The sequence below is a fragment of the Peromyscus eremicus genome, chromosome 5 (genome assembly GCF_949786415.1).
Source record: "Peromyscus eremicus chromosome 5, PerEre_H2_v1, whole genome shotgun sequence".
Classification (NCBI taxonomy): domain Eukaryota; kingdom Metazoa; phylum Chordata; class Mammalia; order Rodentia; family Cricetidae; genus Peromyscus; species Peromyscus eremicus.
The window spans coordinates 114,841,896-114,913,984 of NC_081420.1; the positions used below are offsets into that span (position 1 = coordinate 114,841,896).

Here is a 72,089-nt window from a genome sequence, read left to right on the forward strand (position 1 = left end):
CCTAATGGCATACACCTTTAATACCAGTACTGGCCCGACCTGGTCTATATAGAGAGTTCCAGGCCAACTATGGAAACACAGTGAGACTGTGTCTCAAAATTTTAAAAAAGTAGTCTTTGGTTGTCAGCCTCATTTTTCAGCTCTTTCCAGATAATACAGCCCCTTTTGTGCCTGAATCTACTGCCTGGGTGTTTACTGCAGGGGACTTGGGAAATGAGTGAGGCTGAGTCAGGTAGGGGGCCTTCTGGTACTGTCCTCAATTTGGCATATGGCACCTCATCAGATCTCCACCACCACCTTCTGAGCTGAGCTCTGTACTAGCCATATATTGCAGAAGAGGAAACTGAGGCACAGAGAGACAAATGCAGTGCTCCAAAGTCCACAGAACACAAGTGCCATGGCCAAGTCCCACCCAGCAGCTCTGCTCCCCTATGCAGCCACCTCAGGCTGGGATCCTGCACTGTGATTGGCATGGCTACAGTTTGTTCGAATGGTCTGTTGAGCTGTGGGGCTGAGGAAAGGGCCATTGCTAGGTTCCTGAATCTCCTAGTCCCTTCATCAGCCCCCCTCTGAGAGTAGACTGAGGCAATGGGAAGTCAAGCCTTTGGGCCCAAGGACTTCACAAGCACCTGACACCTCCTTTTTGTCTCCAGAGGACTGAAAGATGGTTCCCGAGTTGGGCAGGCGACTCTTGGGGACAGGGAAGCTGCAAGACTCCACACCTGTTTATGGAGAGGATGAAGCTCCTTGCTGAAGATGGTTGAGCTGAGGTTTTCTTGGCTTTCAGACAAAATGATTCCAAGTAGAGTCTGCAGACCTGCAGTGCAGAGAAGAACCACAGAGACCTAGGGAAGTCACAGTTATAAAACTCACGTTCCAAAGAGTCCTGGAGCCAACTGAAGGTAGTTTTGTTTTGTTCATGATCTCCCTATAATCCAGGATGGACTCAAACTGCATCCCCCTGTCTCAGCCTCCAGAGTTCTGGGATTATAGGTACACCACACCCAACTGGTAGGCTTTGACAATGCCGAACTGGGGTCCTCACGGAAGCAGGGCAGGACATGCATGCCGGATGAGCTTAGCATCTCCACTCAGGACCTACTGCACAGGATAGAGAAAGGAATAGCACTCCTGGAGCTGCCCCCTACTGGTTCTCTGCGTCCTTACACAAAGCTGTGTCTTCTCCAAATCCATTCCCTATTCAGCTGAGAAGAGTAACCAGTGTCTTGTTGGGGCTCCAGGCAGGCAGGTACACTCTTCCTTGACAGTGCCAGCCATGCTATATGGCAGAGGATGGTGAGAACTGGAGAGCCTTCTCAAGTCCACAGTGCAGCCCAGAGCCTCACTCTGTCTATGTGACTTTGGGAAGAAACTGAGGCATCCCCTCCAGCATTGGCGTCTCAGAACAAATCACAGCTAAATACACAGCATAGGCATTTCACAACCTGCGGAAGTGGACACTGGGTTTTGAGAACAAGACATTTGTTTATTTATCAAGACTGGGACAGGGCGGGAGTGGAGATGAAGATGTGGTAGTGAGTCTTTGGGTACCCAACCCAGCACGTGTCCTCACAGCTGCTTCCACTCTTACAGCTAGCCCCTCAGCAGCCTCCCATATTCCACATATTCAGCAGCAGGATAGTCTAATGCTTGGTCCTTTAGACCTGGCTGGGTTTGCTCTAGAAGCAGAGGGGACACACAGCAACACGTAGAGAAATAGAGTACAGGATGACATCAGTTCAAGGTAAGGACTTCTGAGAAAACCAGTGAGTGTGGCTACACACAGGGCAGGGTGATTTAAGGAAGTGTGATTAATCTTTATTGTCAACCTGATTGGATTTAAAAACATCATGGAAACAAACACTTTTGGGTGTGTCTACATGGGTTTTCCAGAAAGATTTAACTAAAGAGGAAGACGCACCCAGAATGTGTATAGCCAGCACACTCCTTAGTCTATAGTCCCAGGCTCAATAACAAGGAAAAGGTGAGCTGACTAGTGGCATTTGTCTCTCTCTCCTTTGAGGCTCTGGACACAATGTGATCAGCCCCTCACCCTCCTGTCACCATGATCTCCCACAATGATGGACTGTAAGCAAAACAAACCCTTGCCCCTAAAGTTGCTTCCTGACAGGTATTTGGTCACACAATGAGAGAAAGTAACAGCAAGGACATCTAAACAGCAGTCATAAAGATGGAGGAGGGACTTCCCATGTAGAGGGGCCCAGCAATCCTGAAAAAGACCAAGCTTAGTGGGTTGTAAGAACTGAACTGAAAAGAACCGGGGAGGGCGATGCTACTTGGAAAGCTAAAAAATAAATTTTTTTTTAAAAAAAGCAAAAGCAAAAACAAAAATAAAAAACAGACATAAGTGGTGGTGGTGAGATCAGAGGACAAAATACAAGACAAGAAAAGGCCTCCACCATGCTGCTGCTGGGGGCCATGCTGTTTCGTGTGGCCTGGGAAGCCACCTAAGGCCATGTTGAATTCTGTGGTCTGTGTTGCTCCTGAGGGCTATGTTTGGGTCCGTGCTGTGGTCAAAGACTGTGTTTATGTCTGTGGCCCATGTTACCACCAAAAGCCACTCAGGTGGTCTGTGTTGATGTCCTTGGCCTGTGATGCTGCCAAGAATTATGATGGCATCCACAGCCTGTGATGTTGCAGAGGGCCATGTAGATGTCAGCGGTCTGCACTGCCACCTGAGACCGTGTTGAGGTCAGTGGCATGTGCTGATGCTGGAGACCATGTGGAAGTCTGTGGTCTGTGCTCCCACTGACTGTAAAAGGCAAGGAAGCTACTTCTGCAGTGACATCAGTGACTGCAGTGTCACACCTGAGAAGGAGGACATAGAAGGGTGTAGCTTAAGTTTTCCTGCCTGGCCCACAGTCAGGATATATCTCTTTCACCTGCCAGTCCCACAGCCTCTCAGACCCTACCAAGTAAACACAGAGACTTATGTTGCTTTCAAACTGTATGGCCGTGGCAGGCTTCTTGCTAACTGTTCTTATAGCTTAAATTAATCCATTTCCTTTAATCTATACCTTGTCACATGGCTCGTGGCTTACCGGCATCTTCACAAGCTGTTTCTCATCGTGGCGGCTGGCAGTGTCTCTCTGACTCAGCCTTCCACTTCCCAGCTTTATTCTCCCCCCTGCCCCACCTATACCTCCTGCCTAGCCAACGGCCAATCAGTGTTTTATTGATTAATTAGCAACACATTTGCCATACATCCCACAGCAGAAGGGTCTGTGACAATCCCTATCTCCACCCCACCCCATCCCCCACAGCAGGAACAACCTAGTCAGGAAATGATGGACGAGAACTCTTTAAAATTGTGATAAAGATGCTAAAGTGTAGCTCCCCACAACTGACGGATTCTGGAGGGGTGGGTGGGGGAGGACTCAGTGTTCTTTAAGGGACTGGTCACTGGAGTTGACCACGCTCCAGTGAGTACATGGGCAATACAAATTGGACTTGTTTTCTTCTTCTTCTTCTTCTTCTTCTTCTTCTTCTTCTTCTTCTTCTTCTTCTTCTTCTTCTTCTTTTTCTTCTTCTTCTTCTTCTTCTTCTTCTTCTTCTTCTTCTTCTTCTTCTTCTTCCTCCTCCTTCTCCTCCTCCTCCTCCTCCTCCTCCTCTTCCTCCTTTTTTTAGTGGGGAGGTCAAAGGGTGGGGGTGGGCCTAGAAGGACTGGGAAGTGAGTGTGATGGGATGCAAGTGAAATTCTTAAATAATCAATAAAAATATTATTTTGGAAAAAAACATATCAAAGGGAGAAAAAAGAAGAAGAAGAGGAAGAAGAAGAAACAGCCTTCTCTAGCTCTAGGGTCACCAGGATTCAAGAAGGCTCTAGGTATTTGAAGCAGGTTTTAATACTGATTCTCATTTAAATGGCCCAATCTGGAATTGACAGTAGGAGGAAGTGTTGCGGCTGTCCCCACAAGAGGGAGTAGTGGCTTGTAGTGGTGACAGCAGAGTTGTAAGAGACTACTGACTTGGAGTATACTTTAGAAGCAGAGCTAACAGACTCCTATGAGCTGACATGGGCAACCAGATGGGTCCAGATTGGTGGCCCCAGAGGCAGTAGTTTACCTCCCTGCTCTGGCCTAGGTGAACCCTGTCTATACCACCCATGCTGAAAGCCTAGTTCCCAAATTGTCACTAACCATGGATACCCTGGCACCATTCTGCCTCCCCTCGATGCCTTCTGTAGCCAACACCTGAATGCACAATAGTTTCCTTCTTATCACACTGGCTGAAACATCTGTCACTTATTTATGCAGATGAGGAAGATGCCCAGGGTCCATGCAAAGGATCTGTGTGTGCTTTGCCTCTTCTCTGAGCCTCAGAAGTAATGATAATTGTGATTTTCTGTTTTTGAAGCATGGTCTCATGTATCTGAGGCTGACCTCATCGTAGTCAAGGAAAACCTTGAACTTCTGATACTCCTGCCTCTACCTCCAGAGTATTGGGGTTACAAGCATGATTTCACACCCTGTTTACACAGTACTAAGGAACTGAGCTACATGCTCTGGCCTCATTGTGATTGCTACATAAAAACAAGGTCATGTCTCCAAGCCAAAGGTCTTACTTAATGTGAGAGGTCAGAACTTTTTTACTTTCTAACCCCCAAGACCTTCCTTGGAAACAGGATTCTGGCAGGTGTGACGAAGGTCATATGAGGTCATTCATGTGGGTGTACTGGCATGACTGTGTCCTGTGAGACAGACACACAAAGAGGAGGTCATGTGACAGCAGAGGCTGATAAGGGAGTGATGCACTCACAAGCCAAAGAGAATCAAGACTTGTGCTGGCAACATCAGAGGCTCTGGGAAGGAACAGTAACAGGTGCCTCCTAGGGACCTGCTGTACTTTGAAGACCTGTGCCCCAAATGCACTGAAATTTAGTTCCCCAGGTATCAGCATTAGGACCCTTGCCAGTAGATTAGCACAACTCTAGAAAGGACTTCGGGGAGTGAATTTACTCTCTCTTCTGCTCGTCCAGCAGGTAAGGATTGTGAGGGCTAAAGTTATGTTTTAAGTTTTAATTGCTGCACTTAAGAGAGCTATAAGACAAAAAAGCCTCTAACCTGTAAGGCCCACTTGCCCAAGAACAAGTAACTCCCTGGAAGGCTGGGGGCGGTTCATGTAAGATAGCTGTGTTCTTACTGCTAGGTTGGTTGCCCAAACTGCACAGGATGTGCTTAATCACACACAGGTAGGAGGTACGTAGACAGGAAGTACATCAAGTTGTATGTTTGCCCCCAATTGCATGAAGGCAGGAAGTATGTATCCTTGTGGGTTTTTTCTTTATAAGCCTTTGACTAATAAAATTGAGCACCATTCTCTGGGAATCCCAGGTATGAACCTAGCCAGTGTCTATCTTCCTGACCAGTATTTAATAAAGCTTGACTCAAATTTGGCTCAAATATTGTGGTCATGGTCTTTTTCTAGCCCAATGGGATTAATAGGACCCCTGTTAATTAACAGACATAAGAATCTCATCCCTTATGCCTTCCACCATATTATAAGCATGGAAAGGCCCTCACTAGATGCTACCACCTTGACCTGGGCTTCCAGCCTCCAGGACTGTGAGAAATGACTATCTGTCCTATGTTGATTACCCAGGCTGTGGTGTTCTATGCCAGCACCATGAAGAGATCAAGGTGGGCCTCTGAGACAGCACAGCACTGGGGACACATAGATTTTGGACTGTAGCTGCCAGAACTAAGAGAATTCATTGCTGGGGTTTTAAGACACAACTCTTCATGGCCATCTGGTGCAACACCCCCAGAAGTTAACAGCCAACAAAGCAGAGAATCATCTGCCACCCTGAGCATGGGGTAATGTATGGTCTCTGACTGACCAGTGGATGGAACTGAGTTGTGAAGTTTAGGCTGGAATTTGAACCAAAGTGTGCTAATACATGCACGCTGTCACATCAGTGGGTCTCTCACAGGACTCATGGTTGGATTTGCCTACTTTACAGAGCCATCAAGGTGTGGCAAGACTGTTTCTCCACTTTACACAGGGACACAGAAGCCCCGAGCAAGGACCAGGCCAGGTCTGCCTCAAAAGCCGGGAATCTGAGGTCTGAAGACATCCACAGCCTACAGACTCAAGTTGTGAAGCTCCTGAGGGGCAGCACCCTGGACAGTGCCTCCCTGGCCCCAGCAGTCCTAGCTTGGTCCCCCTCCACTTCACAAGATGCAGATCCACATTCTTCATGTAGACTCTAACTCTGAATAGTCGGTGGTCTACAGAGGCTGATCTGCCATCTCCTGAGGAAAGCATGGAGACCCCACACAATCGAGGAAACTGAGTCTCCAAGTTCTATCAACTGGCACCTCAGAGGCAGAGCCACACTAAGACTTAGACCCTGTGACTTCAGACTAGTACACTTGCCTGGTGCCTTTGCCTCCCACCGAGGCTGCCCTCCACCAAGGCTGCCCCACACACTGAGGCTGCCCCTCCCCTCTGAGGTTGCTCCCCCATTGAGGCTGCCTCTCTTCTCTGAGGTTGCTCCCCCATTAAGGCTGCCTCTCTTCTCTGAGGCTGCCCCCCCCCAAAAAAATGCTCCTTCAGATGACAGAGTTGGACATAAGAGCACTTCACAATAGCAGCATCTGAGCAAAGCTGGAGGGAGCATCTAGAGTCAGCCAGCCTGGGCCATTCGGATAAGGAAATCTGATGGGGAGAGGGAGAGTGCCTTGAGCAATGTCACACAGCCTGGGAAGCCTGAGTCTCATCTCAGAGGATCTGATGCTCTTCCCTCAAAACCACAGCTACCTTATGGGTGTCTGGGTCCAGTCAGAAAATGAAACTTGCAGGAATTTAACACTGGGAACTATCAACTAGCTAGCAGCAAGAAGAGGACTAACAATAAAGAATAAAAACAGAAATAGCTGATGTGGATGAAGTGCAGGCTCCATCAGAAAAGCTGAGGCTGAGAAAGTCACGTATGCATTTCCTGCTGCCGCAAAGCAGGCTCAGACCTCCCTGGAAAGGGTATGCTCAACACACCAGCCTGGTGGTGGCTACATGAGGACTTCACTTGCTGTTGCCGTTGCCACAACCAAGCAGTACAGGCTGGGTGACTTACACTTGGTACACATAGTACAAGCTGGGTGACTTACACTTGGTACACATAGTACAGGCTGGGTGATTTGTGCTTGGTACACACAGTACAGGCTGGGTGATTTGTGCTTGGTACACACAGTACAGGCTGCTGACATGACTGACACACATCTAGAGCCACAGTTCTGGAATCTGGGAAGTCCAAGGTAAAAATGGCATACCGGCTTCAGTGTCTGGTGAGCGCCACCCTCTGTTTCTAAGAAGGCATCTTAACTTCTGGCCCTGTAAGCTCTTAAAAATGCTCCACAAAGTCTGGTAGAGGGGCTGGAGAGATGGCTCAGCAGTTAAGGGCATTGACCGCACTTTCAGAGGACCCACATTTGGTTCCCAGAAATCACACAGAGGTGCACAACTTTCTGTGGCCTCTGCAGGCACCAGTCATACATGTAGTGCAGACATACATACATGCAAAACACCTGTATAAAATAAATTTAAATTTTGAGCCAGGTGTTGGTGGCATACACCTTTAATCCCAGCACTCAGGAGGCAGAGGCAGGTGGATCTCAGTGAGTTCGAGGCCAGCCTGGTCTACAGAGTGAGTTCCAGGACAGCCAGGACAGAGAAACTCTGTCTCAAAAAACCAGATAGATGGATAGATAGATAGATAGATAGATAGATAGATAGATAGATAGATAGATGAATTTAAATTTAAAAAAACTTTAAAGATGTGTTATCATGCATGGGGGAATGGATGAGAGAGCAAAGGGGCCTACCTAGCTCCCTCCAGCCCCATCACAAGCTTGCTCGGATTTAATCTGACCTTATAACTTAATTTCCTCCATATTATTACATTGTCAATTAAATTTCAACATGAATATGGGGGGACACATTCAGATCTCAGTAGGCAGGATAACACCCACTGGTTGCTTCTCCCTGGAACATGAGCTGAGTCTCCCCCATAGCTCTAGCAGGGAGATTTACAGAAGCCCCTGCTCACAGTCAGCCCAGAAGCAAGAAACCACAGCAGGATCCTGGGAGAAATTCCTTTCCTACAGTGCCCCCTGTGGGTCAGATTTAGCATTGCATCCGCTGGTAAATATTTACTACCCTGAGCAGGGAAAGGATGGGTTGATTCCACGGATAATATGCACAGGCTCCCACCCCAGATCAGAGAAAACAGAAGGCTTCTGGCATGATAGTCAGAGCCATCCACTGCTCAGGCCCCTTACCTCATCAGGTCCTATTTCCTCAGTTGGCTGTCCCATGAACACTGTACAAGTTCCCAATGGGACAAACTTCTCTGAACTGCTTCTCACTGATGTATACACAGCATTGTGTTCTCTCCTCATCTGAAGGCACAGTTTTGACTCCTGATCTGTTCTTATCTCTGTTCTTAGACCTCATGACATGTTTAACTCAACTAATCATGAGTGATGAGCCATCAGAGGAAGGCACAAATATACCCATTTCACAGGCATGGAGGCCAAGGTTCCCAGGGCTGAGGCAATCCATGATATTTCCCCTCACTCTCCCAGAGCCTCTGTCCTTACCCTTTTAGAGCTGCCATTCTGTGGCAAAGCTCAGTGCCCACAAGGTTCTTGCCAAGGTCACAGTTGGGGAGGGTCATGCCATGCATGCCAGCCTATAAGACACTGCTCATGGCCACTTTGCTCCAGAGTCTTTGGTTTCCATGTACAACCATGATCCCAGCTGGAATCTGCCCACTTCTAGTGCCGGCGCAATGTGGCTCCAAGCAGGTGCCTGGGGACCACTGTCTCTGAAGCCCCATCTGAGTATTAGAGTGTTTCAGGGGGGTTAAAAGACAAAATTTGAATCATTTACATTTAAGATATCCCAAATGACATCCCCATAGACTTGCATGATGAATAAAAAACTCAAAGTGAGCAGAGATGCCTGCTGCCTGCAGAAGCTGTCCTACTGCACCCACCCTTCTGTAAAACTGTCTGGGCATCTTCAGTTGGTTGGTTTGCAGCTCCTGGGTTCTGAAGGACACAGTGCTTCTTTTAAAGCTGATAAGCATTGTCATGTCCTCCAGAGTCCATTTGGACCCCAAGACCACTTCCCACAGCCCAAATGGAGTAAGCTGGGGAATTGAGGATCATGGGGAATAGGGAGGGTGAAGGGAAAGCAGGCAGATCAGGGGACTGAGGAGTGAGGACAGAAGTGACACAAGGTAGGCTCTATGCCAAGGCCTGTCCCCTGAGGCCTGGCCATGTACTCTCCTCCAGGTGGATTCCCTCTGCTCTGCACCTCACTCAGTCCTTTTCTCTCCTAGATTGCCTGGTACCTCAGAGATCATATGTGAACCAGCTAAAAGCCACTTCCACAGCTTGCAAAACTGTGCACCTTCAGAGCTTCAGTGACCCCAGGAGAGCCTCTTGTGGCTGGCCACAGGCCCCAAACATACAGCCACAGCTCTGAAGCCCCATAGCAGTAATGAAGCAGAAAACATCACTCATGGCTTTAGGCAAGACCTCACAAAGGATGGTGTGTACCCCAACCCTCTAGATTGACAGACTGACAGGCAGACTGACAGGAGGCACACATGTCCCCTTTCTAGTGCACTCTGGGTGAGCCAACACTCTGACCCACATCTCAGCCTTCTGGGCCCACCCAGGAGGTAGCTGGCTAGGTCTGAGCAATCCTGAGCATGTGTGGGCCAGGGGGCAGAAGCACCTCTAGTTTATTCCCTATTAGCCCTATAATGGGACACATTGTGTGTAATTGGCACACCAGTGAGGAAACACTCCCTTTCTGTCCCAGAGGCTTTGCCGGAAATCTTACTCCACACCTCTGCCTCGCCCAGCCCTGCTCTGTCCGGTCAGTTTAGTCTGACATTTCTGAGCCTGGCAGAAAAGAGACTTTGCTGCAACTCAACTGGAGGGTGACATATTCTCAGGGTTTTATGAGTGACATGGATGAAATCATCTGAAGGCCTAACCTCCTTTAATCCTGAAAAACAATCTGTTTCCAAAATTAAGGGCTTGAAGGATCCACACAGCGGCTCATGAGAAGTCAGCTGGCAATGTCCTGGAAACTTCATCACCACAGGACCCACCTCTCACACCCTGCCACCTGGCTACCTTCCCCAACAACCCTCCCTACACCCACACGCTCCCATGCATCTTTCTACCCCAGAGAGGAGGATCTGCAGGATAGCACAAGACCCACACACCAAATTCCATCTAGATCTGGCTACCAAGGCCACCAGACTCCACACCATGCCTCAGCTTCCTTGTCTGAAAAGGGAACTTGCCAATGTCTTTCCCCCTGGTGTATGGTAGAAACACCTTAATTCTCCCCCTTGAAACATGGCCCAGGGTGGGTGTGGACTGGGAGCTAAACTGATGTCTTAATATCTCCTTCTTTCTACTTCTGGACCTCAACGCCGGTCCTGCCATGCCCAGTCCTCAAGACTGGCTTCCCATTCTGTCAATGAAAGAACTCAGGCTACAGCCTGGGTACTTAGCTCCACAACCAGCTGTGCATCTACCTGTCCCTGGAGGAGCTGTCAGGTAATGTTTTCCCTTACTAAACGAAAGTTCCAAGTGGAGGGAACCCAGGGACCACTCATTTGGTAAAGCACTTGCCTTGAAAGCGCAACAACCTAGGTTCAAACCCTGGAACCCATGCTTTTAAAAAGAATCAGGCTTAGTGACATGTGCCTTTAATGCCAGTGCTGGGGAAACAGAAACAGATGGACTCCTTGGGCTCAGTGGCTGGCCAGCCTAGCCTATTTGGTGAGTACCAGGCCAGTGACTTTGTCTCCAGGGGGAAAAAAGTAGATGCCACCTGAGGATGACAAACACCATTGTCCTCTGGCCTTCACATCTTCCTAAACACACACACCAAATTGAGTGGCCAGATCACTCAGATGTCCCACTCCCTATGTAGCTCCACCTTTTCTGCATGGCTTTCAAGACCACTGGGTCACTTACAAGTCAGGTGCACTCAGGTGGAACACAAAGCTCCCAGGATGCACACAAAACGTAGATTCTTTGCACCTGAGGATGCCGATCCCCAGAGGTGGCAGGTGCTCAGGGGATAATGGAAGTGGCATTAGAGTGTGTCTCGGAGCACACAGACCTTTGCCACAGTAGTGACTAAGCAAGCAGCCTTCTGTTCAAGTCCTGAACTGCCCTTTTGAGATGTGACATCGTGAACAAGTTACTTGCCTTCACTGTGCCTTCTGACACACACAATAACACAACCTACCATGTACAGTGTTATGGAAAGAAGTCTTGAACACTCACAGACAGCCTGGGCCATGGTGAGCACTCAGAAAATGCTACTCACCAGTGGCTGTGTAGAAGAGTCTGGCCCTGGATGATTGACTGAGGAGGAATAAATGAGGATAATGAGGAAGCACCTCAGAAGAGAGTAATTTAAATTCTAAAGTTCTAAGAGAGGCCCTTAGGGAAACTTATGAAGTCCTTGAGCATTCTGCAAAAGTGACCTTCTTTCTGCTTGGTCTAATGGGTGTCCTAATACAGCATCAAACCATCTGTCAGAAAAATTCCACCAGAAACAGAAAAAAAAAATGTGATTCTCTTTGTTTACTCTAAAAAAAAAAAAGTGCAGTTAACTGTAATGAAATACTGTTAAACAGAAGATATGATTAATGTAATTTAGCTACAGAATTTAGTTTTTATTTGAAGGATAAATTGGTCTGGTCTAATATAAGGAGAGGCATAAGGGGCTGACACTGACCAAACATAACTCCCACTCAACACAGGCGATTCAAAGCTTATGACACGAATACATAAATATTTCTATGCTCAGTGAGACTGTCCACACCAGGGAAAACTCAAGCAACCTCATCAGGTTTCTATGTATATGTGTGCACGTGCATTGCGTGCATGTGTGTGTGTGTGTGTGTGTGTGTGTGTGTGTGTGCGTGTGTGTGTGTGTAGGCCACAGGTTGGTATTAGATGTCCTCCTCAATCACTTGTCACTTTTCTTTTTAAGACAGGGTCTCTCACTAAACCTAGGCTGGCTGGCCAGCAAGACTCCAGATCCTGCTGTCTCTGCCCCCAGAGCTGGGACTGCAGGTCCAGCCCACCATGCCTGGCTTTTAACATAGGTTCTGGGAACAGAGCTCGCTTCTCAGTCTTGCACAGCAAGCACCTTACTCATGGACCCGTCTCCCCAGCCCACATTCCTTTGTTTGGTGAATAAGTGTTTACTGTGAAGAACAATGGACTGGAGACACAAGAACAAGTAAACAGACATAAAAAAAACCCTGACCCTTTTAGGCTCACAGTCCAATCTGGGGAGGGAAGGCAGGGGACGAGTGTTAAGCCACAGACATGCTCAGTAAGTAGGTGAGCAGTTCAATGGGGAAAGAAAAGGAGACATCTGGGTGCCAGAGCAGGGGTGAGGCTGGATGTCTGGCTGAGAAGGTGGCAGCTGGAAAAACTGGAAGGAATGAGTCTTGAGACTATGTCAGGACAAGCGCTCCAGGCAGAAGGAAGAGCACAAGAGGAAAAGAATGTCCGAGAGGATATCACAGCAGGATCACAAAGCTGCTTGAGGAAGGAAGGTTGTTCCCTGAGCCTGGCAGGTTGTTAGTCATCATCTGGGCTCACGGGAGCATGGTGGCTCTGGACCAGAAGCACCAGATATTGCCTGCTGAAAAGGAAGGCTGGGGAACCGAAGGGCAGCTGTCTGTGACACAGCTGTACAGGGCCCACTGTGGTGGTGGTAGAAGGTGGGTGGAACCCGACAGCCTGACTGGCAGGATTTGTGTGATGTGTGCATGTGACTGAGTTGTGAGATGTAATTAGAAAAAAAAATTCAGAACCAGCAAGTAACAGGACCAAGAGAGAAAGCTGGGACTGTCCCACCTGCATCGTCCACAACTGACAAACAGGTGTTTTCCCTCTGCATGTCTGTTCTATGGGGAGAGGGCTGCGTCACAGAAGCAGGGGTGAGACCCCATCGCCCTGGATCATGGCTTTCCACGGTTGATCCTATGTCTTGGGAAACTTCCAAGGTCTGCCATTCCTATATGTGCTAGAAGCCCTCCACATCTTGTTACTCAAAAATGTCTCTGAATACTACCATTTCAAGAACTATTACAGGAGATTTGTTCGCTCTGTCCCCCGAAACTATCAATAAACTGAACCTTGATTCAGAGGATGGAATTCATGCTCAGCTGACCAGAATAAACCATAGAGTTTTTTGGCGGACTCAGATGGGGAGAGAGGGCCACAAGGAGGAAGAGGAGGGGCTTAGGAGTTTCATGGGCCCTTTGGGATCTTGGAAAAGCAGAGAGGAGGGTCAGCTAGGCTTTTCTCCATCGCTTTTTGGATCTACCAGGTTCATACCCTACTATCTGACTCTGGATTTTTTATTAATAACAGAATAATTTAGATAATCATTACAGAGAACAGTCCAGCAGGACCAGTGGACCCTTCCAGAGTCCATCCAAAGAAAGGTTGCACCATCATCTATGAGAAGCCCTGCCAAGTCCAGCCTTGTCACACAGGCTTCATCAACAGCTCATGTTATAAAAGAAGAAACTGAGATAGACCATATTTCCATGACTCTTCTCTTTGCTGTGTGGCTTTGGGCAAGGCACTTAACCTCTCTGATCTTACAAAGTTATTCTACCACTAGCACTAAAAAGTGGAGTTCCTGGCACCTATAAATACACAAAAACAGCTAAGATTTTTTTAAAATTATCATCACCTTCATCCTCACTGTGTCTACTACTATGGCACCTGCCCAAAGAACTATAGGATCTCATCACATACTTAAAAAGGATGGGCTAGAAGAAGAGAATATAGAAAGGAATGAATAAATGAATGCATGAATGAACACATCATTCACCCAGGGAAAGGGCTGGAATGCAGAAGAGGACAAAGGGGTATGATAATGCTCAAATCACAATCTGGGGAAAAAGAGAGCTGGTGGGCATATAAGAAAATGAGGTTAAGTCCTCATAGCCACAGAACCTGCCACTCAGCTGGCATTTCTCTTTACCTCCAGAGCGTGAAGCAGAGAGTCGTTTGCATCTCACTGCCTGGTGATGCCAGTGGAAATGTCAATAGATCATAATTGGTCCATAAATGGACCCCACAGCACCAGTTATCCCTCTCAAACCCCAGGGATGCTTTATAATCTTTTTAATTTGTGGCTCATTTGAGAACTCATCACAGAAAACAAACCTAATAAACTGTAGGTTAAAAGGGCTCCAGACAGAAGTTACGGGGCTTCCCATGTGATGGGTGGCAGCCGCTAGACCTTTGAGACCATCATAGCAACTGTCACCAGGGAGACAGCTGCAAGAAGGTCTGGAGTCATTGTGGTGACAGCTGAACACAAATGGCCTTTCCTGGCTCAGCTGGAGCTGGAGGAGAAGTACATCCCGGGGTCGTGCACCAGCTCTGCCACTCACGGGCTCTGTTGGCACTGCATTTCGTCTTGGCTTACATGAGACACATTTTGGGCAGTCACTGCCTTGAGTGCCATTCCATAGGTGAGCTAACAAAGGCTCACAGAGAATCTACCTCTTGCCTCACAGATAACCTGGGATTCAAACTTAGGGGCACCTATTGTGTGGGCCTAGGTTCAACAAGATCATTCCACCGAGCTGAAAACTGAGATTCAGTGATGTACCCAGATGAGCAAGTGAGCAGTACACACACACACACACACACACACACACACACACACACACACACTCACATTCACATGTACCACAGTGTCTCCTTGCCTGACTGCAGTCCCTCCAGCTCATCAGCTTGCATCTGGAAACCACATATTGAAAAACTCGGTGGTCACATTTTAGTCAGAAATTCTCTCTGTTGAGGCAGGAACATATTACTTCCCCACCGCTAATTAGAATTATATGTCTACTTCATGCTAACATGAAGACTCCAGCCAGGCAGTCAGGAGGCCTGGCCCCAGCACCCCACACTCACATTTAGCAAATGGATCACTGGCTTATTTACATAGCAGCTACTTACACCCCTGCCTCGTCATGGAAAAGGCTGGAGTATTTTGAATACATTCAACCTTTTAAAGGAAAGAACGGATAAATATCATGGTGAAGAGAAAAAAGAAGGAGTCAATATAACAGAGCTCAGTTTACCAGAGCTTAACTTCAGGTACCTTCTTCTGCCCACAGCCATACCACTCTGAACATACCTGGTCTCTTCATATACCTTCTATCACTCTCTACTTTGTTTTTGAGACAGTCTCTCATTGAACCTGGACCTTTCCATTTTGTCAAGACTAGCTGGCCAGCAACCCCCAGGAATCCTCCTGTCCCTGTCAACCCTGTGGTTATAGGCACATACAGGCACACCCACCCTACTATGAGCATAGCTTGAGGGATACCTGTGAAAATGTTCAAGAAATCTGTGGAAACACATCTAGCAATCCATATGGAAAGACCTGTGTGTGGTGCCTGTAAGAATACCATGGGAATCCTGTGAGAATTCCTGCAGGGGGTCTGTAGAAACTCCTATGGGAAAGCCTGCTAAATATCTGTGAGAATAGTTATTGGGAGTAGAGCTGGGGAGCTGACTCAGTCAGTAAAATGTTTGTTATAAGCACAAGTGTGAGTTCAGATCTCCAACACCCATGTAGAGAGTCAGGTATGGTGGTACATACCTGTGATCCTAGCACTGAGGAGGAAAGACAAAAAGATCACTGGGGCTTGCTGGTCACCTAGTCTGGTCAAACTGGCTACCCCCAGGTTCAAGATAGGCCCTATCTCAAAATATAAGATGGGGAGTGATTGAAGAAGACACTTAACATCAACCTCTGGCCTCTGTGTCAAATACACACACACACACACACACACACACACACACACACACACATACACACACACCAAAAAAAACCTCAAAAAATAATATACATATATACATATATAAAAAATTATATTTATATATATATAATACTATAAAAATTTCTGTGATAATACTTGTGGGAAACCTGTGGAAATACATGTAACAACACCTGTGAGAATCTGTGTGGATGTCTGCGAAATCTGAGGGATATCTGTAAGAATGAATGTGAAATGTCTTTACGAACACTCCATTGTACTGCCTGTAGGAATGCTTACTGGAATACCCTGAGAATGCATGTGTAGGAACCTGTGGAAAGCTGATTTCCCTGAGATGATCACTATGGATCTGATCATGAAGGAACAACGTGGCAGTCCATCAAGCTAAGTCAAAATAACTTCAGCATAAATGTTTTTCAAAGTACATTTTACTAATCTCCCAAGAAGGACTTAGAAAAATCCAAGTACTGCACCCGTAAGATGCCTAATGTTAAGCAAATATAGCCTCCTGGTGAGTCCCCTGACCCAGTTTAGCAGGAAAAACGTAGCCTAAATGGCTAAATGAGTGAAGATAATTCACAGGTTGTTGAATAAAAGCCAATTCAATGTTGGAGGACATCTGCCAAAATGAGGATCAGGGGGCGTAGAGCAACTCATTGTGAGCCACATTTCCTTTCAGACTAATGAGGCTATTCCTGGTTTGTGACAATAAAACCATGTCATCTGCATAGAAAAGACCTCTAGTTTCCTGTTCCCCATAGCAAAGAGTAATTCATTCAGCTCGTCCAAAAAACTTTCAAGCTATAAAACACCCATTAAAGGGGGCAGGGACCAGAGTTCTGGTGCTGAAGTTGAAATTGTCAGCTGGTTCATGGAGACTCTGCCCCTACCCACTCTGGCCTTGCACTGTGCTAAGGTGCAAATTCTACATAAGCACCTGTGGCCAGGTGGGGACCACCCCAGATTTTGCAGCTTAGCCCATGATTAGTTTCTGTCCACATGATTAGTTTCTCTCCACTGAGTCAAAGACCAAAATCAGTCATGACTGTTGCAATTCTTATATTGTTCCTGACAAATTTCTGTACAAGTGGTATGAATAAAAAGGTCAATCATGTGGAATAAATGTTCCTGAAATCCAGGGGCTCCTCATACAAAATATCAGTCTGCAAACTCCAGACTTACAATTTTAAGCAGGGGAAAATTGACAGGTGACTTAGTTGGAATGTAACTCAATGAGTCTATCATTTGTAGAGCAACAGAGAGTGGAGGTGGAAAAAGAGTCCTTTACAAATAGGATTATCTTCATTCAGGGTCCATCCACACAAGATCATGCTGTAGAGTTAAAGAGAATGAGCCATACTCAATCCTGGAAATTTGGCAGGTGTAAGTCAAGACATGCTCTAAGTGAAAACTACTCATAAGACTGCAAATTTATCACTAAAACAGAAGGTAAATCTTCCATCAAATTTTCATATGGAAGGCTGAGGGCAAAGCATTTCCTGCCAGAAGATGCAAGTCTCATCCTCTGAGTTTGAGTCCCTAGGGCCCCCATGAAGGTGGAAGGAGAGAACCAGCTCCATAAAATTGTCCTCTGCCCTCCATCCATGTGTGTAGTGCATACACAAGTGCATGCACACACACACACACACACACACACACACACACACACACACACACACACACATTCGATAATGATAAATAATTCAATGTAAAATTCAAAAAATTCAATGTATAACACACTAAAACAGTAATATTTGGGTATTTTATGTGAAAAGAATATAGTAGTCAACGTCTTCTTACTTGATGTCTATATTGCTATAACAGGATTTCTGAGACTGAGTGTTTATAAAGAGGCTTTGGCAAAACTCCATGTTTGAGAAGCCCCCATCTTGTTGGCCTCAGCAGGGAGCCGTCAGGCTGTATCACAACCGAGTGTATGGTATCAGGTGATGAGAAAGAGAAAGAGAGAATATTACAAGACAAGAGAGAAAACAGGAATGCAAAACAAGAGAACTAAGCTCATTCTATAGCCATCTTCTCTCATGGTTCCTAACCCAGTCCTGATAAGCAAGCATTAGTCCTTTCTAAGGCTGGTGACTTCAGTAACCTAATCCCACTAAACCACACCTCTTACAGGTTCCATTATATTAGGGACCAAGTCTCCAGCACATAAACCGTTCTTTGGGAGACAAACCAGGTCCAAACTACAAAATCCAAACTGATGCCATCTCTTTTGGTTTTTTACTTTTGTTTAAGGAATAAAGAATTGGAAATTGCTTGTGTGCACACTGTGGCAGCCATAGCCTCAAAAGAATAAAATAAAATAAGAATAGACTTAACCAAGAAAGTGAAAGACTTCTACAATAAAAACCAAGAAAGAAAACACTGTAATATAGAAAGACTTCCCAAGCATATGGCTGAGTAGAATATTATTGTGATGTGGCTATGTTTCTAAGAATAATCTGCAGACTCAGATGCAGTCACCATCAAAATTCCAATGGCAATCTTCACAGAACTAGATCAAACAATCCCAAATTCATATGGAACCACAAAAGACCCCAAAGAGTCAAGGCTATCCTAAGCAGAAGGAACAAGGCTAAAATATCACAATACCTGCTTTCAAATTATACTGCAGAGTCAGAGGAACAAAAGCATCAGGGCAATAGAGCAAAACAGACATGTAGCCCGAAAAAAAAAAAAAGAGGAGCCAGAAATAAGCCCAGACAGCTATAGCCATATGCTTCCTAACAAAGATGCCAAAAACATATGTTAGGGAAAAGACGGCCCCTTTAACAGTTCTGCTAGTGAAAGCAGATATCCACAAGTAGATGAAGCCAGATCCATGTCTCTGGCCATTCTAGTTTTCCTTCTGCTGTGATGAAACACTGAACAAAAGCAACTTAGGGGAGGAAAGGCTTCATCTGGCTTGTGCTTTGAGGTCACTGTCCATCACTGAGGGAAGTCAGAGCAGGATCTCAACAGAACAAAGCAGAAACCATGAAGCAATGCAGCTTGCTGGCTCCTTCACAGGCTCCTGCTGAGGAAACTTTCTTATGCAGCATAGGGCTACTTTCCCAGAGAATGGCGCCATCACAGGTTCATCTGATAAAGGTAATCCCTTCCACTGAGACTCCCTTACCAGATGACCCTAGGCTAGGTCAAGTTGACAGGTAAAGCTAACTAGGATACTCACCCAGTACAAAAATCAATGCCAAAGTGATCAAAGACTTCAGTGTTGGATCTGAAGCTTTAAAATTCCTAAGGGAAAATATTTCAAGATATAGGCATAAGCAAGGAATTTCGGAAAAAAGACTTCAATAGCTCAGGAAATGATTCTAATAACCGACAACTGAGATTACATGAAATTAAAAAGACAACATAGAATAGAAAACAGCTGACAGAGTGAAGAAACAGCCTCCATAATGGAAGAAAATCTTTTTACAGATGTTTGTTTAACAGGGGACTAATATCCAGAATATATATAAAGAACTCAAAAAATTAAATATCAACAATATAAATTCTCCATCTAGTAAGTGGACACATTAAGTGAACAAACAGATCTAAAAAAATAGAAATAGCCAGTAAGTACATGAAAGAATGCTCAACTATCTTAGCCCCAAATGAAACACAAATCAAACTATGCCTCATCCAAGTCAGACCCATCTCACCTGAACTGAACTGGCTATCATCAAGAAAACAGGGATGAGAAGGAAGAAGGAATCTCTCTACACTTTGATAGGTGTGCAAAGTAGTGAAGCCATTGTGAAAACCAGTGTGGAGGTTACTCAGGCACCTAAAGATAAATATAGGCAACCTATCATATACCAATATGAATACTTGTGTATCCATGATTACCATGGCTCCATTCACAACAGCCAAGATACCTAATCAGTATAGATGTCCATCAGTGGATGAATGGATGAAGAAAATGTGATGTGCTACAGAATGGAGTATAATACAGTCATGTAAAGGAATGAAATTGTGCCACTCACAGGGAAATGAATGTACCTGGAGATCACCATGTTAAACAAAATGAGCCAGACTCAGATAAATATGACATGTCTCCTCTCATCCATAGTCTAGATTTCAAGTAAAAGGGGGACTGTCTCAGTAAAGGCAGATAGCAGGAGGAGGGAAGGATGAGGGGGTTGAATATGATCAAAATATATTGTATACATGTATGAAAATATACTGAAAAACTGCTTTGTATGAAAATATATACCAACTAAAAGTATACCTTGGCTTGCAAGAATGTATTGTAGTCTTTAAAATCTCTAGGAATAAATTCTAAATGTTCTTATCATAAAAATGCTAAGTGTGTGGGCTGTTTCTATTAGTTCAGTTCAGCCATTCCATGCCATATATATTTCAAAGCATTCTGTCATATGCCATAAATACATGATATTTGATCTTTTAATTAAATAAATGCTTTAATCATTTAGACACAATAGACTAGCCAGCTGGGGATGGCAAGAGAGAGAGTAAAAGCCCTGGCCTTCACATGTTCCTGTGCCTGGATGAGCCCAGCCTGCACCGCCAACCTGTGCACGTAGCTCAGTAAGTTCGTAAGCCCCCTTTGTTTTGCCTCTAGAGAGTGGGAGTTTGATCATTTGCAGAGCTCAGGCTGAGGCACCTTGCCTCCCAAACACACACACCCCAAGCAGATTGCCCCCCTCTTACTGGCAGGCCCATGTGCCTCTCTTTACCTGAAGTCCAGTCGGTGTGAGGGCATTGTCCACACTACCCACAGCAGTATGCTGCCTGGGGTGAAACTCAAAGGCCTAAGGCCCCGCCCTTTCCCTTTCCAGGATACTGAGTTGTGCCTCTGCCTGCTGTGCTCTGCAGCATTACCACGGAGCAGGCCTGAGGAGCCAACCAGGTGAGGCTCAGGAGTGACCTTAACCTCCCTTGACTGGCACACAGCAAGATACAACTTGAACTATTTCTTGTAAATGCTCAGGATACAGAAAGACAAAATCAAAGGAAGAAACCAACAAATACAATCATATAAGTAAGGGCTCCCCATGAAACAAACAAAAGAAGGCAGCTTTATAGCTGGAACCAATCAAGCATGGTATGTACTTTCCTAGACTTCCACATCTAGGAAAGCTCACCTCTTACATTGCTTGGAGGAGCACCTCAGACCACTTCTAGTTTGGAGCCGCCCAATTCATGAGTAACTATTGGCTCAAATAAACTCTTTGTAGTCCCACTGCGCCTCCATGTATCTTTCAACACCATGGAGATTATGTTGGGCTTCTATTTATTACCTGTTTGCTGTCCCTCTATCCTCAAAGCCAACTCCCTGAGAGCAGGGACCTTGTCTTTTTTTTTTTTTTCTGTGATTGTCTCTTTCTTTGCTCGCTTACTTTCCTGTCTGGCACATCACCATTGGTATTTCAAAAACGTTTGGTGAGTATATGAACAAACAGAAGGAACAGCTTCTGTGAGACTCTGTCCTTGTATTGTATTGTATCGTACTGTACTGTACTGTATTGTGTTGTATTGAGAAGGAAAAACTATTGGACTATTGACTGAGAGTAAATTTAGAGACTGTTAAAATAAGCCTATGTTTTCTTTCTGGGCATTTTTTTGTTGTTCTGGATCACTGTATAACCGGTACTGCACCGCTATCAGTGGAAATAGACTCTTTCCCATTTGTTTGGGTTTTTTGGTGTGTGTGTGTGTGTGTGTGTGTGTGTGTGTGTGTGTGTGTGTGTGCATGTGTGCACATCTTCTGCATGTGTGGGGGCACACTGTGTGGGGGTGCACATAGATGTGTATGTGGAAGCCCAAGGCTGATGGATTATCCTCAGTGGCTCTTCCACCTTGTTAATTGAGGGGGAAATCTCATAATCAAACCCGAAGCTCACTGGCATGTTTGGTCTCACTAGGCAGCTTACTCTGAGGCTGGTATCACAAGTGGACAGCTGCCCCCTTCCCACGCAGCATTTCCGTGAGTTCTGGGATCTGGACACTGACCTTACACTTGGGCAGCAAGGGCTTTCACCACTGACTCACCTCCCAAGTCCTCTTAGCTCTTTTTTAAAAAACAAATTTTTTTTTTCAAAAAGTTCTATTTGAAGTCTCAAGTATTTGAAACAGTCTACTTCACGTGAATGGAGCTTGTCTACCTTTATTAGTCTTCAAAGAACACTGTCCACTTCCAAAGCAAATCAGTATTCTGAACTTGCTCCTCTCAGGCTTTGTTCCCAGCTCCTGTAAGCATTCCCATCAGAACTTGAGGCAATTGTAAGGAAGCTGTTTCTTTTTAAAATGCAAACACCATCAAATTTCTAAATGTACACACTGCTTGACATATTTGGTTTGTTTCCACATTTTTCAAGTTTTAAATACCAAAAACAAAGAAGGTGTAACTTTAGACAAAGTGAAAAAATTAGAAAATGGACTTCCTTTGCTGAAGTATTTAAGTGACTAACTTGTTAGATCCAGTTTAAACTGAACACTACAAAATTTCTTATTAGTACAAATCCATGGATTGTTCTGCATACACATGTACTGACCAGTGGCTTCAAAGGCATGTTTTAATTATGAAATAGAAGGAAAGAAAATGCATCTTCAGACACATCATGAACTACCCCACCACAAATACTGTTTCATTTGTGTATTGTAGGGTGTCTATTTTATAATTGTGTATTATAATTGTGAACTTCCTTAAGACTTGTTTTTTTACAGTGGTGTGAGTGCTGGCATGGTCACCAGTGGGTGCAGTACTGACAGAGACCAGAAGAGGGCATCTGACCCTGGGGTGGGGTTGAAGTTACAGACATGGTTAGCCACCATGTGGGTGCTAGGAAGGAAACTCAGATCCTCTGCAAAGGCAGCAAGGGCGCTTGATGCTGAGCCTTCTCCCTCTCCTGGATTATGTATTTATTTTTATTTATTTATTTTTTATGTGACAGTTAAGTAGCTCTCTAAAAGCATAGTCTCAAAGAAATGGTATCATTTCCTTGAAACCAAAAGTGTTGAATTTGGAGGCAGCTTCCGGGTTTTACTGGTGGCAATTACTCACTGAGCTCTGTAATAGGCAATAACCTGGAGATGCAGCCTGTGGGTGTTCACCTATATAGCTCAGAATAAACAACGGAAGTATACATTGCACTGTGCTTCTGTGGCTTATTTAGATCAAGATGCGTAAATTTAACTTTCATGTAAGCAAACTGTCCATTTGTCTGATTACAGTCAATTAACACACGGCTCTCACATATCCTTTACTTGACCCGTGTGAAATATCAACCTAAAGTCAAGATGAGGAGAGAGAAGGAAATGCCAATCAATTTTTCAAGCTCCAGAAAATGAACACGTAAAAGAGCACTAGCTTGTTTGCTGTCTGCGTGAATTTTCTAGCGGCTCTGAGGAAAGCACCACGATCCATTCAGAGGAGCAGTCACATGACTCAGCTGGCCACAGAGCAGGGGCAGACATCCCATAAACCACTTAATGCTCTGACTCACTAACACTCTCCTCGCTGCGCTCGCCCCTCCCCTGGAGCCCACAGTCGAAGATGGTGGCTCCGCCGTCACTGTCGGGAAATCCCTGCTTCATCAGGCTTCCAAGGGCGACCTACCCCTAGACCACTGCAGAACCTCATCTCTCCCAGATAAACCAGAGGTTCTGCCACACAGGATCTCAGAGAAGTCCTCCCTCTTCTAACTCCTCTTCAGGGAATGGGGACCAGCCCTGCCCACCCCACCTCCCTCTATAAAGATGTCTCCATTCTAACTCTGAAATTCACATTCACAGTCAGCTAGGGTACCAGTCACTCTTTGTGTTGCAGCAGCCTGAGGCTTCCAGGGAAGTCCTTAAGTCCTTCCTGCCATCCCCTGTACCCCTTTGGTCTGAGCCTCAGTTTCTCCACATGCCCCATACTGGTTTTAAATGCCTACCATGCTCTAACATTTACAAGGCAAGGAACACACATCTGTAAGGGACTACTCATAGCTGACCCTCGCCCACCACATCCTAGCTCAGCCTCTAAGCCTCTGAAAACCTCATAAACTCTCCTAACCCTAACTGTTTAAACACATTTTACTGGCCTCCCCCACTTTTTGCTCTTCTGTTCCACCTGGCCATTTCTCCGGTACCACGCCTCTGCACGGCATCCTGTATCTATCCTCCAATCCTGGCTGCCTCCCTCAGCTCTCTGCTCCAACACCTGAATCCCATCCCATCTCCTGGGGTGGGTGGGGACTTGTTTTCCTTATCAGCCTGCCCTCCTCCTTGGTTACACAGAGTCCTTTGAGCCGAATTCTTGGCAAGATAGAGCAGTGAGTGTCAGCTCCAAGCCTGGGGTTTATTGGTCAGAAAAAGTCTTTGGAGCTGTCTCAGAGATAGGTGAAGGGTGACCAAGCAGGAAAGAAGTAGAAAGGACCCCAAAAGAAGGAGAAGTCGGTAGCTAGAGAGTCTAGTATGTGACTGGAGATCAGAGAGAGAGTAGAGTAAAGCCAACAGCAGCCCAGAGACACAGGGGAAGAGTCAGACCATAGGCCTGAGATCTGTGAAAGAAAACACGGCCTGGCAGTGACCCAGCGTCACCCTTCCTGAAGATCTACAGAGACACAGGTGCCCGGGAAGTCTCATTCTGGAGACTGGAAGCTGAACTGAGCAAGTCCAGAGGGCATCTGAGAAGACCCCTCAAGCCACAGGGGGGCTCAGGGCTCACTTGGCCACCAAGGGCACATAGGTGGCTCCCCAGCCTCTCAGGGACTGTCTGGGGCCAGCAGAACAAGACACAAGTTAGAGAGAAGACCAAGGTGGACACTGGCTCCAAACCAATTCTGCTTGCTTTCTCTTTGTTACCCTTGATCTCTAGGATCCTTGCCTACGCTGGTGACTAGGAAAGCCATCACCTCCAAGAAGACCCTCTCTGGAAAACTGAGCCTCTGTCTGGTGACAACTATAAACCTGTGGACACAGGACAAGCACCTGCCAGCTCTTCCGCTGGAAGCCACCTCCTGATCTTGGAGGTGTACGAGGTCCATGGAAGTCCCTGTGTCCAAGGGATTGTGCTTGAATCACCCCGCATCAGGATCCCTGATCACCACCTCTGTGTGCCCTCTGGGTCCCCAGAAACTCCAGGAAGAAAGTGTAGCACCCTCTGCTGGCATCACCCTGGACACACACAGAGTGTTCGTCCCAGTAGGCTTCAGGGCAGGCCACAGCAGGCCCTACGATCCACAGAGACATGGAGAAGGAGAGTTCAGGGTACAGTGAGGCCCCAGAGAAGCTGGGCCTGTCCTTCTCCATTGACGCTATCCTGAAGAGGCCCACAGAGAGAAGAAATATGCCAAGACCACAAAGCATAGGTGGAGAGGACGCTAGGCAGACAGCAATCCCAGGTTCCAAGCTAGAGAGGCTCCCACAGGATCAGCCCCAAGGTAAGTGATTTCTGGTCATTTTCTTTTGTTCTGTGAGCTCTGGAGGGGGGGGCTCTGATGGTCCTTGTCAATCAAACAGGGGGCTGTGACATCCAAATGGATAGTAGGTTCTAGGCCCAATGCTTTTTAAGCCTTGCAGTCTAAATCAGAACGTTGGTATTCAGAGTGCAGAAGCCCATTGGCTCAGTCCATTGCAAAATGCAGGGGCACAGAGCTTATTCTTGTGATTAGGCTATGGCTAGGAATTGTCAGTCACATTCACCCCGCATTAATGTTATAGCAGAAATTTGGTAACTGGACTGATAGGGAAAGAGGTGGACAATGTCACCAAGCTACAACATTAGAAGTCACAGGCTGAACTCAGGGTTGGGCACACCCAAACCCTTGCTTCTAGCACATTCTCCCCACGAGCTGAGCTCAGCTTGCATGATTTCTAGTAGCTGAACTTTACTAGGGTTTGTCCTCATAGATTTCCCACACCCACGTCTGTAGCCACGCCAGTGCATGTACCTACATAAGTGAACAGAGAGTTTTCAGGCTCTCCTTCAAGCCAGCATCCACTCAGGGCAGTGGATACCCCTTGCTGTGGGAGCTGGGACAGCCAGGGTCAGGGGGAGGGTGTCTCCATCCTGCCTTAGCCTGCTGTGTGACTTTAGGGAAGTCCCTAACATCTCTGGTCTCAGCTTCACTCTGTGACACAGCTCGGGGGATGAAAGTGGGGCATGTTGGTGCTTATGAAGGTCTCAAAGGCCATTTGGTCATGAGTCTGTAAGCCTGGAGTCTCTCACAACAGATCTGGTCTTTCCATTTTCACCCCTTTCATCTAAGAAAGTGCTAGGCAGGAAACTCAGGAAAGTTCTTGATGGCATTGCCTCCCCACACAGAATCCTGCCTCCAGCCAGTCTCCCACAGAGGTTCCTTACAGGGGCTGTGCTCGGCTGCAGGCAAAATAACAATCCAGGAGGGATGCTGCCAGCAGGCTGGCTGGTTCCCTAAGAGAAAAGGGCCTTGGACTCAGCTTTCAGAAGTTCACTGGCATCTTCCAGTCAATTGAGGATTCACAGAAGCCAGTTCACTGGGGGCTTTAACCTGTATCATTCCCGCTGCAGCTGTATAGATGAATACTACCTTCCCCATCACAGTAGGGGGAGGGAGTGCTACTGATACTGATAGCTAAAGAGACTGCTCTTTTTAGGCTGCCATTGAAGATTCTAGCATGTTCTATGTATATGTTCCTGCTAAGCCCAGTGCAGATACCAGAAAGTGCTGGCCAAAATAGCAGCCACAGTATTGAAGGGTGCCCTGAGGCCTCATAGTACTTTCTCCCTTGTTCTAGCTAATGGTCACATGTGTGAGCCCCACTTTGGAGAAGGCAAACACAAAAAAGGAGAGGAACCCCCATAAAAACTGCGCAAGCAGTTAGCAGTAGCACTGAGCCCTGGAGACCTAAGGCCATGAATGGGAAGTTATTTCTGGTCACGATTTAAATCCATATGGCCCTCAAGCTAGAACTCAGTTTTCCCAGCCCTTGAGCAGGTCCATCTGGCAGTTTATGACTGTGGGGGCTCTCAGGTGAAAAGCCGCAATGTCAATAGTTCTGGAGTTACTACCACCCTAGCTGCCTGTGGTGTCAAAGGTGCTGGTTAACCAGTAGTAGTCAGGACAGACGGATCTCTCTTCAAATGTGTACCTTTGAGCAAAATAAAAAGCACAGATGAAGAAAGCTGAAGCAGACACAGTACAAACAAGTCGGCAATGTGGCAGCGAGTACAAAGGTGGCCTGTCCGTGGGCCGTGCTGGGTGCGCAGGGCTGGGACTCAAGAACACTGACTGTTAAGCCCAGACATGGCGCCAGTGCACAGGAGGACTTTAAGCAAATCACTACCCCATCTGGGCCTCAATTTCATGTTAACATGAAAGAGCAGAGCTAGATCTCCATAAGCTTCTTCCCAGCTCTGATACGCCTTGACTAATTCAACAATAAATCAGTTGTTGGAAAACCCTAGAGAAGTCCATGGCAGCCATTTTTCCCTAGCAGAGACTTCCTCCATGCAGAATGTCCAGTCACAATGCCAGGTGGGTAGCGAGCAAGGCAGATAGGAGGTAGCCCCCGTCAACCACCCTATCCCCTCCCTACCATCCGAGGAGCCCCAAGTGAAACACAGGATGTGTTGGCTGGCCAATGCCCTTAAGTTCCTTGCATTCTGTCCCTCCTATTGGATAGAAACCCCCCCCCAAGAAGGGAAGCACCCAAGATTAGCAGCAAAGCTTCAGGTTCTTCACTGTGCTATTTTACATGTACAGACTCAATGGAGTGGCTGGTAGACACAACCTCCAGTGATGGTTTGAATCTGAAACCAGCCCCACAGGGTCATGTTTTGAATTCTTGTTCCTCAGCTGGTGACACTATTTTGAGAAACACTGGGCCCTTAGAAGATGAGGCCTGACCGGAAGAAGTATGCCACTAGAGTGGATCTCTGAAGGGTGTACCTTGGCCCCAAGTTCCTCTCTCTCTGCACCTAGCCTATAATGAAGTGATCAGTCCCTGATGTCACATACCCTGGGCTGCTCCACCATGCCTCCCCTGCCACAGTGTACTACAGACCTCTGAAACTATGAACCAGATGGATTTTTCCTTTCTTAAATTTTCTTGTCAGGCTTTATAGTCACGGCACCACAAAAGTAACCAAGCCCACCACCACCACCACCATGGAAGGAGCTTGGATTAGCTGTGGCATTTCAGGTCCCATGTCCAAGTGGGTGACTCTAGCTCAAGGCAAGGCCACAAATCTGTACTCTAGGAAGCTCCAAATGAATCTCGTGGTCCAGGGCATTCTTTGAGGAGGCTGGGGCCCAGAAAGGTAAAGTGGTTGTTCAAATTTAAAGTTCATGAAGAGCCAGAACCAGGCCTGTCGTTCAGGCTCCCAGGCCAATCTCAGGTCTCAAGGCCAATCTCAAGGTCCTACACAAACCTGCCTGCTTGTCTCTGCACCCATTTCCCATTACTCTCTCAGACCCCCTCTTCCTACCCACAAGGTGTGTGCTTCTCAACCTTCCCTCCCTTCAGATGCCCCACTTCAGCCTTTGAAAACCATGCCTCCTCCCATGTTCCCTTCTCCTCTTCCCCTCCCTCAGGTTAGTTTCCTAACCTCTCTCCTGTCTGACAGTGCCCTCCTCCATAATCACGGGAGTCCTCCATCCCTTCTGTGTGTGTGTGTGTGTGTGTGTGTGTGTGTGTGTGTGTGTGTATGATATGTGTGTGTTGTATGTGCATGTTTGTGTGTATGTGCATTTTGTGTGTGTGCATGTGTGTATGTTTTGTGTGTGTTTTGTGTGTAATGTGTGTGTTGCATTGCAGGTTTGTATATGTGTTTTGTGTGTGTGTGTATGTTTTTTTTGTGTGTGTGTGTGCATATGTCCTTCTCTTCTGAAGGACACTAGTCACTGGATTAATGCCCACCCTAACTCCAGGGTAATCACATCTTAAGAACTTTAATTATATCTACAGGGACTATTTTCAAATAAAGTCTCATCCACTGTTAGGAAGAGTTTGAACTTGGACATATCTTTTGGGGCAGTATCCCACCTCTCACAGGTCTCTCACTTCTGGCCCCTTTATTTTACTCTCCTTCTTTCTTTTCTCTTCCTTTCCTTTTCTTCTCTCCTCCTTTCTCTGTCCCTTTCATGTTAGCCTTCTCCTTCTCCTCTGCATCTCCTGGAATCAAAGACAGCTGTTCTTCCCTGGACATCTGGAGATGGACCCTGTGACCGAGGACCACCTTGTCTTTCATCACTTTATGACTGTTGGCTTTGGCTGATTGACAAGTGAACCCAGGGACTCCCATCAAAGCAGACAGAAGGCAGGAAGACTATGTTTGTGACTTTTGCACAGCTGTGACAGAATGCCTGACATGAACAGCTTATTGGAAGCTTGTCTGGGCTCACAGTCTCAAAGGATTTCATCCATGGTCACCTGGCCCCATGCACTTGGGCATAACACCATAATGGGAGTGTGGAATGAAGAGGTTGTTCCCTTCATGGCAGGAAGTAGAGGAAGAGGAGGGACTTAGAACCCTGTATACTCTTCAAAGGCAACAAATCCAGTGACCTACTTCCTCTGGCTAGGCCCCACCCCCCAAAGTTACAACAACTTCTCAAAGTAACATGGAGCTGGCATATTCAAACCATAGTAGATACAGTGTTGGATGCTAGTACTTCCTCCAAGGGGCACATGGTTTTGTCTCCCTCCATTGGATCCCATGGATCCCACCTCTATATCCCCACTACCAGAGCCACAGACTAACTTTAAAAAGGAAAGGTTTTAATTTTGGTTCAGTTTCCTGGGCTTCAGGCTACAATGTATTGGCCCTTGTAACCAGGAAGCAAAAATGAGAGAGAGGAAGAGCTGAGGTCTCCCCCTACCATTCAAGAGCACAGCTCCAGTGAGCTGAATACCTACTGGTCACTGCTTCCTAGAGTTTCAGAACTTCACAAGACCATGGGCTGAGGATCCGAGCAAATGAGCCTGTGAGTCTGGATGCAAACTGTAGCAGAAGCCACCTCCCTCCTGAAGAAGGCTCCCAGGGGAGGCAATGGTTGCTTTGAAATCTCTAAACTAAGAAGGAGAGAAAGCATCCCAGGAGGCCGGATGAGGCCTGAGAGCTGGAAGTAGGCCAGCCCACAATGGGTCTGCTAAGCCAGCTGGGGTAGTATATTGTTACTTTGTATTCCAACAGGAATGAGCAATCATTTTGGAGTTTAATGCTGGAAAATGTGCATGGCCAATATCAATGAGAACTCTTTGATTATAATTGACAAAAAAAAAATGTCTCCAGAGAACTAAAATGGAGAGAGAGGTATGTGCAGCCTTGAAGAAATCTAAACATTCTTCCACACTGGCCATGGAAAGGCCAAGACCCAAAGCCACCTGAGTTCATGATGGGAGCCAAACCCTAACACTACCTAGGCTCTCTAGGTACTTCTATGCCTTTTGGCTCTTTCTCACTGCAAACTAGCACCCTCCAAACGACTTTCAACAGCTTCCAGAATGGTGTCCTCCTACAGTGACTGACCCAAAGCCCTCTCAAACCCCAAGTCTAAAAGCCCCAACCTCAATAAAATAGACACCTCAAACCAATCAGGTGAGGCCAGAGGCTGTGGCTGGTGGAAGTGCATGTGTTTAGACATAGAGTGGAGTTCTTTCCTTATGGATTGTCCTTCATCGCACTGCTCCACGCCAGGGTAATGATTTCTTGTCTTAAGGCTCTTGTGAGTCTTCACAGGTCACTTACAGTCTCCAGTATAGAAGTTTCAAATTTCTTTGAAAGAGGATATTCCTATAGAGATTTTATCCAAATATTCCTGGAAAGGGGACAGTTGTTAGTCATTTATTGATCAAGAACAGCTCATCCTTCTGTTTGCAGATCCATGTGACTCCAGATCTATCTAACCTGCTCACTGAGCAATCAGGCTAGATTTTAGTAGAAAGGATGATTAGATTCTTCCTCTGATATTGGCAGGAAGGATAACAAAATATGGATTCCCTCTTGGAATAAAAACAAGTTCTAAGGCACTTTCTGGGTCACACACTCTGGCTACACAGCTTGGGTTGTTACCTGTCACAAGCACAGGTTGGGGAAGGCCCACGATGTGTGGGGGTGGCATCTGAAGTGTACATTCACACACATGTTGTCTTCTCAGCAAGGAAAAGGGTCATTGCTATTGAGCTATGACAACACATAAAACTTACCTGTCACTCTGTCCCTGAAACTGGTGTCTTGGGTTTCATCTCACCAAACCTAAGAATGTCATGACAGTCGGTCACTGTGATAGAGCAGAAATGAGAGCTTGGCGAAGGACGTCAGACCCCACAGCGGGGAACGGTGAGCTCTGCACAATGAGGGCTGCAGAGAGGAGATGACCGTGAGATGGCGCAGCAGGGAGAAAGAAGACAGCAGCCTGCACAGCAGTCACAGCAATAGAAGTAAGTGTGTTTGCTGCAAGGAACAGCAGAATCCAGTGTGACTCCCATCTAAATATCACCACATGGGAGACAAGAGCTTCTGGCCTTTAAGGATGTACATCAGCATTTTTAAAAGCCATATTTGAAGAACGTAGCTTCCACTGAGGTAGAAGAACACAGCTGCCTTGGGTAGGGCACCCAATGAGTCCCACACACTTCAGTAGGGGACAACTGCCTTACCAGAGAAGAAAGATGGAGATGAAAACCATGGGGAGCATGTGTGCATCTAGATTCAGGTATGCATATGCATATACTGTTGTATGTGTGGTGTGGTGTGTGTGTCGGTGTATGTATGTTGTATGTATGTGTATGTTGTATGTGTGGTATGTTTGCATATGTATGTATGGTGAGGTGTAGTGGTATGGTGTATGTGATATATGTGTGTGATGTATATGATATGTGTGTGTCTGGTGTGTGTGTAAGAGGTATGTGTATATATGTGTATGTTTAAAGTGTGTGTGTGGTATATATATGGTACATATGTAGAGTGTATATATGTGTGCAAGGTATGTGTAATATATATGTGTATATGGTGTATATGTAGGTATGTTATATTGTATATATGTGTATGTGGTATGTGTGTGGTGTGTATCTGTGTGTGAACACATCTGCTGAATTCCTACATATAAAGGGTCATGAAAGGGAAGATTAGCAGCTACATACTGCCCAGAAGGTCTCACTACAGTTGTCAGCACACCCAGCCCTGGGGCTTCTCCAGGGCTTCTTCCCCTTGTCTTTTGCTGTAATCTTTCTTCTCGTCCCTTTCCACTCTGCTCTTTTCTTTCTATTGTCCACTTAACCAAAAAGTTGTGTTATTGAAAAAATAGAAATATAGATTAAAACCTACAAGAAAATGTAACTAGAGTGCCTCCATCTAGCCGTCCAGCTGTGCTGTCATTACTTTGATAGGTGACAGACACTGAGACAGAATTTTGAATATGACAGCTGCTTGCTGCAAAGTGAAACTTAGCACTCACTTCTTTTCAATTCTGTTGTGTGTTTCTGGGAGATTCACAGCAGACCTGGAAGGGAAGGAAACATTTGCTAGACTTGTGCTTTGAAGCATGGGTAGGAGCTTGCTAGTCAAAGGAGGACAAAGTATTACAGCCATGGGGAGCACTAAGAAAAGCACCTGGAGGGTGGAAGGTTGTGGACAACTTGGGGGAATCCCAAGGTGGTCAGGAATGGCTGCAATCCTGGGCCTGAGGAGGGGGAGAGGAGCTGTTGGTAGAAAAGTGTGATGGTTAGAGCCTGTTTCCAGGCTGACGAGCTAATCAATCCTCTGGGTACAAACAGAGCTATAGAAAGTCCTTGACTGATTCGGGAGAAGAGGCCAGTGCAGAACATCACTAGGGAATCTCCTGGCTGTACCCCTCCTTCATGTGTCAGGGATTTCTAGCCAACAGCAGGCTACAAATGTTCCAAGATCTCCTTGATAAACCTGTGACAAAGACAGTGACAAAGACAGACCTATTCCCAGAGGCTTCCCCCAGTGGAAATGTCCCCCTGGGCCTTTAGCTGCACAGCCAGGGACAATTAGCAGACCACAGAAAAGGAGCAATCAGGGGAGGGAGTTGAGTGCAGAGAAACATCGGTTTATAATTAGGTGGCCTAATCACCTGCATAAATTGTGTATTTCTTATGATCGATGTGCTAAACGGCTCAGTTTTAATTAAGTTCTGCTGACTCGTTCTCTTTGAAGACTCACTGATGTGTGATTCACAGCTCCCAGAATTAACAATGGCCAGAAGAGTCACTTGAAAGAGGTAGCAGTCCAGGCTGACTTCATCCGCCTCTCCTGCCCCCAGGTGCTCTTGTCCATCTCAAAAGATGGAGTTGCTGGGCTGAGCTTGCTGACTTCTTTGACAAGAACCTGGCCTGGACCAGGAAACTAAGGAATGTTTCACTCTCTACCTAGTGACCCTTCCTGGTTGAAAATATGGGCCCGATGATCCCTAATCCTCTCTGAGCAGGAATACAAAACACCCTGGCCTTTGCTTCTATGAAGGACCTCATCTTGGGCCTGGAACAGCTTCCCCAGTGGGCTCAGATTTTCAATACCTTGTGAAGAAATCCCTGAGGTCCCAAAGGTATATAGGATGCATCATGTTCCAGCTTCTCCTCCATCCACAATCTGTTCTTCCTCTGGCACCTGCTTCTGGCTCTTGTGACCCATTATGATCTATCACCTTACCTTCCTGGCCTCTAGCAACCTCTAATAGCACATGATGGGAAAGTTAAAGCATTGATCTCCATCCTTCCTGAACTGTCCCCTTGGATGCTGCACTTGCCTCTCCCTCCCTGCCCTGTAGTCCATGATGAGGTTGACTCCCAGGAACCCCCAGAGAATTTCAACACAATCCCCACTGATGATATCTCCCTCCTTCCCAGGCACAGGCAGAGAGGCAAGTATAGCAAAGTCTATACTTCAGATTCTGCTGAAGCCATCAAAGTTGGCACCACGCCTATCTCATACTTCCTTTCCTGGAGATTAGTGACAATTAAATGATATTGTAATGGAGAAAAACACAAAGTTTGGCCCAGAACGTGATTCTTCCAAGAATCCAGCAGACAGCCCAATGAGAAAGGGCTGTCTAACAGAACATTCCACAGTGGTGGCTGGTTCTATAGCTACACAGTCCAACATGGCAGCCCCTCACCACACGTGGCTGCCCTGCTATGGCTAATGTGGCTGAGGAGCTGAATTTTCTATTTTACTTCATTTCAATAGCCACTTAGATCTGGCAGCTGCTATTTTGGACAACACATTTTTTACCTCCCTGCATGAAATCCAGCCTCAGGTCCTAAATTATTTCTCTGACTCTAGGGTTCAAGTCTGTCTGTCTGTCCCCAAAATGGACTTGGCCTTGGTTGGGAGCCCAAGCCACTGGGAGTGACTTCAGCTTTCTTTGGCGTTCTCTCACTACCTCTTACATCTCTCTGGTTTGTTCCCAAGAAGAGAATATAATAAGAATCAGCATTAGCAGGAGAAAGAATATGATCAAAATATGCTATTTGTAAAAAAAAAAAATTCTTTATAAGAAAAAATCACAACAAACTTACGGGCAAAAAAATAACAAAGTCATTATCAAAAGAAAATAATCAGCATTGACTACTGATTACCAAGAACCCATAGCCAGTCCTGGGGAAGGGCCTTGGCATCTTGAGCCAAGCAGGCTGGTCCATTTGGAGCTGTGTAGGCATTGGCTGCTTGGTTAGTCTAAGATCCACTCCTGCCTTCCAGGGGTACACTATCCAAAAAGAAGGCTGCAGACAAATATGAGCTGCCTTTCCAGAGTGCTTGTGTCCTCCAAGCATGAATGTGAGTCTTCCCTGGACAGGGAGACTCATCTGAAAGTAAAGACAATTTGGGCTGAGAGTTTGTGCTTTAAGACTACTGCAACTTTATCTCCAGAAGCCTTGGTCAGAAAACAAACCACAGTCTGGTCATCCCATCAGCATCCACTGTTGCTTGGCTCCATGAGGGGCTAAAGTACAATGCTGGCTGAGTCTCCCATTCTGAAATAGCTCCCTGGGAGTGGCAAGTGCACAGAATACTTTTCTTTTTGTATGATTGGTGTGTGTGTGCAGATTTTTTGGGGGGCAGGGGGGCACCAGCACACACATAATAACATGGAGGCTTAGCCTTAACTTATGCTTGTTTTTAACTAGCTCTTATACCTTAAATTAACCCAACTATTAATCTACATTCTGTCACATACTGCCCATCCTGCTTCCTCCATGTCTCCTCATATCTCTCGCATGTGACTAGATTACTCCTCCTCTTTTTTCCTGAAAGTCCTGCCTATACCTCCTGCCTAGCTATTGACCATTCAGCTATTTATTACACCAATCACAGCAATACACCTTCACATAGTGTACAAATATCCCACAACGTGTGTGTGTGTGTGTGTGTGTGTGTGTGTGTGTGTGTGTGTGTGTAAATGTCCATGTGGGTGCCCTTGGAGGCCAGAAGGTGAGTCAGATCCCTTGGAGCTGGAGCTACAGGCATTTGTGAGCTGTCCAATGTGAGTTCTGGAATCTGAATTCTGGTCCTCCAATAGAACAGTAGTCGGTATTAACCATTAAGCCACCCCTCCACCCCCAACAACTACTTTTCTATCTGCCACACAGACATAGATGTGTCTGTTCCTTTGGTATATGTCCATCATCACGAGAATAGTGAATCATAGATGCTAATAGTACCACTTCATTTCTCTATGTACAAACGCTTTCTAATTGCTCATCTTTTCAAACATTTGCTTAGATATTATCACTGGTTTGCTCTATCATCTAAAAGGACAGTTTGTACATAGAATACAGACAGTAGGTATTAACTATTATGAAATTGTTAGAAATGTCAAACTTTTCAATTGTCACTACAAGATATTATTTCTATCATATTTTGTAGACAAAAATAATTACTTTGAGCCTTTTCTATGTTGAGGCCCATCAGTTGATGTCTATCCTTGACCCTATGTACCCAAAGACAAGTAGAGGTCAAAGAACAAAATATTTGAATCTTTTAAGACTTAATTTATGTCCCAAAGAGTCTGTAGAAATTAGAATTATGACAAAGGAAGTGATCAGTCCGTCACAGACCTATAAGCTTGTTGCAGCAAAACACCTATGAGATGTGCTACAAACCAGGCAGTTGAGCAGTGTGAATGAGGCTGGGTACATAGGTTGGCAGTGATGGTGGTAGAGCTATGCCAGTGTGAGTGCCCACCATGGTTACACAGAGGGCTGTGCCTGGAGGGAAGTCTCACAAGTAGAGCTGAATACATAGGGCCACTCTCTTGAACTCCTTAGCAATTTCAGGTTAGAATTTATGTTTTAGAAGGAGTCCAGTGAGGAATTAAGCAAATGCGAGGATATCACCATAATGATGGGGAGCCTCCTCTCACCATCAATGCCTTTTTCCCACTCCTACTGCCCTAGGATGAGCTATTGTCTCCCATACCATGTCATGCCCCTACCTCCTTCCACCTTGGAAAGGGGCTGGCTGAAGTATGACTTCCAGGATGCTCCAAGTCAGGTGCCAAGTTGCAAGATGGGGGTCAAGTCTCTCCACTGAATATGCATGTCTCAAAGACTTGGGGTAACTCCCAGGACCATGGGAACACTAGCATAGCCCTTGAGTGTTCTCAGTCAATCTGTCTTCCTCAAAATTAAATAGCAAATTAAAAGGCCACCATGAGGGCTGAGGAGATGGCTCAAGGGGTAAGAGCATTATCTACACAAGCACGAGGACCCGAGTTCAAATCCCCAGGACACACGTAGAAAAACAGGATGTACCTACATACACAGCTGTAACCCCCTGAGGACAGAGACAGGAGAATCACTGGAGCCTTCTGGCTGCTGACCTAGCTCCAAGTTCAGTGGGAGACCCTGTCTCAGGGGAATATGACAGAACGGTGCACCCTCTGTCCTGTGACTTCTGTGTTCAAGTATGCATGTGCATACACACATGCACATAAACCACACACTGCCATGTACACATAAACATAAATAAATAAATAAATAAATCCCATGACAGAGTGACAATCTAGGTAATAAAGGAATAGACTCTTGTATCTTTTCTAAACAAGGGGCCTCACATTTTCATTTTGTGCTGTGCCCCACAAATGGCAGAGCCAGACCTGAATAGAACTGAGGCTAGACAGGTGGATTGGAAACAGATTGGCAGGGCTCTGCTGCCGCCATGCTCAGCCAGTACTTTGTAAGCCAAGGTTGGCATACTTTTTCTGTAAAGGGCCAGATGGTAATTATTTCAGTCTTTATAGCTATATGCTCTCAGATGCAATGACTCAACACCACCATTATAATGCAAAATCAGGAAGAGACATTAAAAAATGCAACACATAGAGTTATGTTTCAATAATACTTTATTTAAAAATACAGTGGGCTGGGTTTGGTCTGCAGGCCATGTTTGCCATCTCCCATTATAGACAAAGGGGTGTGCCTTAACAAAAGAAAGGCACAGAATCTGAGAATTTTCTAGAAGGTTAACTTGACTTTACTGGGGAGAAGAGGATTAGCCTAACGAGTGTTCTAGAAGACAATGTTACTAAACTCCAATTCCAAAAAGCCAGGGACCAAGATTCAGCAGTGGCCATGGATTTGGAGAAGGAGAACAAAGCAACATGAACATGCCCAGGGGCTGACATCCAGGTCACTGGCCCAACTTGCATGCTTTCTTCCACAGAAGAAAAAAAGAACAAGCGGAGAGTTCGCACTACCTTCACCACGGAGCAGCTACAGGAACTGGAGAAACTCTTCCACTTCACCCACTACCCCGACATCCATGTCCGGACCCAGCTGGCTTCCAGGATCAACCTGCCCGAAGCTCGAGTACAGGTACAGTGCCCAACTTCCACCAAGTCTCATGCTGGTCCTCAGACCTCCAGGACTGCCCCAACAGAAACTGCCACTGGCTATCTCCTGGGTAGTCATCATAGCCAAATATGTCTTTCCAGGCAATGAGATCACCCTCATTTAATAAAGGATCTCTCCTTTGGGGTGGCAATGTAATGGATAGACATCAGTGTTCTCCATCCATCTCTGTCCCCATGCCCTCCCTCTCAGCGTATTCATGCTTCTAAAGGTTACTCACACTATCAGCCATAGCAGTTGAGGATTGGAGTCAACCAACATTTTTACTAAGAGTAATCACTTTGGGTTTTGCTAGACATACAGTCACTGTCAGAGAGGGCCATTTTCCCTGGCAAAGCAGCCTGAGAGCAACCAGAGCTAGGGGAGAAACAGGTGAGCGTGGTGGCATTCCAACAAAACTTTATTTACAAGTGTTGAAATTTTGTTTTTTGTACAAGTTGCAGGTGTTATAAAATAATATAAAATACTATTTTTCTTTTTGTTTCTTTTCTCAATGATTTAAAGCTATGCAAATCACTCTCAGCTTGAGGACTACTCAAACACTTGGAACGGCAGGTGTAGCTTACCAGGGTACTGTTGGCCAGCCTAGTAAAGAACACCTCCATGTCCCCTTGGTGGAAGCAGAGAAGTAGACAGACCAAGGATCCATAGTCAGAGACAGGAATTCCGCACTAATAGCCCAATCTAACATCTGTCATCTCTTTACCCCAGAGTATCCACTCCTCTGTCCATGCTTGGATATACCATAGCCCTTTGTCACCACCAGGGTAGACCTGGTGCCCTCTTTAAGATACATTCTGTTTCACAAGTCCCAGGCTGGCATGAGAGGGTCTGCTATATTCAACAGTACCACTGTCAGCACTCTCTCTGAACACAGAGGCTTCTACATCATTCTTTAAAAAAATGCAGTGCATTTGTTCTCACTCAAAATCAAAATCCAGCCTGACCTACCACTTTTTATCCAACCTCCTTTCCTGCTGGCTAGAGCCCAGCCTAGCCTCAGCCGGCTCCCCTCTTCCTCCTACTTGGAACTGTGCTCCAGCTGAGTGTTTAGCACCTGTGTCTGCCATCAAATCTAGACTCCAACACCTGCCTCCCCAGAATCACTAAGTACAAATGGCCGCATGTCAGAGACCATCAGGGCGCCCAGGAATGCAGAGATCTGCCAACATTCAACCTATAGCCGCCAAGTGGCCCACAGGGGTTGCAAACTGGTGGCCTGCTGGTGGAAAACAGCCCACAGATGGGTTCTGTTTGGCCTGCACTGCATCTGAAAACTCAAAAGCGTTCACATAAAAAAATAAAAATCAAGATTCTTCACACTGGAGACTGTATGAGTCTGACATGCTAGCTGCTTCCAGGCGGCAGCTGTTTGCAGGACCTAAGATCCTCGTCAGGCTTTGTTCACCACAGACCCTACCCAACCCTTCTCAGCTACCACTCATGCATGTCCCCACCCCATTCCCACCCGGAAGACTGTGACCCTAGTCTCTTCCCTCAAGTCTCCAGACTCCACACGCAAACAACTTGCCCTCCCATGGTATGATTTTATAAACTATAAAGTGCTTATTCTTTAGGGGATATCAATGTTCTGCATTTACACACATCCATTTTCTTTCCCTGACCACAGATCTGGTTCCAGAATCAGAGAGCCAAGTGGAGGAAGCAGGAAAAGACTGGCATCCTCAGTGCATCGCAGCAGCCTGGTGACGCCAGCTTGACCCCGTCCTCAAACATGGACATGGCTGTGAGTGGCCCAGGCCTCAATTGGGGTTGGAGGGACAGTCATCTGGGTGCATCTCACCCAGGCCCTGATGTGAGGAAGCCCTGGGGGAGGTGCCTACAGTACCAAACACAATGGAAATCCTTCCAGAAATAGAAAGACCAAAGAGATGCCTGGAAGAGGGGATCAGGGGCAAGTGGCTGGCTAGTTGGCTCTCCCTTTGAATGACAGGAAGGAGTGGTTTTGAAACTTGTACAAAATTTCACAGTTCACAAAACAGAGTCACAGGGTAAAGGATAGAACATGGGAGTTGGGCAGCCAGCTCTAAAGTAGACTGCCCAGTTTCAAATTTCAGTTCAAATCCCACATCACAGTGTGGCATAGAAAAGTCATCTTGCTCCTTAGAGTTCAGTACTAAAGTTTTGACCAAGATGAAATGACTAAGATCTGGAACACTCTATTCATGGTCTGCTACTGAAGAAGTGGATCTCTGAGGAGTGAGGTGACATCCCAGACACATGGTTGCTATTTATGCTGTGAGGATTAGGTCCAGGTAGGTTTGCCTAGGCCATACCGGATGATGAAAGTCCTAGGCAGGCAGGACAAGCTGGTCACACTACCCACCACCCACTACCTGAGTCATGGAGGCACCTGGAAGGCAGCAGGAACAGTCCTTGGTAAAGGTGGAGACTCATTGGTCCCCTCTGATCTCTCCTAACAGGGTCCTGTGCTGACACCCAATGCTCTGCCCATGTTGGTGCCTCCCACAGGGTGCTACCCACTCTCTCAGACTCAGCTCACTTCAGGCTGGTTCCCGGCCCAGATCACCCTTGTCCCATGGCACCCATGGGATCCGCAGCCCTTGCCTGGCTCTCTCACCCAGCAGCCTTGTGTCCCTTCCCTTGCCCTGCCACCTCCACACCCCAAGTGGGGCAGCATCTGTGCCACTTCAACATAGGGACTGGTTGCTCTCTTCCCAAGCAAGCTACTCTCCTCTCCCAGTGATGGCAGGCAGCCTTGGCTCTCAGAGAAAATCACTCCACGATCCGTCAATGGCGCACAGCCCAGGAAGCTACCCAGAACTTTGCCACTGAAGACGGCACTGGCGTGACAGGAAAAGACAACACACATCTCACCAGCCAAAGTCCTTCTCCCAGTGCAGAAGCCTGGCTGCCTGAGGGCTGGCGAGGAACTCCAGAATAAGCTGCTTTCCATTCACCCCTGTGCTTCCTCTAACAGCTGTGCCACCTCCAGCTGGTCACTCACACCCTCTGGACCTCATCTGTAACACAGCAGCCAGACAGATTGTTTCTGTGGACCCTCTTCTCCATTACTTTGGGGAGATGAGCCCTGGGAAACACAAGGCATGGGGAGGCCCAGGAGGGGCTGCACATCCATGCATTCGTTCATGACATCTGTACTGACCACTGAACATTGTGGACCACTTGGAAATAGATGTGGAGCTGAACAGACAGGCTTCTGCCCAGGTCAGTTGAAAGGTGATGCTGACCTCTGCCTGCAAACAGATGTCGGTGACCTTGGCTCGTGTCTAGCACATCACTAATGACTTTGGTATGAAAAATCTCAGAATGGAAGAAAAATAGAAGAAACGTTTTTAATTTAAAACAGAATTTAGTGTCTTTGTCATTTGCTGGTCTGGGAAGGGATGTCCCATCCTCATTGGCATTACTGGCAGGGAAGACAGCAAAGTTCTTTGTACACACAGGGCCCTGCTAGCTTGTTTGGCTCTGTGCTGAAAGGCCCTGTGTTCAGGTCTGTTTCTTTCCAGAGTGGTTCTCAACCTGTGGGGAACAACCACTTTGGCAAACTTCTATCTCCAAAAATATTTAAATTATGGCTTCTAACAGTGGCAAAATTATAGTTATGAAGTAGCAACAAAGTAATTTTACGGTTGGGGGTCACCACAACATGAGGAGCTATATTAAAGGGTTGCAGCATTACGAAGGCTGGGAACCACTGTTCTAGACAGACCACATGTCCTGCCTGAGTCTGGTTCTTGTGTCTAGGATGGAGGCAGAAGCTCCCTGCTGACCTGTAGTACACAGCAACCCAGAGACACTGGGAGGAGGGGATTGCACCTTACAAGTGTGAAGGGCGGGCAAACACTGGAATGGTGTCGGCATCTCATGCTTTACTGGGCAGGTGATGGCTTGGATCCCCACCCCAACAGTTCCTACTCCCAAGGAGGCCTCCTGCTCAGCTGTTTTTCTGCCTGGAAGTCTCAGAGGCTTGTCATTATTGTTCCCCTCAGCTGGGCAACTGAGGATGACCTCTGTGTATAGCTCCAGACTAAGTTCTAAAAAATATGTCCTGAATCCAAAAACACCTGAAACGTGCAGGAGCCCTGACCTACCCCAGAGATGGGCCAAGAGTTGGGAAGACTAGGTCTTAGCTCTGTTTTACCCTCTAATTTGTATCTGGGCCTCAGTTTCCCATCTGTAAGTTAGGGATAGCAGTGCCAGCTCTGCCCTGGGGTACCCAGTATGACAGAACTACAGACCACAGCTCCTTTCACTGAGAAGTGCCAACTTGAGCCCTTGAGATTGGAACCTGACCTACCGATAACTCTGGGTGGCAGGAGAAGGCAGGGGTGGACAGAGAAACACAAAAGGAAGTTAACTCAAAAGGCTCATAATTGGGCAGCCTGTTGTATTGTGTCACTGTGACAAAATGCCTGAGATAAACTATTTATAAGGAGGAAAGGTTTCAGGTGTTGAAGATCAAAGTCCTCTGACAATGTTGCTTTGGGCCAATGGTAGCACAGTACCTCACAGTGGAGGGTGTGATAGAGACCTGTCACTTCATAGCCACCAGGAAGCAAAGAAAGCAGGAAGGGGCCAGGGTACCAGCATCCCCTTTAAAAAGCACACCTTCACCAATCCAGCTTCCCCAACTCCTAAAGGTTCTGTCACCTCCCAGGAGCACCTCAGGCTAGAAACAAGCCTTTAGCACATGGGCCCTTGGAGACATTTAGGCTCAAGACCATGACACAGGAGACCATTTTGTGGCCAGAAGTCCACTATACAGATGCAACTTAGCAAGAAATGTATTCTAGTAGTTTCTAGGTTGTTTATCAGTAACTCAGATACTCCCAGTTTAGTAACCAAATCCCCCAGGGGTTGAACTCAGGTCATAAGGTTTTGCCCTTACCTTTTGAGCCATCTTGTCAGCCTTGGAAACATGAATTGCTCCTCTACAAGAAACTCAGCTTCAGCATTTGTAGGAGTCTGAGGCACATCTTCTCCCCCAAGCACTTTCTATTTTCTTACCTATACCCCTGGGACAAAGGAGTCACTTCCAAACCCTTATCAACCATGTAACCTCAGACAGCAAATGACATGTGCTTCCATCTACTTCTCCCCTGAATAACAAGTTTATTGCCTCTGTGAGAGACTGTGACAAGTACATCAGAGCCTCTGGCACATGGCAATAACTCAACATGTGTGGGGAGGGTCATTTTCCTGAACACCCTTTTAACCCCTCTGCTGCTTGGAGCAGCTACTCTGACCCCATGTGCTGTCCCAGGAGCTCTTGACTCCATTTCTGGAATGCCAAAGAACTCTCAAAAGAGTGATCAAAATCATGAGTGTGTTTCTTTTTCCCTGGGAAAGGCACACCTCCTTTGCTAGCTTCTCTGAGGCTCAGAGTAAGTTCTTATCAGGAATCCTGACAGACAGGCTGAGTTGAATTCTGACAGGCTCTGACTTTATCATAAAGATCAGTGAGAGAATGCAAGGGTCTCTAATTTATCTTTTTTTATTTTTTATCATTGTATATGCATCATATGTATGTTTGTGCATGTATCTGTGTATGAACACAGGTATGCATGTGTCGCCGTTTACATGTGGAGGCTAGAGGACAACCTCACACGTCAGTCCTTACCTCACACATACTTGACACAGAGTCTCTTGTTCACACAGCTATTGCCCCAGGAATCACTTAGGTGAAGGAAGGAAGGGAGGGAGGGAAGAAGGGCAAAGCTGGTGTGGAAAAGACAGTTCTCAAAACCAGACTCCTTGGGGGGGGGGTCACACAAAAAAGCCAGGGATGCTGGGAAGACAACAGCCCAAGCTCCAATGTCTGCATGCCCATCTAGACCAGTGGTTCTCAACCTTCCTAATGCTGTGACCCTTTAATACAGCTCCTTATGTTGTGACCTCAAACTGTAATTTTGCTATTATGAATTGTAATGTAAACATCTGATACGCAGGATATCTGATATATGACCCCTGTAAAAGGGTCATTTGAGAAGCAAGGGGTCATGACCCACAGATTGAGAAACACTGTTACAGACTAAGAAAAGCCATGTTCTGTGTGGCTCCCAGGACAACGCCAGAGCCAATATGAAAAAAGAAAACATAACAGACATAAGTCCAACCCCAAGAACTAAGAGAGAAGCTTCCCAAAGGCTTTTTGTGCTCCCCACCTCTCCAGTCCCTCTCCCAGATATGCCCCTCAGAGCCCTGCATTGGGAACGCATCATCACTGAGGCCCCTGGACTACACTGGGAACATTCCTATCTCTGCCCTTTGCCCTGCTCATCCCTCAGCCAGGAATGACGACCCCACTTTGTGGGTACATCTTTCCACTTCTGTGTCATGTCCCCATTCAAAGGGTATCCCCACTGCCTTCCTAAATAAGTCTCCTCTGAAATTAGAAAATCTTTTACATAATCCAATCAAAGAATGTCTAATATCTGTTACATGCATGTGACTTTGTAGCTTGGAAAAAGTTATCTTTATAGATAGAAATCATAGATAAGTCTTTCCTTATCTTTTATGATGGCTCTTCTTTCTCACTCCCACAGCACTGTGAACCTTCTTTGTGATGATATGGCCCTGATTCTGAAGTCCTACCCTGTGCCTGTCCAATGACACAGGCTCACTACATCAGAGAGGCAATGTGACTTGCACGATATCACATAGCAGATGTCTATATTTAGAATTCATTTCTGCCTGATACCAAAGTTTGGAACCACTATACATACAGAATTATAATGATACAGTTAATGTGTGTGTATATATATGGCTTATAAATAATGCAAACATGTAAATTGTGTACAAAATCTGTAACCATATAAATCCATATGTGGTAGGCTGTGTATCTACTGTATATGTGTAGCCTCCCATGTTTACTATATCTGTTCTCCTTTCTAGTGCCGTGTGAAGTGAATGACTAAATTCTGCTCTGTGATTAGACATCTTTCTATTCCACATCCAATTGTCTCTCTGACTCCCACTGTTAAGATTTTCGACACAGTTAGAAGAAACAAATCGAACTAGACCCCAGTACTCTATAAGAGAGATCGGAACTTGGAGACAGACTGGCAGGGGCTTACCATGACTCCAAGAAGCTAATGGAATGGTAGAGGGAAGTTGGAACACCACACAGGTACCACTGTAGTTACCTCTGCCAGATGAGGCTGTTCTAAGGACTCACCAGGAGGGCCCTGACCGCTGGGTGACCCCTGGGTGGGGAGGAAGGTTACAACCCTCTTATCACCAGAAGGTAATAAAGTCATTTCATGGCAATTAGAATCCTAACCAATTTAAGTCATTTACAGCTCCAAACAATTACACAGGGATCCTTATCCCCAAGAACACCAAGATGTTGTTTGAAGTGGAACATAATGGCCTCAGGTAGGAGTAGACAGGTGGGAAAAGATGGTGACCAGACCTGAGAAGGAGATTTATTTATGTTTAATTAGCATGCACAGTAACTGGTTCTCTTGTGGCATTTTCATGCTTAGTTTTGGTTGATTCCTCCACTCTCAACTCTCCTAGTCTCCTTGTCCCCATCTGCATTTGTACCTTTCTGATTCCAGTATTCCTCACTTCCACATTCATACCACGTGAGCTCTATTATCACCCCCCTCCGTTGGAACCCCCACTCCCCAGCCTCACAGGTCTCTTTCTAGTTTCCCATCCTCTACACACACTGCCACATAAATGCACATATATGAAACTTAGAAACTAGGATCTGCATATGAGACAGAATATGTGATATTTGCCTTTCTGAACCTGAGTTATCCCACTTTATACCATACTTTCAAGTTCCATCCTCCTTAAGCACCTGGTCACTCCATCAGATGCAGGCTACTTACGTGTGTCTGTAGGTATTTTGGGAAGGGTACCCAAGTGAATACAGGTTATGACCAGGGCCTCCCTCCTAGAAAAAGGGACCTGTCATGTGTCCCAGGTACTATGAAGGTCCACAGGACAGAAAGCAGGCTCCTCAGGAGATCTTAACTCAATGACACCCAGGTGCCTCTGACTGTGACCACTGAACCTCTTCTCCCACCAGGAGTCCATGAACACACAGCAAAGCTGGAGAAGTGCGTATCTGATCATCACGCTGTCCCCTTGAGCTAAGGCTAGACTGAATGGGATCCTGTTCCAAAGCCCTCCATGATCTTAGGGTGGGGACTTTCCCTAGCAGAGATCAGTCAGCTAGCTGGGGGTCACCTTTGAAAAACAATGGGGAAGACCCCACTTGAGGGGACCTGGAGAAATAGGCAATAAAGGATAAAAAGAATCTGTAACAAGTCAAAACATGGGTCACCAACTGAAGGACTTAACTTTCAAAGGTGACAGGAAGAGACTTTTCTGAGGATATCAAAGGGGGAGAATTGATATGTAGGAAGAGGTTCAGCAGACAACCCAGGAAGCAAAGAGCCTGATGACTCACTTCCTCTCCTGGGGCTCCACCTCCTAAAGGTTCCACAACCTTCCCAAACAGCATCACCAGTTGGGGACCAAGTGTTCAAATATGGGAGCCTGTGGGAGACACTTCACATTCAGACACAACAGCTATGGTAGGGATGGTCCAAGGAGGTCAGGAGGACCAGGAAGAGCCTCTACAGAGTCAAGGCCCCAGGTGGAGGCCTGAGGGAGCCAGCCCTGGGGAGACTGAGGGCAATGTCTCAGGATGACACCTCAACAGGGCAAAGGCTCTGACATGGGGATATACAACAACATGTTCAAAGAGTACCCATTTGTTATTACTTTAACGGCTTCCTGCTGTGGGATGTTCTGTATGTTAAATGTGTTGCTCTGATTGGTTAATAAATAAAATACTGATTGGCCAGTAGCCAGGCAGGAAGTATAGGAGGGACAAGCAGAGAAGAGAATTCTGGGAACAGGAAGGCTGAGTTAGAGAGCCACTGCCAGCCGCTGCCATGAAAAGCGAGATGTAAGGTACCGGTAAGCCACGAGCCACATGGCAACTTATAGACTAATAGATATGGGATAATTTAAGATATAAGAACTAGATAACAAGAAGCCTGCTGCGGCCATACAGTTTGTAAGCAATGTAAGTCTCTGTGTGTTTACTCCGTTGGGTCTGAGTGGCTGTGGGACTGGCGGGTGAAAGAGATTTGTCCTGACCGTGCGCCAGGCAGAACCAGAAAAACTCTAGCTACAGCTCCCTGATTGAGCTGAATAAGCTATCACCATCTTTGTCAATGTCATACAAAGCTTGGCTCAGCCTCAGTTTCCCCACCTAACAACTTCAAGCCAGGGCTACTTTCAAAGATGCTGTCTGGATTAGTGAGCACTTCGTAAAAAGCAATGGAATCCACCCTTGCTGCAGGAGGGAATCGTGTTCTCAGAGTGCTGGTGGGAAGCTACAGACAAAGCCACCTGCATTTCTGATACCTGGTAAGTGCCAATTATTGCCATAGCTACTGTGCTTAGATGGATGTGTTCTAGGAAAGTGTCTGTTGTGATCTCTGCTCACTGTCCCCTGAACTTTAGAGTTCCCTATACAAAATATGTGTCTTTAGTTGCTGATCCTCAGTATGGAACTGCCAAGTGCATCATGGGCCTAAATGAGGAGCTGATTTGGGGTTCTGTTGTTGCTGTTGTAACAGTCCGACATGTAGCACACAGGTTGAGTATCTCCCCCAGTAGCTGTGAACACAGGCCCACACATTCACACATTAACATCACATCAGAATGTCAAAAGGTTGAACATCCCAGCTCAGCCACTCGTAGCAGAGCTTCACACTCTTTCTTCCTGCTCCGACAACACTACCACTCTCTGTGAAGTGGGAAAGTGGAGAGGGGACAGGCTGGTAATCTGCAAAGCATCGTTCTTGTACTGATGTTTCTTAGAACTGAATTACAACCATTGAAAAAATAAGTCATCTTTAATCCAAAACAAGGGTATTATTCAGTACCTTTTCCTTATTTTAAAAATGAATTCCATCCTCAAGGCTTGTTTATTTCGTGTGCTTCTTCATCTATGTAATTGCGAATGTGAGTATGCCCACAGCACATCTGTGGAGGTCAAAGGACAACCTTGGGTCTAAGTGCTCACCTTCCATCTTGTTTGAAACAGGGTCTCTTCACTGCTTCCCACGTGGTGGCCCACATCTGATCCCCTGAGCACTGGTAGTGTGATGTTTTGAATCTGAAATGTCTTCCGCAAGTGTGATTTTGAACCCCTCATCCCCAGCTACTGATGTTGCTTTGGAAGGTTATGGAAGCTTTAGAAGGTGCAGCTATGCTGGCAGAAGTAGGTCACTGGGAGCAGGCCTTTGAAGGTATCTGTTACTCTCTGATCTGTGGTCCACAGCAATGTGAACAGCCTCTGCATCCACACCCACTGCCACGAGTCAAGCTGCTCTGGAGGCCTTGCCTACAGCACTGACTGATATTGTGAGTCAAGATAAATCCTCTCGCCTTGAGTAATATTGGGTATTTATTCACAGTATTTCAAAATTAGTGCAAGTACCTAATCCTGCTGTAGAGATAGATGGAGTTCAAAGACATTAAGCAACATGTCTGTAGTCACAGAGCTTGGAACTATACAGACTAAGTTCTTTGGCCTCAGGAGGCCAAAACTCCTGTCTCTACCCATCACGTGCTAGGCTAATTCCAAGGCTCCTTCAGATTCACTCATGGAGACCCTGTAAGAGAGGATGAGGATGAGAAAGGGAAGCCACTAAGCTACTTTATTTTTCCATGCCAGACAAAGAGTTCAATTCCAGAAGTGTTATCTGCTCCATGGGTGAGGATAAGAACTTAGAGAGTCAAGAGGGACTCGCCCAAGGTCAGACAGCCAGTGAGGATTAGGACCAAAACCTAGGCCAATGGGATCTACAGGACAGAGAGCTCAGGTGAGTCTTCTTTTTTTAATCATTGTGCGTGCATGAAGTGTGTGTGAGAGCAGGTGCATGCGTGTGACAGGGTGGTATGCACATGGTGGTCAGAGGACAACCTTCAGTAACTAATTCTCCCCATTCACAGTGGTATCCAATGATCAAACACAGATTGTCAAGTTTGCAAGTCAAGTACTTTAACCCACAGAGCCATCTCATTAACCCTCAGATGATTCTTTAATCATGTCCTACTTTTCTCTTCATGTACCCAAAACAGACAAGGCCAGACACCTTCCTGTCCTCATGGCATTGAGGTAAGGCCTTTTATCAGGTGCATTCTAACCCAGGGCCCTGTTTAGGGGTGCCAATTGAGCCCACAGAGGTTCATAAGGCCCCAGTGAATATATCAATGGCTGCCATTTGCAGTCTTAGAGAGCCTACAGAGCTGGGTACCTGCACATCGCAGCACCGAGAGGGTTGTCAGCCACTTAGGAAATGCCTGGAGGTCTTGAACTTCTGAACTTCTGGCTCACCTCTGCCTGAACCCAATAATATAGCCTTTGCTGATATTACTTTATAGTCAAGATTGTAAATTCTTCCCTGGTCCCACTTTATGGCTGCCAGATAAAAACATCTGCCTGGAATGAGGCTCTGGAGGAAGTTTCTCTGTATAAGGTGGCATTGTTACAGCATGGAGGAGACAAGCTGCCCAGACCTTGTAAGCTCACAAGCAAGATGTCACACCAAGGAGCCTTGAGTACAGCAGCCTCCAAACCCTCACAGTGCCCCCCTGCACCATCCCAGCCACCTGTCATCCCACCACCACCTACCCAAACCTTGGCTTGACACAGCATTCATTTGTGTCCTATGATCATCTTTGTTCCACAGGCTATGAATGAGACACAGAGGGGCAGCTGTGCACAGCCAGGCACATCACCCAGCCGAGGCTAGACTATAGATCCTGAGCACCACCCACTCCATCCCAATAAACGCTCGTAGAAATCAAAGCAGCCAGTCATGGCCTAGTAGAATCCTGGGCAGCCCTAGGAAAGACAGGCTCTATCTACACACACACACACACACACACACACACACACACACACACACACACACACACTCTTAGCAGGCCCTCTGCTGCACAGGTTAGGAATGGTCCCATCCTCACCCTCAGGACCTTGCTAGGCCCTGAGCCCCAGTGGAAAGGTAGAAGAAGAAAAGCACGTGTCTACAGGCCCACTTCTCTTTCAGAAGCTATACTCTCTGGGACATAGTCCCATTCCTCCATGAATGCAGGGAAGGACAGAGGGCTAAGAATGCCCAGGCCAGCACTCCAGAAGACTCTCAGACACTTGCATGCAAGCCTAAGCCCCATTCTCACTGCCCAGCTCTATCTATGCGAGTTACCGGTGTTGTTTGAACCTGTGTGCCCTCGGTCATGGTCTTCCACAATGTACAGGCAAAGGCCAACACATGACAAATGCTGGTCCAGGGTCCAATCGGAATGAGCACCTCCCTGCCTTCCCATGATGACCCATAACTGTCCCTTTACACGCCTCCTCTGTGTTAACTTGAACAAGTCCTCAGTCAGTACAGTTGGTTTCATGTCACCTTCTTCCCTCTAGCCTCTGATCCAGGAGGACAAGAATTCTAGGGCCCCCCAAGACACCCCACTACCACCATCGCCATTATAGCGCCATTGTAAAACCAAGGACTACAGGCTGACTCATGGTTCAGCAAGGCTGGACAGAAGTGCCTCTACGTGGAGCTCTTTTAATCTTTCCTTGCAAATCAATAACTGCTTACTTTGGGGCGGTTTTAATTAGTGAAGCCCTGCTGAGTGTTCCACTGATAAAGTGGCCTGCTATTCACATTAAGTGTGTCAGGCGCCTGCCAACTTTATCACTGCTGCTGTTGGGATGAAATCTTCCTTCCCGGGCCACACAGCTGGGTTCTCTGAGAGATCTGCTCAGCCGCTGTCACCGGAAAGTAACTGGGATTGCTCTCCTGGTGGCAAAACCCTTAACGCAGCCTGTGGACAAAGGGGCTTTCTTCAAGGGCAGAAAGTAACCCTCCAAATCAGTGAAGTTCCCCTGCCCTAGGCTTTCCAGGCTCCTAAATGAGCTACCAGTGCGGAGAGCGTGAGATTTATTAAGGCCCTACTGTGTACCAGCAGCAGCACACTGTTCTTATAGTAGGATTCTCTTGTCTCCAGAGACGTCCACACCAACCCTGTTTCCTCAGTGAAGTCTCAGTGCAGAGGCCAGGGCACACCCCAGGGACGGAGGGTCAGGAAATTGACAGAACACCCATCTCAATGCTCTGTCAGCGTCATGCTTTGGCGAAATCTGGGGCTTTCCCCAGCCTAGGCCAGCTTCTCTCCTTAGGTCTCCTGGCTTGGTCATAGGCTCACACTCCACTTAGCACCACCTCCACCACCATCCACCCATCCACCCCGCCCCTGCCTGCCTATCTCATTCTCTTTCAAGCCACCACTGTTATCTTTAGGTTCTGGCTGACTAGTGCTGGAGAACTGGAGCATGAGGCATGACCATTCCCAGCCAAAGGCTACTCTATGGACCTCAGCAGTCGATGTTCATGAAGAGAAACAAAAATAAATCCCTATTGGAGGAAAATACAGTATCTGAAGGCATCAAAGGTATCAAAACTCTTCAGGAGCTGGAGGAGCGAAGATTTGAGTTCAAATCTCATACGTGCCTGTTGTTAATAATGTAGCTTTGAATAACCAGCTACGCTCAGCTTCTGTTCTGTAAACAGCCCTTCTAAAAGTATCCCAGGACTATGGGGTCAAGTGAGAAAACTATGTTGTGGGTTGAAACTGCCTCTCACAAGAAGTGGATGAGCCCTTCTTAGTGATAGTAGCAAGAGTAAGATACAGAAAACAATTACCTTTCTGTTACTGTGATAAACACAACTGAAGTCAACTTTCAGGGGAGCACAGGCTGTCTGAGCTTGCAATTCCAGCTAGCAGTCCATGACTGAGAGAAGTCTGGGCAGGAATCGTGCTTTCCAGCTCACTCATGCTCAGCCACTTTTCTTATTATAGCACAGGCCTACCTGCGTAGGGATGGTGGTGGCCGCAGTGGCACAGGCCAACCTGGTCAAGGCACTTCTTCAGTTGAGTTGTATAGACAAATTGCTAAATAGTCTTATAAATGAAATATATGGAGCCAGGTATTGGGGTAAATTCTGAAAGACCAGAGAGACAGAACAAACCACAACCAACCTCACCTCACCAACTCCTCAGCTGATCTTGTTTCCTCAGACTGAAAGCTTCTGAGTCCTCACCCAAATAGATCTCAGCTGAACTGCTGCTCAAAAGCCTAAAAGCTTAAAAAGCCTAAAAAGCTCTAGTTGCTAGTCCTCGCGCCTTTTATAACTTTCTGCTTCCTGACACCATTTCCTGGGATTAAAGTATGTGTCTTTCCCAAGCAAGACATGAGATCTCAAGTCCTGGGATTAAAGGTGTGTGTCACCATGCCTGGCTGTTCTCAGTGTGGCCTTGAACTCACAGAGACCCAGATGGATCTCTGCCTCTGGAATGCTAGGATTAAAGGCATGTGCTACCACTGCCTAACCTCTATGCTTAATATAATGGCTGTTCTGTTCTATGACCCCGAGATAAGTTTATTGGGGTGCACAATATATCAACCACAGAGGTGCCTCTTCCTAGTTGACTCTAGGCTGCTTCAAGTTGACAATAAAAACTAACTAGCTCACCACTTGTCACATGTCACTCTGTGATGATCTTGTCTTTTTTTCTTCCCTTACTTGGACACTTATTTGCTTTGGGTGATCCTTGTGCTGCCCCCACTTCACAGATAGCAAACCTGAGGCCAAGAAATAAGCCTTGACTAATTTGTTTGAGATCTTTTGGTACTCACATTATTCCGAGATAAATAAAATGCCACTCTAATGTCAGTGGAGGTTGAGGATGTTACTCAGTTGGTGGAGTACTTGCCTAGCATGCATGAAGCCCTAGGTTCTATCTCCAGCACTACATGACACCAGACATAGTGGTATCCACCTATAATCTGAGAACTTGAGGAGCTTGAAGTGAGACCAACCTGGGATACAAGAGACATTGTCTGAGAGAGAGGATAGAGAGAGACTGAGCTCCCAGAAATTGTCTATATCCTGTATTCCCCAGCAGTAACATGTCACAAAACCACAACACAATGTTGCAGTGGGTGAGCAGGCTTGAGACAAAGCATGAGGAGTTTGAATCCCAGGTACCTACATGGAAGCCAGGCATGGCCACATGTCCCTGTAACTGTAGTATTGGGGTCTGAGACAGGTGAAATCCCAGCATATACTGACCAGCACACCAAGTCAAATTTTGAGCTTCAGTGTTAGTGAGAAAACCTGCTTCAAGGTGGAGAGAGACAGAGTAACACGCCCAATGTCCTCATCTGACCTCAACATGTGCTAGCATAGACACACACACTCACATATGTGCACACACAAATGCACACATACACAGTCACATATAAAATAACAATAATTTTTTTTAAAAAACTGCCTGAAGAACTTCCTTTGTCCATCCCTGTAAGCATGTCCTTGATGAGGGATCATCCTTGTCCTTTACATGAGAAGAGTGAACTATCCCCTTCATTCCAGAAGCATACTGCACTACACATGGGAATCTAGGTGGCATTTCCCAGGGAACTCGAGACTACATCACTCCTCCAATCCCAGAGCCCCTCCCCAGTCTGCCTTCTCCCTACTTCTCATAGTCACATGTTTATTTCATCTTTATAATTCAGTGTGTTCAATTATAATTATCAGGAAACAGGGGAAGGCATGTCTATTCCATCCTCCTGGAAGCAAATGTCCTGTACACATTTTCATAAGGAGAGTCTGTACTCCACCTGGGCAGTGGAGGCCCCAGAGCACATGGCCATAGCCACCAAAGCAAAAGGGCAGTCTCCAGAGAAGTACACTGGAATGTACTTTGATGTCCCCATTACTGGGAAGCCTTCAAAGGCTATAGACCAAAATCTCTTCTTACAAAAGACAGTTAAGAGTCCTGTCAGTCTAGCTCAAACCTTTGAAGAATGTGGCGAGAGACCATCCAGAGGCCCCACACTCCCATCCCATTAGCATGTGAGCTAAACCATATAAATATGCATGAGACCCACTTCTGAAAGGCCAACTCTTGTTCTTTCCTTTCATTCATTCATTATTTATCGAATGAAACTAACTGGGGATAACAAACTTGTAACTAGCTTTTAAATTGTGTTCTTATTTTGTACCAGGCCAAGTATGTCAGACACCATTTCAGATCTTATAAGCCTTGAATCTGTTCTAGCCACTGCTGTGAAAGCCAAGCTTGAATTAACAAAAACCCACAACTGGACAATGTTCAGAAAGTGAGAGACTTTGGAGAATCAGTCCTAAATGGGATGTGTTCCTCAAACCCCTCTGAACCCCTATGGTTCAGAGATCTACGTGGAAGAGGAGGTGAAAGATTGCAGGAGGCAGAGGAGATGGACGACTCCAAGGAGACAGTGTCTTCCAGGTGCAACAGGACTGATGCACACGTGAACTCACAGAGACCGAGACAACGTGCATGAGAACTGCACAGGCTCAAGCCAAGCAGGGTCCCAGGACTGAAAGGGGAAGTGGATACAGGGCTGTAGCTAGAGTTTTCCTGCCTGTCCCACGGTCAGGACAAATCTCTCTTACCTGCCAGTCCCACAGCCGCTCAGACCCAACCAAGTAAACACAGAAACTTATATTGGTTACAAACTGTATGGCTGTGGCAGGCTTCTTGCTAACTGTTCTAATATCTTAAATTAACCCATTTCTATTAATCTATGAGTTGCCACATGGTTCATGGCTTACCGGTATCTTAACATGTTGCTTCTCATCACAGCGGCTGGCAGCGTCTCTCTGCCTCAGCCTTCCACTTCCCAGAATTCTCCTCTCTCCTTGTCCCGCCTATACTTCCTGCCTGGCTACTGGCTAATTAGTGTTTTATTTATTAACCAATCAGAGCAACACATTTAGCATACAGAACATCCCACAGCACTTCCCTTTTCCTTTTTTTCAAAAAGGAAGGTTTTAACTTTCACATAGTAAAATTACATATAACAAAACAATTATCAAGCAAGAATTACAGTTGCACTGTCTAGTCTATAATAACTAGTCTATTTGTATTTGGCAAAATTAAAGAAGATATCCTATCTATCTTATACTTGTGAGGCTAAGGTTTTATATCTAACTTATCTTTTATCATAACTAAGGAAAATTATAACTAGTCTTCAACTACATCAAAGACCCCAGAAGGATATACTATTACCTGAGAAATGGGAGAAGGATGCAAGCAACTTTCAGGAGTCTTGCAAGGTAGACAGAGACAGCTGGCAGCCTGGACAGTTATCCAAGGTTCTCTTGTAAAGTTGAGGTATCTGTCTTCATCCCACAGGCCTAGAGTTTCTCAGTCACTTTTCTCTGTGTCCTGTAGGATGTCTGGCAGTTTTCTCTGCAAAGCAGGAACCTGAAGGACCATTTTGCCAAGCAAAGTTCAATGGTTACCTTCCTATGGTTCCTGCATGTCCAGTCGATCAAGCAGTCCAGGCAAGAATGGTTTCTTGCCCAAATGGCTATTTTTGCCAAGAAGAAGATAAACTCCATATAGAGTGTCTTTGATGCCCATCCTCCTCTCTGAAGTAAATCGGTGCTGCCAGTAGCAGACATGTCTCACTGTCCAGAAAGTCTAAATTTTTAAAAATATTTTTAATGCCATATTCTGTAGGTCTTTGAAGTATTTGAAGATTACCTACCTAATTGAATTATATCTTTGTATACCTAGAAAACTTAACATGACTATAAGTTTGACTATCATAGAAGACTAATTGTTCCATTACAATTTAAATGAGTTACATAAACATAATACCTCAAACGAGAGTAGAAACATATATACAGTATAACAAAATTAAATTTTGTTAAATCAATAAACTAAAATTCATAGCAATGTAAAACATTTCTAAACAAGTTGTTACTCTTTAAAAATAGGCTCATTAATCTACCCTTTCATCCTATCATTATCTATACTATCCTCCTTTCTTCTTTAGAAAGAGATTGCATTAATAATCAACTTGTTTTAAATAAAAATATTGGTTTTTCTCTGTCCCACACCAGAGAGCTCTTCTGATTTGGGACATAAGAATCTCTTAGTCTTTTCTTTTAGCAGTATGCCTGGGTTTAGAGAAGGAGTGAGCCAATTCCAACTCCAAAGCCAGCTTGGTAAATTTGGGAATTTGGGTGTAGCTTCTCTTACTGCTTCCTGCTGGATGGGGGCGCTGTATCTTATGGGGACACAAAGAAAATTTTAGGCTTATGGGGTAGTCCATGAGGCTGTATCGTCTGAGCCAGTTGCCTTGAAACTGTTCTGGATGTTGGATCATCTGGGCCATGGTGTCATCGGAAACCTTTCAGGGGGTCTTGGCTGGTCAAACCTGATGTATCTTAATCTGTAACAAATCCATAGCCTCTTGCTTTCTGTGGAAACAAAAGCAGAGCCTCCTTTCCAAAGCAACATATCATTACATCTAAATTTTGAAGTCAAGGTACCTTTAAAATATACATATTGGTTTAACTCAACAGCTTTTATGATCAATTTTTTTGTTGCAGTTAAGAATCCCAAAAACAACACAATCCAGATTCTCTGTGTGATATCCATCTTTACGTGGCTTATTTTTTATATTACCTTTACTGTCTCTTTAAAGACTTTATTTTTAAAACTATTTGTTTATATAACTGTATATATTTTTTTCAAGCCTACGTACATTTTTACACACATTGTAAACTATTTCAACTGAATCTGTCTTATTGTGAACCCATTGCTTTAAACTGCAGCATTCTAAGACTGAAACGGCGCTGTGTCTGCTGGCTCCACCCACCTCAGCTTCCCAACACGGCAGTGGTACAGTTTACCACCAGCTCTGGGTCTGGAGCCGGGTGTACCATCAACTCAACTGTCAGAAGCAGTTCTATCAAAGCAGTGCATAGCCCAGAAACCTCTTTTTTCTTTTTTTATACTAGCAAAGGCTAAATCCACCACACAACAGTGTAATGTGCCACTTGTAGACACCTCATTCCCACCATACTGTCGGTCAAATGCACACGCCAGGAACCTCCCATAGTAGCTCAAACCCACAGGCTGCCACTAACTTGAGAGAGACAACTAGGAAGCTGTTTTCAGTTCCATTTTAGAATCTTTTTTGTCAGGTTTTAGGTGGAAACTCTTGCCAACCTGTTGGGCACCACTGGTAGAGCATGAGACTCTTAATCTCAGGGTCGTGGGTTTGAGCCCCACATTGGGCGTCACAGGGTCCCATTCTTCACCAAGAAGCAATCTTCAACTGACACCCTCTGGCAAAGGAAAAAACAGTGTTCTCCAATGGAGTCTCACTTGGTCTATTGACCACACTTCAGGGCATGCCCCATGCTCAGGAGTAGTTAGCTAACATAGAATGAACTTGATAGTATTTTTTGTGGACTTTTTGTTCCATTTTGTTTTATTTTGGCTTTTTTTGTCTTATTGGTCTTAGGGTTTCTATTGCTGTGAAGAGACACCATGACCACAGCAACTCTTATAAAGGAAAACATTTAATTATGGTGGCTTACAGTTTCAGAGGTTTAGTTCATTATTATCATGGTGCCTACATGGTGGTATGCAGGCAGACATGATGCTGGAGAATGAGCTGAGAGTTCTATATCTTGATCCACAGGCAACAGGAAGTGAACTGAGACACTGGGCATAACTTAAGTATAGTAAACCTCAAAGCCCACCCCCACAGTGACACACTTCCTCCAACAAGGCCATACCTACTCCAACAAAGCCACACCACCTAATAGTGCCACTCCTTTTGGGGGCCATTTTATTTCTAACCACTATATAGTCTTTGGTTGTTTGTTTTGATTTTTGTCTTTGTCGGGGGATGTGTTTCCTGTTTTTTGTTTTAGTTTCTTCTTTATTTGTTGAAAGAGAAGAAAAAAAAGAGAGAAAATAGAGTTGGGTGGGTAGGGAGGTTGAGAGAATTGAAGAAGTTGGAGTGGATAAACAGGATCAAAATATATTATATGAAGATGTTTTTTTTCAACAATTAAAACAAGACAAAAATTTAAACTTTTTTTAAAAATTGAAAAGAAAAAAGTTACTCCAGCTTTAGCTGGTTTTGCAAATGTGCAACCCAGGGCCCTGGGGACAGGAAGTGAGAGGTTCATAATGGGGTCTTAAATAAAGCTCCATCAGGGAGCCCATTCAGTACCCATTAACATGCAAACTGGAAGCTAGCAGATAGCCACTTACTCTTTCTGTCTTTAGGAAGATGATTCTGAAATATAATCCAGAAGACTTCTAGAAGGTTCCTGAGGATTGAAATACCAGTCTTCTTAGAGACAGTCAAGCACCCAGGGGAAGGATAACACATCATTGTGCTGGCTTCCCATCCTACCTGTGTTGATTCTCATCAATCTTCACTCTACCTTTCTGGAATGACATCAAGTAAACAAGCCTTTGGGAGGACCCAAACCAGATACCACAAGTGGCCCCACAAAGCAATCCTGAAGGATGACATTTCAGAACTACAATCCCTGCAATTCAGTAGCAATCTCAATGCTGACCAGAATAAGATATAGACAGTGATATTTAAAATGTGAGTGGTGGTAACATTGGACTAGTCTAGGGTAATAATTATAAAGACTATGGGGTAAACTGACTTTTCTTAACCACTTGAGAAACCTTGAAAGCAACAAATTGGTATGCCCAGAGCCAACTACCAGCCCACAGCAGAGGTATGCTCCACCTGTGTTTACTTAAGGATACCCTCACTGTTTGCAGCAGAACATGCTGAAAATCAGGCCTAGGACCTAATTGTAGTCACTAAAACACTACAGAGGAAGCCAGATGTGGTGATGCATACCTTTAATCCCAGCACTCTGGAGGCAGAGGCAGGCAGATCACTGTGAGTTCAAGGCCAGCCTGGGCTACAGAGTGAGTTCCAGGACAGGCTCCAAAGCTACACAGAGAAATCCTGTCTTGAAAAACTTGTGTGTGTGTGTGTGTGTGTGTGTGTGTGTGTGTGTGTGTGTGTGTGTGTATACAGAGGATACTGAACACATAGCCTGCCTTTTCTGATTATTAGGGACCTCAGAGAAAATCAGTGAGACCATAAGACCCACAAAAGGGACACTTAGATAAAGTAGCCTGAGAATATTGAACACCATATTCCTCTGAGTGCATCAGGCTGAGGATATTCCCTTCCCCTTTATAGAGGAGAGGGGTATCCCTTCACTTAGAGACCTGCAAAGAGTTTTCCTAAGGCTGGTATCTTACTCATTTATACTCAGTGTCTGCTCTGAACTGCCCCATTGTCTTCAGGGTAATAAACACACAGCAAGACAGTTACTCTTGGCAGAAGTGAAATACAGTTACTCTTGGCAAAAGTAGTACCCAAGGAAGGAGTTGCAAAAACCTAACAATCACTCTTGTGGGACCTGATCAGTGAAAAATAATGATTCAAAGGGAAGAATGTATCAATAAAGACATTCACTTGTAATATGTCCCTGAGAGGACACTTTGTAATCATGCTAATTCTGTGGAGACAGTTCCTTGACACTCAGATAGAAAGATGTTCTACAATGAAAGTGAGGGAGGCAGCTCAGTCAGTAAAGTTCTTACAAGCATAAAGACCTAAGTGGCATCCCAAGAATCCAAGCTAAAAGTTGGGTGAGAGAGCACACATGCAAACTAGGAGACAGACAGGCAGATGCCCTGCTGACCAAAAAGACTAGCCTACTTGATGAGCTCCAGGCCAGAAAGAAAACCTGCCTCAAAAAGAAGGTAGATGGCATCTTAGAAATGACACCAGAGGTCCTTCTCTAGCCTCTACACAGACATCTGCACACAGACCATACACACATATGAAAGATGAAAGGAAAGAAGAAAAAGATATTCCACAATGGGTGACTATGGAACTGGCTGGCATGGTACTTGGGGGGTGGGGCAAAGTCTGAGAGAGGAAGGTTAGCTGGCCTCACTGTGTAAAATGAGCAAGTCTACCATTCCTGGAGTGGTACACTGTGGAAGCAGAGTAGGTGCAGAGCGAGCCTGCTTCTTCAAGAACATAAGGCAAATGTCCTTAGCAAGCCATCATTCCATCCTAAGGATTGCTCTCTAGGGCCACTGCCAACCTCCAGTGTCTCAGCCTGGATTCTCCCAAGGGTCTGTGCTTGGGCACTTTATGTGGGAATGTGGCCCCCACGTGGGAAAAGTGAAGGTAAGGGGTTTGAACAGGAAAGAAGAGAGACCAACAGAAAAAGAACCATTATCCTTTTGCTAAAGGCAGGAGATGCTGCTGGGGGCCTGGGATGCCCAGTGTTTGTGAGGCAGGGAACTCATTGCCAAAGCCAAGGTGGATGAATTCTGTGTAAGACAGCAGGCTTTGATTCAGGATTTACTTTAAGGGGACCCAGACTCAGTATTGATGAAATCCACTAAAGTCAGATGGTACACTCCCTCTTACAGATACCTGAAGTCACCTGGGAAAGGGCTGAGGACACGCCCTCTGGCCCCACTCTGGCCTTTCTCACTACAGGATCTGAAAGGCCAGAGACATTCCAAGATCCTCTGTCCTGTGTGTCCTTTGTGGTTTTCAATTCTACAGTTTCTGGACAGACTTGTCACCTGTCCTAAGCTTAGAATCCATTATTATTATCATGGTGGTGATGGGTAATTAAGCAACAAATGCACTAATCTCATTAAGCCAGTTTTTAATTAATTTATTTTAATGCATAAAATTAGTTAATATAATGCTCTTTCATCCAAAGACAGCCTGCAGGCTCTCCAAGTTCTGTGTGTTATGATTAATAAATTTTCACACATTTTAGAAGGGAGGAGTATAGATAGTTGCTCAAAGTCACACAGCCCTCTGCTGCGGGTCACTTAGCCCATGAGGATGCTCTGCCCCTCACCTGTTGCTCTCTTATCCCATCCTTGGGCACAAACTCTACCTCACTTTATTCTCTTTCTTTGTATTTGCTTGTCTCCAACCTGGAAGCCCTTCCCCCTGTCTAGCTGGCTGTTCTCCTTCGCCTTTTATTGCTGTGATAAGCCACCATGACCAAATACAACAGAGAGAAGGAGGAGAGGGTTTATTACATATTACCGGTTAGAGTCCATCATCAGGAGAAACCTAAACAGGAATCCAGAGGTGGAAACTGAAACAGAAACCATGGCGAATGTTGCTTACTAGCTTGCTCTCTGTCTTAGCCACTGTTCTATAGCTGTGAGGAGACCTCTAGGCAAGGCAAGTTAATAAATGAAGCATTTAATTGGGTGATTCTTTACAGTTTCACAGGGTTAGTTCATGACCTTTATGGTGAGAAGCATGGCAACATGGAGCAGTAGCTGAGAGCTTACATCTTATCCACAAGCTAGAGGCAGAGAGAGAGAAGACTAGGCCTGGCATGAGCTTTTGAAACCTTAAAGCCCACCCTAGTGACACATCTCCTCCAACAAAGCCACACCTCCTCCAACAAGGTCACACCTCCCCTAACAAGGTCACACCTCCCCCAACAAGGCCACACCTCCTCCAACAAGGCCACACCTCCTAATCTAACAGTCCACCACTGGAAACCAAACATTCAGATAAATGAGCCAATGGGGTCTATCCTCATTCAAACCAACCACACTCTCCATGGCTTTCTAACTTACTTTCTTATACAACATAGGACACTGCCCACAGTGAGCTGGGTCCTCCCACATCAATCATTAATCAAGAAAATGCCCCCCCATAGTCATGCCCACAAACCAATCTGATGGAGGAGATTCCTCAATTGAGGTTTTCTCTTCCTAGGAGACTCATGTTTGTGTCAAGTCAACAAAAACTAACCAGAACAACTGACCCCTTGTCAACTTGACATACGAACACATCACTATTAAGTCATAGTCTTTCCTTTCTTATCTCCACAATCTCATGTTAATATTGCAGTATAAAACATAGTGTAACTCTGAAAGTCCCAGTCTTTTAAAACTTCAAACCCTTTAAAATCTCAAAATCTCTTTAAACTATCCAAATTCTCTTATCTATAGGTTCCTGTAAAATCAAAAACAAGTTAAACACTTTCTTATGCCAAAATGGAAGAAGCAGGGCATTAAAAGAATAACACTTAAGCAAAACCAAACTCCAAGAGAGTAAATACCTAAGTTTCCGCTGTCTGGAATTCATTCATGGCTTTCTGGTCTCCAGAGGGCTTGGGCAGGTCCACCTCTCCAGCTCTGTTATTCATAGCACACACAGCTTGTCTTATATGCTTGTCAGCTCTACTCCAAACCTGCTGCTATCCTTGGAGGTCATCCTAGGTCCTGGCATTTCAGATATGTTGGGGTTTCCACTGCAACTGAGGTAAGACCTTCACCAATGGCCTTTCCTGGGCTCTTTGGGGACTCTGACCTTGTCAGATGGTGCCATGCCTCAGCTTCTATGTTCCCTTTAATCCTGGAGTCTCTACTACTACAATTGAAACTTCAAATCCACCAGTGGCTTCTCCTGGTCTCTCACAGTGCCAAACCTCAATTGCTCCCCATGACCTGCCAAGTCCTGCCAAGTCCACCAAAACCAAGAGCACACAGAAGACTCAGAGTACTATGTCTGGCTGCCAGTTTGAGATACAGGCTTGGCTTTCTCTGATCCACAGCTTATGTGTGCTGAGGAAACAGTTTCCAGAAGACTTCACTCAATGGTGCTGGTCTTTTATTAATCACAGCTGATTTTTCAGCCCTAGCTGAAGCTAACCAGCATGCACTGTCCCAGCAAAGCAAAGATTTCACTCCCAAAGATTCTTAGTCCATAACATCATGTAAATGACCCTGATAGAGTCTTTGCTTAACTCTTAAACTTCACAAGCCAGACCCTCATTATCTGTATTTTCTCAGCATTATCTTCCAAGATCCCACAGAACAGCTCACTAAACTCCATGTACTCAATGGCTTTTCCAGTTCCAGGTTCCAAACACTTCCACAGTCTTGGCTAAAATAACATGGTTAGGTGTTGTGGAATATTAGTTTAACTATGTAAAGATGTGTTGCATTTGCTTGTGTTGCAGAATAATTGTTTAACTAGGTAAAGACACATTACTTTTGTTTACGATGCATTTGTTTAACTGAGTAAAGATGTGTTGCTGTTCTACATTGCCTGCCTAGGGTACCTGATTGATCTAATAAAAAGATGAATGGCCAGTAGCTAGGTAGAGGAGGTATAGGCAGGACTGGCAGGTAAAGAGAATAAGTACGAGGAGGAATCTGTGCTCAAGGGAGAATGAAGGAGAGAGAGAGGAAGACACCTGGGACCAGCCAATCAGGCAGCTGCCAGACAGACAGACATGGAGGAAAAAGGAAAGTAGAACATACAGAGTGAAAGAAAGGCAAAAAGCCCTGAGGCAAAATGTAGATGAAGAGAAACAGGTTAAATGAAGTTATAAGAGCTAGTGGGACAAGCATAAAGCTGAGCATTCATAATTAATAATAAGTCTCCGTGTCATGATTTGGGGGCTGGCAGTCCAAGAAAGCCTGCTACAGTTAGGTCTCTGACAGAAATGTTCATGTTTCTGATACCAATTTCTGTTGCCGTTTGCTTTTGTTGCTGTACTAAAATATTGCAACCAAAAGCGACTGTGAGGGGTGGTATTACATCTTACAGGTTAGAGTCCAGCATCCAAAGAAGCCGAAGAGCTTGTGGCCGGGAGCAGCAGAGGCCATGTAGGAACACCGTTTACTGACTTGCTCAGCCTTTCTTATAAAACATAGGACCACCTGCCCACAGTGGCACTGCCCAAGGGGCTTGGGCCCCTCCTATCAATCGTTAATCAAGAAAATATCCCTGCAGACTTGACTGCAGGCCAGTCTGATGAAGGCAATCCCTCAGTTGGAGGTCCTTCTTCCCAGGAGACTTCGTGTTGAGTTGACAGAAACTAACCAGCACAGCAGCCATGTCACCAACACTTCTAGATTCAGCTTCTGGGCCACCTCCTGCAGGAAGCCTTCCAAAACACACCTCTCTCAGTCAGGTTAAGTGGCTTTCCTGAGGTATTCTACATGGCTAGAAGTGAAGTATCTCTGTACTTGGGAGATATTCAGTGGGTAAACTGGCTGCCTCTCAGGTCATGAGGATCTGAATTAAGATCCCCAGGATCCACACAAGGCTGGATATGGCAGTGAGCCACATCTACAATCCCAGCTCCTACATGGAGATGGCAGGTACAGAGAGGAAAATCACAATAAACTCATGGGTCAGCTAGCTTGACACACTCCATAACAAAATAACAAAAGAGGCGTTAACAACTCAAACAAGGTGGAAGAAGAGGAAAGGGTTTATTACAGCTGACAGGTTAGAATCCACTACTGAAACCAAAGTAGAAACTCAAGGCAGGAACCTAGAGGATGGAACTGAAACAGAGACCATGGAGGAAGCTGTTTGCTGGCTTGTTCTCCAAGACTTGCTCAGCTTGCTTGCTTATAACTCAGGACCATCTATCTGCCCAGGAGTGGCACTACCCACGGGTTGTCCTCTGAGCTCCACCAATATACCATGGCACACCTGTGCCTGTACTCACAAGCATGAACACACACACAATTTCTGTGAGAGAAAAATCAGTCATGACAACAGCATCAATAAACACAGCAACAGCCATCAATGCACTGAGCACTCTGCACAAGACATTTGCCCACAGGTTGTAAGCACCCTCATTTTGAGTCCTCACCCCAGCATGCAACAATAGAAGTGTTTCCCATTAGTTTTGAAGGAAGTAAAAAGAAATTTAGAGCAGTCAGGGAGTTTCCTCTGAGAACCAGGATTCCGATTTGCAAAGCCTGAGGAGCCACCCAAATGCTTTCCTTAATCCTCCAGCTCCAGTGTCTCTGTAACAAGTGCATTCCTCCACAGACCCCTTCAACAAATTCAGATCTTGGAGTAAGAGACAAAAAGACCCAATAGTTTAAGGACATTAAAAATTACTGTTGATGGGGCAACATTGCATTCTAAGGCTTAAAAACAAAAACAATGATTCCATTAGGTGCTAAAACGGTAATCAACTGGTTGAATATGAATTTTATTGCTATGGTAACCATAAAGCCCCAAGGTAATAAAGAGACCCTGCCTGTGGTGGGGAGCACATTCTGTTGCCAATCCTCCATCAAACGCCATCATTCTATTAGTCATTAAAAACTGGAATAACACCCTTGACAATAATTTTTATTGCTTTACCTGTAAAACATAAGGGTAAGAAATAATTTTGTCAACCGGAAAGTGTTGGTAATAACTCAGGCACATTGGTGAGATGCCTGAGGTCTGGATCCCTGTGAACAGCTGAAATGGGGCTGTGAAAGCTGCTTCCATAGAATTTGTTTCTCTCCTCCACTTCTAGTATTCTGCGAGCAAGGAAAACTGTGCTCAGAAACAAGTTGACAGCAGATCTGTCTGGAGCTTGGGGCCTACACATGAGGTTGGCTCTGTGTGTGTGTGTGTGTGTGTGTGTGTGTGTGTGTGTGTGTGTGTGTAATGTGACAGGTAGGTGGGTATATAGGTGTTATGTGGTGTGTCTGTATGTGTGGGGTGGTGGGTGGGTGGGTGTGGTGCATGTGTGTATATATGTATGTGGGGTGTGTGTGGTATGGTGTGTATGTGTGGTGTGGTGTGTGTATATATGTGTTGTGCGTATGTGTATACATGATGTGGTGTGTGTGTGTATGTAGTGGGTGGGTGGGTAATATGGTGTGTGTGTGTGTGTGTGTGTGTGTGTATAATGCGGTGAGTGGTGTATATGTGTGATACAGTGTGTGTGTGTGTGTGTGTGTATGTGTGTGTGTGTGTGTGTGTGTGTGTGTGTGTGTGTGTTATGTTTGAGAATTTCATACATATATATAATGTGTTTTGGTCAAATCCATCTTTCATTCCCCCCTCACCTCTCTCCAAGATCACTTTTCCTCCCAATTTCATGCACTCTTTTTTTAACTACTGAATCCTCTTAGTACTGCATGTATATACGTGATCACAACGTCTCTTCTAGAACCCCCAACTCATCCTCTGGTTAAACTGGCTGCCTATAAAACTCTGCATATCCACCTGTCCCTCTCCCTGCAACCCTCACCTTCTGCCTCCTGGTACTAGGCACATGCCACCATACCCAGCCGCCATATTCAGGTCCTCATGCATGGATAGCAGGCACTTTACTGGGTGAGCCATCTCCCCTGGCAAGACTCAGTCTCCCAATCTGTTAAAATAAGACAGTGTGGATTCTACTTCATTTATGCCTCATATTCAGGGATTACAGCCACACAGAGATTATGGTCCTGGCCTCCTGGGGTTTATGCTTTGGGTAGAGACAGATATTAATGCTCCTAACGCACAATGTGTATGTGTTTGTGAGGTATATCTCAGGAAAATGGAAGCTACATGATGCAGGATAGAGACTGTCCCCAAAGATTCATGTGTCAAAGGCTGGGTCCCCGTCTTGGCTCTGCTTGGAAGTTGTAGAACTTTTAAGGCTTGGTGCTTAGGGGGAGATCTCATCTTCATTGGGGAGTGTACCCTTGAAGGGAATGCTGGGTGTGTAGTCTTTTCTGATCTTTCACTTCCCAGCTGTGAGATCTGGCTCCAACCATGTACTTCTGCCATGATGGATCACCTCACCACAGGCCAAAAGCCACAGAGCTGGAACTTCTGAAGCCCTGAGCCATACAAACCTTTCTCTTTATAAACTGCTCTTCTGTTACAGTAACTGAAAGCTAACACACCACTCTGTATGTTTTAATTATGATAGGATTTGATATGAGAGATTTGCACATCTGTTGGTAAGCGAAGGCTGTAAAGGCCGAGAAGCCGCCCTGGGTAAACTAAGGCTGCAGCATCAAAGGAGGCTTTCAAGAACTCACCCAAAGGGCACTGAAATTCCCAAAAGCCACCTCAGCCTGCAAACCTGAGAGAAGAGATTTGTAGGAAGTGCTTGGAAAAGGGATGAATAAATAACTCAGTTGGTAAAGAGCTTGCCAAATTCCCAGCACACACATAAATAGCACAGCATGGTGGCATGTGTTTGTAATCCCAGAGTTGAGGAGGCAAAGACAGGCAACCTTGCCTACTTGGCAAGTTCCAGGGCAGTTAATAGACCCTGTCTCAAACAAGGTGTATAGCCCCTGAGGATAACACCTGAACACACACACACACACACACACACACACACACACCCTCGAGCTCTTACTCTGATTTGCCTGGATGAGGGACAAACCAGTGTGGAGCAGAGTTGGGGTTTATTAAAATTTGTTTGTTTGTTTTTAATAGAGATTTAAGCACTGAGGCTCATTAAGAGACATGTGGATATGGGTGTCTCAAAAAAGTCATGTTTCATTGTATTACAACAGCCATGTAGAGGATTTTGCTAGAGTTTGAAGTTATCTTTAAATGGTTGTTAAGGAATTTAAATGAGATCACAGGGTGACTCCTGTGGTGCACAGACAGGATGACAGCTGATAAGGTGACACTCTGACGACAAGAGTTTAAGGGAAGCTAGGACGTTTCCACTGTCAACAAAGTTAACAGTCTTGTTTGTGAGATTCTTAGAAAGTATCTGAGGAGGGAACAAAGCCATACTCAAGGTCATACTCAGGCTTGAAGCCTGGTTTATTGCTATTTTAACATTCTCACTGATAATATCTCTACATAAAAGGACAGTCTTTATGTCAGCAGCCTTCAGATGAAATGTTAACTGTGCTGGAATTCTGGATTCTCACCTGGCAAGAGGCTTCAACCAGACTGGAGTAAGGGGTTCCTTCTCACTCTCATGTCCCCTTAATTTTTCCTGTCTTTTTTCATCTTACTTTATTCTGCCTGTGAATGGACTATGGACAGATGTCCAGAGAGTGAACAGGAGAGTCAGGACACTTGTATCCAATAAAGAGAAGGCTGTTTATAAAAGAAAAGTCTGGAAAGTATCTGTGGGTTTAACAATCTAGAGAACATTATGACCACAGTGAGAGATGTTTGCTGGACAAAGAGACTAGAACCCCAGAGGTGAGGGAGGCCAGACAGGATGAGAAATGGGAGCATAGCAGAGATTCATTTTATGCCAAATTCAGTCTTCTGATAGCTAGCCCAGTCTCTAACGAGTACTTTATTCTTATAATGGCTATTCCATTCTCACAGTGGCTAGCCCATGCTCTTGATGACTACTCCACTCCCATGACGGCCATCCCACCTCTTGATTACTAGCTCATGAGGTAATACAAGCCACTTCTAAAAGGCATGTGCTTAGGGAGGAGAGAGACAAGGGACAGTGGCTGATGATATTTTAAACATGGGTTGAATCTAGGTTCATTTTAAAGATGCAAGAGAGAAAAATGCAGGGCCCTGGGGGGGGGGGTGTACTAAAGTAGGAACCAAACACAAGCTGATGTAAACAGAGTTCCAGGAAGCAAAAGTTGAATGTGCCCCACCACCACCAAAGTTGCTATGTTGTAAACCCAAGTCTCAACACAAAAGTGTAAGCAGAGATGACTAGGTAATGAGGGCTCTGCCTTCCTTCATGGAGTGGTGGGCCAATCATCAAAAGAATGGGATAGCCATCATGAGAGTATGCTAGTCATTAAGAAAGTAGGTTAACTATCAAGACAGTAAGCTAGCTATAACAAGAGTGGGCTTGTAATCAAGAGAGTGGGCTAGCCATAGTGAGAGTGAGCTAACCATCATGAGAATGGGATTCCCATCACGAGAGTGGAGTAGTCATCAAGAGCATGGGCTAGCCATCATAAGACTGAGTTTGGTATAATATGTGTCCCCGCCATTCTCTTGCTCCCACCCACTATCTTACCCTTCTGGACAGTATGATCATTTTCAATAGATGTGGGCCCTAGACCTCAGGCCAAGGCTTCAAAACTGTACCAAATAAATGTCCTTATCAATTACCCTGTTCTGTCATAGCAACACAAAAGAGGAGCCAGGATTCAGGGACAAGCTCACTCCCTTCATGTCTCTGGCACATGTTATACCTCCTTCCTTTGCACCCTAGGAGCTCTGCTGCCTTTAACATGACTGATGCCCAAAACTGAAGGGTCTTGGGGTCCTTAAAAAGTCAGATGCAGAGCACAGAAGTGTGTCTGAGCCCTTCCCCTTCCCACAGGAAAGCTCAACCAGGACAGATGTAGTCCACAGGCCTGAGAGAGCTCCCAAGAAGACCTTTCATGTGGTTCTCCAGACCCCTTGGCTGGGAAACTCCCAAATACAAACAGAAGATGCTCTCAAGGGATAGAGAAGCCTAGAGGTCACTCTAGGTCACTACAATACCTTCATCCACAGAGGTCTTAAGTTCAAAGCTCAGGTCTAGTTCAGGATTCATACGTACTCACTTCTAAATTCAACTGTCAGTCAGCCTCTGAAGCACCTGTGGGTCCCCCTCTATGGCATGGCACGACTTTGCTCTCAATCAACCTGACACATTTAAATTAAATGTAATCGATGTCATGCCTTGTTCCACAAAGAACTGGAGGTAATGTACCAAGATATATGTGAGACACTAGGATTAAACACCTGTAGAACCAAACAAATAGATAATAAAATTTACTGGTGGTGTAGCTCGGGGGTAGGATGACTGCTAGCACAGGCAAGGTCCTGGGTTCAATCCTTAGCACCCTAAGATAACAAATTTAACAAAGAGAAATTAAAGAAACAGAGTCTAGATCTAGCTTATAAAGGTAGACTCAAGTCTCTGCCACTGGCCACAAAGATGTTATACATTTGAATCTGAGCTTTGTAATAACTAAAGAGGGAAAAAATGCATCTAGCACATGAAGGCCAAACCATCAGGGTCCAGTGGCCCAACTGCATTGTCACCTTCAAGATTTAATGAAGGCTGGAGAGATGGCTCAGTGGGTAAGGTGTTTGCCTCACAAGCATGAGGACCTGAGTTCCATCCCCAGAACCCACGTAAAGCAGCTGTGCACTTGCAATCCCAGCACCAGCGAGGCAAAGACAAGTGGATCCTTGGAAATCCCAGGTCAGTGAAAGACCCCATCTCAAAACCAGGACGAATTATGCTCAAATATTGACACCTGGGATTGTCCTCTGGGTTCCATATGCATGCACACACATGTGCACATACACACAAATGCACACACAGAGGTTGAAGTCACACCTACTAAAGGAGAATATGGTACACCTAACCCTGACATTCTAATCCAGCAGAGATAAAAGCAGGTCTACATATCACAAGGGACAATAGGAACTGCCAACTTCTCTCTTCCAAAATGTTCTAAGTTACAAGACACAAGTGTAGAGGCCATTGCAAGAGCTTATAGCACAACTCAGCTCAGTGGTTCCTGGTGGTAAGAGGTTTGGCTCTGGTGGGGCCAGAGCACCTAGCTGAGGCTTAGAGATATTAAGCAGTTGCTCAGAGCTGCACAATTAGGCAGGGGCAGAGTGATATTCCTGCATGCCTGGAACCCAATCTGGAAATCTGCTGAGCTGAAGAGCAAGGCTAAGGATCCCACTGCAATCAGCCCCTCCCTCCTCTAGCCTGGGAGCCCAGCCCAGGTACCAAGATACTATGGGAGCTGAAAGAGTATCATGGAAGTGGAATCTTATGGTGATATTTCAATTGTACTGAAATGTGATTTTATTTGTATGTTAATAAATAAAGTTGCCTGGGGGTCAGAGCTAATAGCAAGCCATAGCAGAAGCTGGACGGTGGTGATGCACACCTTTAATCCCAGCTCTTGGGAGGCAGAGCTAGGTGGATCTCTGTGTGTTCAAGGATACAGCCAGCATGGAGACACATGCCTTTAATCTCAATACCAACCATAGAAGACCTGGAGGTCTGTACAGACAGGCAGTGACGAGGAGGTCATGTGGTTGGGTTTACAACCAATGAGAAGGCAGAATAGAAAGTCTATAAAAAAGACAAACAGACAGGAAGTAGCTCTCCTGCTGAAGAGGACAACAGCAGCAGTGAAGGGTAGGTTTTTAGCTCTGACCTCTTGGGCTTTCATCTCTGCATTGGCTCTGTGTTTCTTATTTAACAAGATCGTTCATCTACAGAATCTGTACCCTCATACAAAACTCAAGTAACCTTCTGGGCTAAACAAGCACCACCCTAAATAGGCAGGGTGGACACCACTGCTCAGTGACTGGGAAATCCTTTCTTCTCTGTCTACCTGGCAGGTCTGATGTTGTTCCTACAGGCTAGACATCAAGGACTCGAAAAGGGTGATGACTCCTTCTGGAGCTGAGGAAGCAAACAGCTTACTTCTGGATGATTCCCACAGAGCCCATGGGGCCTGGCCTCTGCCGATGTCCCACTCACCCCTGTCTTCTGAGGAGACAGGGAGTTCCTTAGAAGCCAGGTTTCTGAGCAGGTATTGGCAGAGTATGAAGGGGCTATAAAACCATCAGAGCCAAAGTGTCCTGCCTGTTACAGGGCGGGTTGGTGTAATTTCAGTGATAAGGGTGGCCTGCAGTTGTGAAAGAGATAGGTGGTCCCATAAACCCAGGTCACCAGCAGGGCATGGGGTGAAAAGGTAAAGGGAAGAGGAGGATCACCTTCCCCTAAAGAGTGTGTGGCTGGAATTAGGATCTGGTTGGGGTGGGGGAGTAAGCACCTAGGGTCCTAGGACCTGCTCTTGTTCCAACCTTGGGGCTCCAGCCAGACCCAGGGAAGGTAGGTGGGTGTAGGCACCAGGGAGGCTGGCATAGGCAGAAGGCTGGAGAGCCACTTGACAACTGTGGAGGAATCTGTATCTATGATTCTGTACCCCAACCTATCCTCAGGACCCACAATCCCTGTTCTCCCCCACCACCTAAGCACAGGTCTCTGCAGCCTGTGCCAGCTCTGGCTGAACAGCCCAGTGGTCAGACATTCTGAGCATGTCACTCGACAACAGCTCTGGTGACCCAAGACTGAGTCCCTAGAGAATGGCCTGTCTGTGTTGGAACACAGAGTACCAGGTAGGGTACAGAGAGTGGAGATACCGCAGTCAGTGAGCCCTGGGAAATGACACTTTCCTCCAAGCCCTGCAGGTGGCTGTGCCCCTGGGGAGGAACCAGCTGAAAAGAAGCCATTTGTTAAACTTCCTACAAGGTGTCTGGGGAAAACACTTGGGTGGCTGCTAAGGATGAGGAGACACAGCCCAAACTCTCAGCCATCACAGAAAGAAAGAACTCCGTATCTGGTTACAGGGCCTGCATACAACCTGGATGTTGGTACAACCAGGTAAGGCCCCAGGGTATGGACAGATAGCCTGAGGCCTTGACCAGGACCAGATACGCCCCTGAGCTGACAGTTCTTTGTGACTCAGAATATGTTCTTGGCTGTCACTGCTACCTCCTGGTTGTCAGGTTCCATCTCTACAGAATAAAGGGCGATTCAATTGCCCTCTGATTCTATGGTCCTCATCCTCTCACCCAAATGGAAGGATTGTCTGCAAGGAGCAGCAGAGGGACTAAATCAGGCTGTCTACTGCTCCT

General features: G+C 45.8%; 1 protein-coding gene across 1 annotated transcript; it reads left to right on the forward strand.

The window, feature by feature from the left end:
• Positions 1-23,043: 23,043 nt before the first annotated feature.
• Isx (intestine specific homeobox) lies at positions 23,044-40,389 on the forward strand. The gene is made up of 5 exons (XM_059263076.1): positions 23,044-23,064; positions 25,056-25,290; positions 37,521-37,672; positions 39,339-39,455; positions 40,153-40,389. The coding sequence occupies exons 1-5, from the start codon at positions 23,044-23,046 to the stop codon at positions 40,387-40,389; spliced, it is 762 nt and encodes a 253-aa protein (XP_059119059.1).
• The last annotated feature ends 31,700 nt before the right edge of the window (positions 40,390-72,089 follow it).

Excerpts from the sequence above, each read along its gene's own strand:
- Isx (XM_059263076.1), top strand. The coding sequence starts at position 23,044 with ATGCGTAAATTTAACTTTCAT. Across the intron at positions 37,673-39,338 it reads TGCCCGAAGCTCGAGTACAG|ATCTGGTTCCAGAATCAGAG; the intron begins GTACAGTGCCCA and ends CCCTGACCACAG. Across the intron at positions 39,456-40,152 it reads CCTCAAACATGGACATGGCT|GGTCCTGTGCTGACACCCAA; the intron begins GTGAGTGGCCCA and ends CTCTCCTAACAG.